At 40.4% G+C, this 60,948-nt stretch overlaps 2 protein-coding genes across 5 annotated transcripts; one reads left to right on the forward strand and one right to left on the reverse strand.

The window, feature by feature from the left end:
• Positions 1-12,682: 12,682 nt before the first annotated feature.
• On the reverse strand, positions 12,683-25,716 carry LOC124142726 (COP9 signalosome complex subunit 4-like). Its single transcript, XM_046511334.2, has 11 exons — positions 25,580-25,716; positions 24,842-24,921; positions 24,146-24,297; positions 23,821-23,924; positions 23,529-23,682; positions 22,274-22,424; positions 17,687-17,771; positions 16,165-16,250; positions 15,168-15,283; positions 14,363-14,447; positions 12,683-13,259 (listed from the first exon to the last, which is right to left on the reverse strand). The coding sequence occupies exons 1-11, from the start codon at positions 25,660-25,662 to the stop codon at positions 13,126-13,128; spliced, it is 1,230 nt and encodes a 409-aa protein (XP_046367290.1). The 5' UTR covers positions 25,663-25,716; the 3' UTR covers positions 12,683-13,125.
• A 126-nt stretch (positions 25,717-25,842) lies between these two features.
• LOC124142724 (protein lin-54 homolog) lies at positions 25,843-59,481 on the forward strand. 4 transcript variants are annotated; one of them, XM_046511330.2, is made up of 12 exons: positions 25,843-25,954; positions 27,593-28,617; positions 39,726-39,909; positions 41,696-41,829; positions 42,870-43,115; positions 47,685-47,884; positions 48,173-48,247; positions 48,906-49,060; positions 50,554-50,639; positions 51,910-52,109; positions 53,233-53,408; positions 55,151-59,481. In XM_046511330.2, exons 1-12 carry the CDS (start codon positions 25,936-25,938, stop codon positions 55,171-55,173), a joined length of 2,523 nt encoding a protein of 840 aa, XP_046367286.2. In that variant the 5' UTR covers positions 25,843-25,935; the 3' UTR covers positions 55,174-59,481. The 4 variants fall into 4 exon arrangements, with proteins under 4 accessions (XP_046367286.2, XP_046367287.2, XP_046367289.2 ...); XM_046511331.2 differs by having other exon boundaries at positions 39,729-39,909; XM_046511333.2 differs by lacking the exon at positions 25,843-25,954 and adding an exon at positions 25,977-26,096.
• Positions 59,482-60,948: the final 1,467 nt, after the last annotated feature.

Below are 60,948 nucleotides of genomic sequence, written 5' to 3' on the forward strand. Positions count from 1 at the left end.
TTGCCTATACCGTAAATCCCCAAAAAAAGATGTCTGCCTTGATCAGCACACCGGGTCTGACAGACTCGCGAAATGAATATAATAGATGTCTACATTGAACAGACGCCTGGACAAAACCAATACCATAATGTCTCCATTTGCTCATTTCCTGCAACCGAGAAGCAGACGACATCCCGCGAATGGTTAGTTAAGTTAGTGGATACTAACACTCTTTTAACAGTACTGTGAGATGGTTAGTGAACTTAGTGGATACTAACACCCTTTTAACAGTACTGTGAGATGGTTAGTGGATAATAACACCCTTTTAACAGTACTGTAAGATGGTTAGTGAACTTAGTGGACACTAACACTCTTTTAACAGTACTGTGAGATGGTTAGTGAAGTTAGTGGATACTAACACTCTTTTAACAGTACTGTAAGATAGTTAGTGGATACTAACACTCTTTTAACAGTACTGTAAGATGGTTAGTGAAGTTAGTGGATACTAACACTCTTTTAACAGTACTGTAAGATGGTTAGTGAACTTAGTGGATACTAACACTCTTTTAACAGTACTGTAAGATGGTTAGTGAAGTTAGTGGATACTAACACTCTTTTAACAGTACTGTGAGATGGTTAGTGAAGTTAGTGGATACTAACACTCTTTTAACAGTACTGTAAGATGGTTAGTGAAGTTAGTGGATACTAACACTCTTTTAACAGTACTGTGAGATGGTTAGTGAAGTTAGTGGATACTAACACTCTTTTAACAGTACTGTAAGATAGTAAGTGGATACTAACACTCTTTGAACAGTACTGTGAGATGGTTAGTGAAGTTAGTGGATACTAACACTCTTTTAACAGTACTGTAAGATGGTTAGTGAAGTTAGTGGATACTAACACTCTTTTAACAGTACTGTAAGATGGTTAGTGAACTTAGTGGATACTAACACTCTTTTAACAGTACTGTAAGATGGTTAGTGAAGTTAGTGGATACTAACACTCTTTTAACAGTACTGTAAGATGGTTAGTGAAGTTAGTAGATACTAACACTCTTTTAACAGTACTGTGAGATGGTTTCACGTACATTGTAAGTTTTGTTATAATGGTCTTGTCAAAGGATGATGTTAGCAATTAAGTTACGAATTGCTATGTTTCTGTCAAAACATGTTTCGTCAAATTACAGCAATATAAATATGTTGAAATAACTTGTGTTCTCTAAATGCTGCTGAAATCATGCTTCTTGAAAGATAAGCAAATGAACTGTGAAAAGTATATCTCTAAACATAGATATGATCCTTTAGGTACTCAATAACGTGATATCGAAGCGAAAGCCGTTATCACACAAAAAACAAACCACACACGTTTTGTTCAAATTACACCTCCCATCTTCACTGAAATTAAAAATGTTTACCGTAATTAATAGATTAGACGCCTGCCCTTGACTCCGGGTATAAGACATACACAGATGCCCGGGCGTCTTTTCAAGAATTTACGGTATGTCTATCTGCTAAAGCTATAGTTTCCGAGGTGTTAATATCATAAGAATAATCACTGTCATCTGAAAATTGAGTTGATATTCTGTTGCTATGCAGTGTCTTAATTCAAACTATTTAGCAGTTTTGAAATTTTACCTAGGCCTTTGAGGACACGAAGGTCCAAGAATATTTACAGTAATCTCTGTTTAAACTGGAAGGTGATCGCGACCCAATACGATCTTCATGCTACTTATGATACGTCAAGAGAGGAGTGAGTGAGTTTGGTTTTACGCCGCTTTTAGCAATATTCCAGCAATATCACGGCGGGGGACACCAGAAGGTCAAGAGAGGTGAGAGTGAGTTTGGTTTTACGCCGCTTTTAGCAATATTCTAGCAATATCACGGCGGGGGACATCAGAAGGTCAAGAGAGGAGTGAGTGAGTGTGGTTTTACGCCGCTTTTAGCAATATTCCAGCAATATCACGGCCTAATGTAAAACATCCTCGGAGTTGATTGCTCTGTTCCAAGCTCATGAAGTAATGGTGCTCTTCAAGGAAAAATATAATATGTACTTCTCAAAGAAGTTAAAGAAATCCGTTTTCTTTTATATGACCACAGTTAGACTGATATGGCTGGTGGGTATTGCAACACAACTTTCCAATCTTTAACTTGTTTTGAGTAGTACATATGAGCAGCTTTGGAGTAAGATAGTTTATTCTCAGATCATATCTGAATCTCTACTACCTCTGTGTATTTAATGCATCCATAACGGGCTGCATGGATACGGGTGTCAGCTTCATGTGGGAGGAAAGACGGAAGTGATGCATGTCTCAGACCTCTAACATGGTGAAACCCACGAGCAGGGGTATGGTGCTGACATGATGGAAACATAATTGGGACGAACCGGGATTCGAACCAATCATAGGTTTCTGGCGTGCTCAAGGGACACAACTCTGCACAGCGAGTTGCGGCGCCTAAGTTGCCACCATGTCCAAGTCACACTCCGGACTGATATATAATCACCCGCAGAAGGAAGAAGAGGTGTTGAAAATGTCAACAGGATTACTCTGTTGGCGTTTTGCAAACATGATGGTGTAATTCTCGCCAAAATTTGAGTTTTCACAATCTCTTTCACCCGACTCGCTGTTGATGAGGCAACAGTTAGGACGTATATAGAACCAGGTCACGTGGGACACTGAAATGGTGCCTACTTTTAAATATCACCAAGAATGCCAATATCTGTCACAAACTGCAGTTAGATCCCACCTTGTTTGATAATGTATCCACAATATCGCCAACCGAACAATTAAAAAGCCCTATAAAAACTCAAAGGCAAGAGAGAGAAACATTCCCTATTTAAATGACAACACAAAGGTATCACCACAATTTAAAGCTTCGGGTAGGAAGGCTGGCATACGTACTACGAGTAGAGTAGAGAAAGGCAGAAATAACAAAACTCGCTCATTCCTTTGTTTCACGTGTGTTAGCACACGTGTACCTTTACCCTTCCTTAATCAGGACTAGATCTCATGTGTGTTGGAGCCTTCATGTCTGCAGTCATCTCAACATCTGGGGTACTGATCTGTTGGTCAGAATCATAGAACTGATCCCGTTGTCCATCCAACTTCCTCAGATGTTTCTGACTGACCATCATTATTGTGGAACTTTATGGGGATTTGGCATGTGTTGAGAGTCACCTGACATTGGAGCTCACCTGATGGTTTTGTGTTGAAATAATTGCCAGATTGGATCATAAAGGCCATAACATAAGGATAAGAATATAAACACCAACACGACAGCCACAACATGTGAACCTGAATATAGTCCAAAGATTACCACTCACTAAACAGTGTTGCTACTCAGTCAACACTGTGGCCATTCACAAAATAATTTGCTACTCAATTAACACCCTTGCCCCTCAATGAACAATGTCGTCATCCACTTGAGACTGTTGCTAATCAATGAACACTATAGCCACTTACTAAACACTGTCGCCACTCACTCAACACTGCTGATACACTGTAGCTACTCTCAAAGACTGTTGCTACCCAAATAATATGGCAAGCCGTTTTCACATTTATTAAGGAATTACTGATACCTTCAGTAAAGATATCGATATTCTAATTAAAGATATCAATGCTTTAAAAATATCAAAAAATAATTAAAAATATCTTGAATTTATTTCTTATATCCAAAATGGAAATTACTGATGTGTTAAAATGTTACTGTGATATCAACACAATATTTCGTGATATCTCTGAATGTATTTAAGATATCATTAAACAATTACCATCCTACTGTACATAATCATATTAGAAATAAATTCAAGATATTTCAAATTCAGTCCAAGATAGCTTGAAATAAGTTATACATATCCACAAATGCATTACATATATCATTAATTCGTTTTAGATATCTTTAATTCAATTAGAGATATATTCAATTCAAGATATCATTCATTCTGACCGTTACTGATATCAGAAATCAAATAAAAGATATCGATACTAATTTTGAAGATATCTTTCCATCAATTGTTGATATCTGCATATAATTTAAGTAAACATGAAGGATCGGCAAAATAATTATTCTGGTCCCCAAAGTGTGGGGAATTATTTTCAGATATCTTCAAATACTTCCGGTCTGGCTACATATCCTAAACATCTTCCGGTTCCAAAATGGCGGCAAACCATGCCCAACTTCTGCTGAGTCTCAACAGCACGTCAAGCAATTCGCGGAGGAGTTGAGGGGACTGACTATGACGGCAGCGATCAATTTGAAAACATGGTCTCCGTAGTGAGACGACATTTTCCGCCATGGTTAGAAACATTACACACAGTACTTAATGGCACCTATTGAAGATATCAATAATTAATTATTGATATCTGTATTTAGATTCAAGATATCAGGAATTGAATTACTGATATCATAACAAAACATGACTTTATGATATCTTTAAATCATATTTTGATATCATTAATCGAAATTAAGGTATCAGCACTTCTTTTCAAGATATCAGTAAAAAGCTTCACCATATCCCTAATTCATTTTGTGATATCTTAAATGTTATTGCAGATATCTACACTTATCTGTATTTAAGATAACTTCAATTCCATTCACGATATATTTAATTCAATTCAAGATATCTTTAAAACAATTGAAGATATCAGAAAACTCCTTAATAAATGTGAAAACGGCTTGCCATAAAATAACACTGTTACCACCCACCGTTACTATTCAACGAACTCTGTAGACACTGCTACCTCTGCTACCTCTCAGTGGACATTGTTGTCACACACTAGACACTTCTGCCTCTCAGTAGACACTGTTGGTACCCACTAGATACTGTTGACGCCCACTAGACACTGCTGCCACCCAACAAACACTGTTACCTCTCAATAGACACTGTTGTCACCCACTTGACACTGTTGTCACCAGCTAGACACTTCTGCCTCTCAATAGACACTGTTGTCACCCACTAGACACTGTTGTCACCAGCTAGACACTGTTGACACCCACAAGACATTGATGACACCAACAATACACTGTTGTCACCCACTAGACCTTGCCGCCACTCACTAGACACTGCTGGCATCTACAAGACACTGCTACCTCTCAGTAGACACTGTTACCTCTCAGTAGACACTGTTACCTAACAGTAGACACTGTTACCTCTCAGTAGACACTGTTACCTCTCAGTAGACACTGTTACCTCTCAGTAGACACTGTTTCCTCGCACTAGACACTGTTTCCTCACACTGGACACTGTTACCTCTCAGTAGACACTGTTACCTCTCAGTAGACAATGTTACCTCTCAGTAGACACTGTTACCTCTCAGTAGACACTGTTACCTCGCACTAGACACTGTTACCTCTCAGTAGACACTGTTACCTCTCAGTAGACGCTGTTACCTCTCAGTAGACACTGTTACCTCTCAGTAGACACTGTTACCTCTCAGTAGACACTGTTTCCTCGCACTAGACACTGTTACCTCTCAGTAGACACTGTTACCTCTCAGTAGACGCTGTTACCTCTCAGTAGACACTGTTACCTCTCAGTTGACACTGTTACCACTCAGTAGACACCGGTGACACCAACTAGACACTGTTGACACTCACTAGACACTGTTGTCACCCACTAGAAACTGTAACCTCTCACTAGACACTTGACACCCACTAGACAATGTTGCCTTTCATTAGACCTCTGTTGCCTTTCACTAGACACTGTTACCAGCCACTAGACACTGTTGCCACCCAGAAGACTCTGCTACCACACATTGGTCACTGTTGCCACATACAAGACACTGTTACCTCTCACTAAACACTGTTGCCGCCTACTAGACACTATTACCTCTCACGAACACTGTTGTCACCCACTAGACACTGTTTACTCTCAGTAGACACTGTTGCCATCCACCAGACACTGTTGCCAACCACTAGACACTGTTGCCTGTCACTAGACACTGCTGCCACCCACAAGACCCTGCTACCTCTCAGTGGACATTTTTGCCACCCTCTAGACACTGTTGCCTCTCACTAGACACTGTTGTCTCTCACAAAACACTGCTGCCAGCCACGAGACAGTTGTCACCCACCAGACACTGTTGCCACCCACTAGACACTGTTGCCTCTCGCTAGACACTGTTGTCACCCACCAGCCACAGTTGCCAGCCACGAGACAGTTGCCACCCACCAGGTACTGTTACCTCTCACTAGACACTGTTGTCACCCACTAGACACTGTTGTCAAACACTAGTCACTGTTGTCACCCACTAGTAGACACTGTTGCCACCCACCAGACACTGTTGCCACCCACTAGACACTGTTACCTCTCAGTAGACACCGTTGTCACCCACTAGACACTGCTACCTCTCACTAGAGACTGTTGTCACCCACCAGGCACTGTTGTTCAACAATAGACACGTGTACCTCTCAGTAGACACTGTTGTCAACCACAAGACACTGCTACCTCTCAGTAGACGCTGTTGGTATCCACTAGACACTGTTGTCACCCACCAGACACATTTGCCACCCTCCAGACATTGTTGAAACCCACAAGACACTGTTGCCACCCGCTAGACACTGTTACCTTTCGGTAGACACTGTTACCTTTCGGTAGACACTGTTGACACCCACTAGACACTGTTACCTCTCAATGGACACTGTTGCCACCCACTGGGACAGTTGTCACCCACTAGACACTGTTGTCACCCACTAGACATTGATGACACCAACAATACACTGTTGTAACCCACTAGACCTTGCCGCCACTCACTAGACACTGCTGGCATCTACAAGACACTGTTACCTCTCAGCTCGGTAGACACTGTTACCTCTCAGTAGACACTGTTACCTCTCAGTAGATACTGTGACCTCTCAGTAGACACTGTTACCTCTCAGTTGACACTGTTACCTCTCAGTAGACACTGTTACCTCTCAGTAGACACTGTTACCTCTCAGTAGACACTGTTAACTCTCAGTAGACACTGTTGACACCAACTGGAGACTGTTGTCACCCACTAGACCTTGCCGCCACTCACTAGACACTGCTGGAATCTACAAGACACTGTTACCTCTCAGTAGACACTGTTACCTCTCAGTTGACACTGTTGTCTCTCAGTAGACACTGTTACCTCTCAGTAGACACTGTTACCTCTCAGTAGACACAGCTGACACCAACAAGACACTGCTGTCACAAACTAGACACTGCTGTCACAAACTAGACGCTGTTGTCACACACTAGACACTGTTGACACACACTAGACACTGCTGTCACGCACTAGATACTGCTGTCACACACTAGACACTGCTGTCACACACTAGACACTGTTGACACCCACTATACACTGCTGCCACCCACTAGACACTGTTGTCACACACTAGACACTGTTGACACACACTAGACAGTGCTGCCACACACTAGACACTGCTGTCACAAACTAGACACTGTTGTCACACACTAGACACTGTTGACACCCACTAGACACTGCTGTCACACACTAGACACTGCTGTCACACACTAGACACTGCTGTCACACACTAGACACTGCTGCCACCCACTAGACATAGTTGTCACTCACTAGACGCTGTTGTCACACACTAGACACTGTTGTCACACACTAGACACTGTTGGCACAGGCTAGACACTGTTGTCACACACTAGACATTGTTGTCACCCACTAGAAACTGTAACATTTCACTAGACACTTTTGCCACCCACTAGACAATGTTGCCCTTCACTAATCCTCTGTTGCCAGCCACTAGACACTGCTACCTCTCAGTAGACACTGTTACCTCTCAGTAGTTACTGTGACCTCTCAGTAGACACTGTTACCTCTCAGTTGACACTGTTACCTCTCAGTAGACACTGTTACCTCTCAGTAGACACTGTTACCTCTCAGTAGACACTGTTGACACCAACTGGAGACTGTTGTCACCCACTAGACCTTGCCGCCACTCACTAGACACTGCTGGAATCTACAAGACACTGTTACCTCTCAGTAGACACTGTTACCTCTCAGTTGACACTGTTGTCTCTCAGTAGACACTGTTACCTCTCAGTAGACACTGTTACCTCTCAGTAGACACAGCTGACACCAACAAGACACTGCTGTCACAAACTAGACACTGCTGTCACAAACTAGACGCTGTTGTCACACACTAGACACTGTTGACACACACTAGACACTGCTGTCACACACTAGATACTGCTGTCACACACTAGACACTGCTGTCACACACTAGACACTGTTGACACCCACTATACACTGCTGCCACCCACTAGACACTGTTGTCACACACTAGAAACTGTTGACACACACTAGACACTGCTGCCACACACTAGACACTGCTGTCACAAACTAGACACTGTTGTCACACACTAGACACTGTTGACACACACTAGACACTGCTGTCACACACTAGACACTGCTGTCACACACTAGACACTGCTGCCACCCACTAGACACAGTTGTCACTCACTAGACGCTGTTCTCACACACTAGACACTGTTGTCACACACTAGACACTGTTGGCACAGGCTAGACACTGTTGTCACACACTAGACATTGTTGTCACCCACTAGAAACTGTAACATTTCACTAGACACTTTTGCCACCCACTAGACAATGTTGCCCTTCACTAATCCTCTGTTGCCAGCCACTAGACACTGCTACCTCTCAGTAGACACTGTTGTCAAGCACTAGTCACTGTTATCACCCACTAGTAGACACTGTTGTCACCCACTAGACACTACTACCTCTCAGTAGACACTGTTGTCAAGCACTAGTCACTGTTATCACCCACTAGTAGACACTGTTGTCACCCACTAGACACTGCTACCTCTCAGTAGACACTGTTGTCAAGCACTAGTCACTGTTGTCACCCACTAGTAGACACTGTTGTCACCCACTAGACACTGTTACCTCTCAATAGACACTGTTGTCACCCACTAGACATTTCAGCCTCTCAGTAGACACTGTTGTCACCCACTAGACACTGTTGTCAAACAATAGTCACTTTTGTCACCCACTAGTAGACACTGTTGCCACCCACCAGACACTGCTACCTCTCACTAGAGACTGTTGTCACCCACCAGACACAGTTGCCAGCCATGAGACAGTTGTCACCCACCAAACACCGTTGTTCAACACTAGACACTTCTGCCTCTCAGTAGACACTGTTGTCACCCACTAGACACTGTTGCCAGCAATGAGACAGTTGTCACCCACCAAATACCTTTGTTCAACACTAGACACTTCTGCCTCTCAGTAGACACTGTTGTCACCCACTAGACACTGTTGTCAAACACTAGTCACTGTTGTCACCCACTAGACACTGTTGTCAACCACTAGCTACTGTTGTCAAACACTAGTCACTGTTGTCACCCACTAGTAGACACTGTTGTCACCCACTAGACACTGTTGTCCAACACTAGTCACTGTTGTCACCCACTGGTAGACACTGTTGTCACCCACTAGACACTGCTACCTCTCAGTAGACACTGTTGTCACCCACTAGACACTGCAACCTCTCGGTAGACACTGTTGTCACCCACTAGACACTGTTACCTCTCAGTAGACACTGTTGCCATCCACTAGAAACTGTAACCTCTCACTAGACACTGTTGCCATCCACTAGAAACTGTTGCCTATCACTAGACACTGCTGCCACCTACCAGACACAGTTGCCACCCACTAGAAACTGTAACCTCTCACTAGACACTGCTGCCACCCACAAGACACTGCTACCTCTCAGTGGACATTTTTGCCACCCACTAGACAGTTGCCAGCCACGAGACACACAGTTGCCAGCCACCAGACACTGTTGTCACCCACTGTTACCTCTCACTAGACACTGCTGCCACCCACTACTGCACTAGACACTGCTGCCACCCACTACTGCACAAGACACTGTTGTCACCCACTGTAACCTCTCACTAGACACTGCTGCCACCCACAAGACACTGCTACCTCTCAGTGGACATTGTTGCCACCCACTAGACACAGTTGCCTCTCCCTAGACACTGCTGCCACCCACCAGACACAACTGTCACCCACCAAACACCGTTGTTCAACACTAGACACTTCTGCCTCTCGGTAGACGCTGTTGTCACCCACTAGACACTGTTGCCAGCCATGAGACAGTTGTCACCCACCAAATACCTTTATTCAACACTAGACACTTCTGCCTCTCAGTAGACACTGTTGTCACCCACTAGACACTGTTGTCAACCACTAGACACTGTTGTCAAACACTAGTCACTGTTGTCACCCACTAGTAGACACTGTTGTCACCCACAAGACACTGCTACCTCTCAGTAGACGCTGTTGTCACCCACTAGACACTGTTGCCAGCCATGAGACAGTTGTCACCCACCAAATACCTTTATTCAACACTAGACACTTCTGCCTCTCAGTAGACACTGTTGTCACCCACTAGACACTGTTGTCAACCACTAGACACTGTTGTCAAACACTAGTCACTGTTGTCACCCACTAGTAGACACTGTTGTCACCTACTAGACACTGTTGTCCAACACTAGTCACTGTTGTCACCCACTAGTAGACACTGTTGTCACCCACTAGACACTGTTGTCCAACACTAGTCACTGTTGTCACCCACTAGTAGACACTGTTGTCACCCACTAGACACTGCTACCTCTCAGTAGACACTGTTGTCACCCACTAGACACTGCTACCTCTCACTAGACACTGTTGTCACCCACTAGACACTGTTAACTCTCAGTAGACACTGTTGCCATCCACTAGAAACTGTAGCCTATCACTAGACACTGCTGCCACCTACCAGACACAGTTGCCACCCACCAGACACAGTTGTCACCCACTAGAAACTGTAACCTCTTACTAGACACTGCTGCCACCCACAAGACACTGCTACCTCTCAGTTGACATTTTTGCCACCCACTAGACACGGCTGCCACCCACCAGACACAGTTGCCAGCCACCAGACACAGTTGCCAGCCACGAGACACAGTTGCCAGCCACCAGACACTGTTGTCACCCACTGTAACCTCTCACTAGACACTGCTGCCACCCACTACTGCACTAGACACTGCTGCCACCCACTACTGCACAAGACACTGTTGTCACCCACTGTAACCTCTCACTAGACACTGCTGCCACCCACTACTGCACAAGACACTGTTGTCACCCACTGTTACCTCTCACTAGACACTGCTGCCACCCACTACTGCACAAGACACTGTTGTCACCCACTGTTACCTCTCACTAGACACTGCTGCCACCCACTACTGCACTAGACACTGCTGCCACCCACTACTGCACAAGACACTGTTGTCACCCACTGTAACCTCTCTGTAGACACTGCTGCCACCCACAAGACACTGCTACCTCTCAGTGGACATTGTTGCCACCCACTAGACACAGTTGCCTCTCCCTAGACACTGCTGCCACCCACCAGACACTGTTGTCACCCACCAGACACTGTTGTCACCCACTGTTACCTCTCACTAGACACTGCTTCCACCCACTACTGCACTAGACACTGTTGTCACACGCTAGACACAGCTGCCTCTCAATAGAGACTGTTGTCACCCACTAGACACTGCTGCCTCTCAGTAGACACTGTTGCTACTCACTCTCTCACGGGACACTGTTTCACTAAAAATGCTAAATACTGATAGAATACGCAATGAGTAACAAGTTATTTCCAGTGTTAATGAATGGTGTTTTTTGTTTGTTTGTTTGAAGTTTGTAGTCAGCAATATTCCTACTATATGACAGCGGTCTGTAAATAATCAAGTCTGGACCAGACAATCCAGTGATTGACATCATGAGCATCAATCTACGCAATTGGGATACAATGACAAACAACCAAGTCAATAAGTCTGACCACCTGATTCCGTTCATCGCCGCCTACGACAAGCATGGGTTGCTGAAGATCAATTCTAACCCGGACCTTCATTGGTCAATGAATGGTGTAAGTCCTGAGAGACAGGAAATCAGTAATTCTGAGTTTCAAGTAGGTTATCCTTGATATAATTTTGTCCTCTTAAGAAAGGATGTTTCAAATGTCAACTCCACAGAAAAACGACAATCAAGTCAACCTGCTGTTTAGCCATTATTTACAACAACGGATCAATGTGATGCCATATTGCTTCAATCTCATTAAATCACATCTTTGTGCTCACTACTGCGAAAAAAAGACGAGGACATCTGGGAGCAGCATCAACATCAACCTTTCCTGCCCGTCATCCAGAGCGTCAGTTATCAGATCGGGATAGTGACAGTGACAGTCAGAATGTGTTTTGTAATCATGCAAATTCGTAAGGTTAATGACAGTACAATTGTTTCTCGCTTCAAAGGAATAAAAATTTCAAACAGAAGAATTTATCCACAGAGTGTGGGAAGTCCAGACATATAAACTCAGCCATCTTATGGACATTACAGAATGTTGTTTTGTTCAGTTTTCAAATTTTGAATCGAGAACTTAGCCAAAATATTTTCAAAGCATAGTCAGGAACGGAAGTCATCTGTTTGAAACTAGTGCCGTGAAGCTCCAGATAACTGCTTTCTGATTGTCTAATGTCGACTTCTTGTTAGTAATTTCATTGGTCAGTCAAAGTTTGCGAAAGTTGCAGGATTAAGTTACTGGATAAATCCCAGGAGGCGCCAGCAGGGGGTGGCTACTGGTGTACCTCATCTCCATGATGGCACATAACCCAACACATAGGCATCAAACATTCATGAATATAAATACTTTATTCTCATAAGCACTTCTCACTTGCGTAAGGGAGACTTTGGCATCACCATTCCTGTGGAAACAATTCTGATCTGTGAGGAGCAGTCTCCAGCTAGGATTGACACCAGTACAGGCCAACATGGCCTCTCTTATACAGCAGAGATGTTACTGAGTGATTCACCAGTCTTCAGTGTCATTGATCATGTCACATAAGTAACCAACATATTAGAATATAGTGACTGATGTATGATGGATGCCATAACAAATTATATATCCCGACTGGAGGTGAGGCATCTCCTTCATCTCCTTCACATACTGAGCATGTTTGTCCATAAGCACGTTGTGAGACGTCTATTCGCCTTTCCAAATTAATGTTGAGTGTTAAAGCTGACAGTTGTATGACAGTCCAAGTTATTGTCTCGTGTCGACAGGCGTGCGAGTTGGTCGATCACTGCTGGATCTGTGCTTCCATTGTTTTCAGCATCCACTCCGGTGCAGTCTGGGAGATCTTCTCAATGATGTTGTTCACCTGGAAACACAGGCTCTGAATCTGCCGGTCCCAGGTAGGAAGCGTCTCTCGTGCTGTAGGAAGACACACACAGAGGCCTCAGCAAATGTTAGCAAGGTCACAGAGCAGGTGGTGATTTTCTTAAAGTTTGTACAAATGAGTTTGTTTGAAACATGTTGAAGGTATGTTTACTATGGCCCATGTTTCTTAGGAGCATATCAAAGTTATTTGAATTGATTTGTAAAGTATGTTTATTTTAACAGTAAACAAACGCAGACTAGAACACTGATAAAACATATGAAAACATCTCTAATCTCACATCACCAATATCAGGCAGAAATACATCTCAAACTGATGGCCACGAGAAATTTATCACAAATGTTTTTTGTTCTTAGTAATGGATCAAGGATGAGTGACAGTTGACTAAAAAGGAATATTTGTGAAAACAAACGTATTGTTCTTGCAATTGCTTATGTTTCATGTATTGCGATATGTGCAATATATTGCATGCGTCTGTAACTTCAACTGTAATTTACACAGGATTGCATTTTCAGTGGATGATGTTGCTGTATGTACATTATAAAATTTGTGGCCCCCCAACCCCAGCATACTTCACAAAATAGTCAGACCATGTTTGCAAACTTCAAATGTTATTTTTGATTTTGTGATCATGTTTGAAATGGACCCATACATGACTCCACCCTCCACATTTTTGACAACTTCGTAGTCATCTGCCATTTTGTTGGATGTTGCTATGGTCACATTACATGCATAATAGTCATATTAGATAGAAGAAGCTGGTTGCAATTAGTTTGCTTTTCTTATTACGGGAATCAGTTGCTAAAAACAGAATTTTATAATTCTTACTTTTGAAAATGAAAATATGCATGAATTTGAAAAACGCAATATACCGGTATTTTCAAAACATAATGTGATACATATTCATTAGTATTTCAAATTGTGGTATACCGGTAATGCTGCGCATCTCTAGTTATAATTGTACTACACACGACCTTAATGACCAACACCCATTGGATGGGAGTCTTTAGCTGTGCCATCCGTCCATCATGCTGTACAGTACACACAATTAGGAGGGGACAAGCTGTTGATGTCAGTAAACAGTAACACATCAACAGGTTAAATACATAAAGAAGATGTATTGGGGCTGTTGTTCTACCTTCAAAATGGACAATGGAGTCAATCTGGTCTATGTTCCCATTCATGCGTCCCTCGGTGATCATCTGGGAGGCAATCTTTTCGGCCTGGAAAAGGGACAAAAGTCAGGTAAATTTGGCCTCTGTAAACTTATGAACATTCATTACGCAAGAGGCACATAATCAAGTTTTGAAAGCCGAGGTATGGTGTGTTTAACTACCATGCATGTAAAAGTAACAGCAATAAGAATGATCAATTCATTGCACCTTGTATCCACCCAATGACATAATGGTGGCATGGAGAGGTTCCATCTGGCTAAGCCTTTCTGAAGTGTCTGCACAAACATTTTACAGCAGTATAAAACAGATGGCAGTAGCAGTTGTCCTCCGAAGTCTTCCCTTAGTTAATATTCAAACCGTACAATATTCGTCAGTGCTGTGCAGACAGACTGAAGGGACTATTCACTGACATCTCAAGAAGTGAAACCCAGGTGTCTGGAAGTCCCTATTCCAACCGATTACTGTTAGGGATGTCTACATATATACAAAGACCTTTACAGTTATAATTACTTGTAAATCCAGACACTTATTAATGGGGACGATATTACTAGAAATGGTATCATCATGATTAATATGATTTCACCACACATAACAATGCCAGAATTTACTTGACTTCCTGTACCTTGGAACAGGTTTTGAAGGAAATAAAGAAATGTTTTAACAAAACAATCGTGTTGATGGTGCTGCTCCTGCTGATGTGATGATGTTACCATTCTCCAACAACAAATGAATGTGTTGTGAACACCCACCACCTCGTCAGACACCTACCTTCTGTGGAGGAATCTCCAGGAGGGAGCCAAGCTCTTCAAATGAAACGTTGTTGTAAAGCTTACTGGCAGAGAGCAAGTTGTGTTCTATTACCGCTCGATCCAAAATGGTTGACCCTAAAAACAAAGAAACAACCAAATGTTTTGCAAAGCAACTAATTCATACAAGGAAGTTGCATACAGCAAACAAACCCACTCATGTATCATGTAATCACTGACCACCTGCTATCCTCCGATCATGTAATCACTGACCACCTGCTATCCTCCGCTCATGTAATCACTGACCACCTGCTATCCTCCGATCATGTAATCACTGACCACCTGCTATCCACCAATCATGTAATCACTGACCACCTGCTATCCTCCGATCATGTAATCACTGACCGCCTGCTATCCTCCGATCATGTAATCACTGACCACCTGCTATCCTCCGATCATGTAATCACTGACCACCTGCTATCCTCCGATCATGTAATCACTGACCACCTGCTATCCTCCGATCATGTAATCACTGACCACCTGCTATCCTCCGATCATGTAATCACTGACCACCTGCTATCCTCCGATCATGTAATCACTGACCGCCTGCTATCCTCCAATCATGTAATCACTGACCGCCTGCTATCCTCCGATCATGTAATCACTGACCGCCTGCTATCCTCCGATCATGTAATCACTGACCACCTGCTATCCTCCGATCATGTAATCACTGACCGCCTGCTATCCTCCGATCATGTAATCACTGACCGCCTGCTATCCTCCGATCATGTAATCACTGACCGCCTGCTATCCTCCGATCATGTAATCACTGACCACCTGCTATCCTCCGATCATGTAATCACTGACCATCTGCTATCCTCCGATCATGTAATCACTGACCATCTGCTACCCTCCTATCATGTAATCACTGCTACCCTCATGAAATCACTGACCATCTGCTACCCTCTTATTATGTAATCACTGTCCGTCTGCTACCCTCCTATCATGTAATCACTGACCGTCTGCTGTGATGGCTTTCTGGTGGGGCTGCAACAAGGCTTGAAAGTCTTGGAGGTCACTGCTGCGGATGATGCGATCTAAGTACCTGTAGGACAAAAACACATTCATTGTCAAGGTCGGCCAACCCACCATGAGTCAACTCCTGCTATCACCTGACATTCACTTCAACTATGAACAGAAACCTCATTTCCATGTTGCTGTGATCAGAGATGAGTTTATTTTATTGGCTATAATGTGATACCCTTTCTTGTTCACACAATATCCATTATTCCACTCATATATTGTTCCAAGAGATGCTCTGATCACAGGGTATCATAACAGCTATACTTTAGGACTTGTGCTCAACTGATTTTGCTGGATCACTTTTATTGTTTGTTTGTTGTTTAATGCCGCACTCAGCAATATTTGAGCTGTATGCAAATAATCAAGCGGACTTGAGAATTCAGTGAATGACATCATGAGCATCGATCTACTCAATTGGGATCCGATGACATGCATCATCCAAGTCAGCAAGCCTGACCACCCAATCCCGTTTGTCGCCTCTTAAGACAAGCATAGTCGCCTTTTATAGCATGCATGGGTTGCTAAAGACCTATTCTAACACAGATCTTAACATGGGAATATGTGAGTAAGAATTATCCAGGTTTTAGAATAGAAACATTCAAGCAATATCACGGCAGGCTTCACACATTTCCTGTTATCAGTGAAATACAAGCCACAAAAACGCTGACCATCTGCTAACCTCCTATCATCTGAACACTAACCGTCTACCCTCCTATCATCTAAACACTGACCGTCTGCTACCCTCTGGTCATGTAATCATTGACCGTCTGCTAACCTCCTATCATCTGAACACTAACTGTCTACCCTCCTATCATCTAAACACTAATTGGGGGAATTAAACCCATATTTTTTAAAACGAAATAACGAAACGCTTCAAGCACAAGGCTGCATACATTTTGTTATACGATCCTGTACCAGGTATGGGACAACAGTTCCTGACGTTCAATTAAGCGATTGATTATGGAGCTTACATTGTCACAAATTTGAGCCAAATTGCAGCCTGCTCATGATGCAAGGAATTAGGTGCCAAAACAACTTGTGAAATAATGTTGGCAGCAATACAGGGATGCTTTGTAATAGTAACTAAAACGTATTGTACACACATTCTTTGTGTCTGAACCAGACTCGATTGTTTACAGGCCACCGTGGTATGGCAGGAGTATTGCTGGATGTGGCGTGAGGCAACAAACAAACACTTACTTTATAATGCAAATTGTGAGAATGGTGGGGCCACCAGTAGAGCAGGGCATGTTTACCCTTTTCGCGAACACTGATTTTCAGTGATTCATTCGTATAGTTTTCATCAATATCTTACGCCAAATGGAATATGTTTCAGCAGATAATTGAGGCTGATTATTCTCTGCCGTTGACATTTTGAATTTATTCCCTACTGACTGTCATCAACTGATAATATTACAACAAATCCATGTGACAACAGATGTAAGTAAGGTGACCCACATCTTCTCCAGGATGTTGAAGGCTGGCAGCTGCTGACATCTCTCATCCTTGAACAAAGTGGCCAACATACGGGATCGCTGCTGACCTGCACAGAAACATGTCTATTAGGCAGCTGTTCCACAAATGAACAAACTTGCAGAAAGTACAAATTAAGAAATTGAAAATTGTACAATAAATTGTATATTTTTATATTAATTCTTTCTTACACTATGCAATTCATCTTCTATGATCCTGGTGTGGAAACAATCTTAAACAAGTTTCCAGCTTCAAAAGAAAACATCCCACCCGAACACATCCCAGTCATCACCATGGTCACAACCATAAACAATAGGTCGATTACTACCTGAATCTTGTGCATCTCGATAACATGACATTCCCAGCATACTCATTCTCTTCCTAGAGCGAACGGGCTGGTGTAACTGTGATGCAGGGATGGTTGGGTGGGTGTTTAGAGTGTGAGATAGGATAAGTATATACATACACAATTTATTGTAAAATTTTCAAATTTTTAAACTTATCCTTTGTCACACTAAGCATTTATCCCAACAGTTGGACAGTGGGGTGCAGATAACCTATCCTGTAAACAGACTACCACCATGAAACGTTACACGAGGAAGATGGATCTAAGCCATGATCCAATCCACTGATTGTTACAAGGCTTAGTGTCATAAGAAACGGACTCGTGTATGGTTTGCTTCATAAAACCCCTCGGCGCAACTTGGACAGATACAACATGACAGCGGGTAACTCATGTGTTCTGTTTCGCAATGTTCTGAATGACCACGTAGCTTTGAACTAGGGGAACCCTATTCAGCCACGACCTTAATCTACCTACTTCTCTTCTACATGACAGGCCACACACATTACAATCCAGAGGATGTAAGGTGGGCCAGCTTGAAATCACCTTTGTCAAAGCTTTCGATCACAACCACAATTCAGTACACTTACAACGAGAAGAGGAAATAATCGACCATACGCCTACGGGTCTTCGACACGACTACTGAGACATAACATGTACATGGCAGAGGTTAGCAGGTAGAAGATCAGAATACCATTGAGGGAGTGAGAGGCAAACACTGTCTATGACTTCCAAAAGCAACCTTCCATTATAGCCGGGAACTGCAGTTGCTATGGTTGAAGCCACTGCCCCTGTCTCATGTGGCTTGGAGGCCCTTGGAGGTGGTAAACCTGCAGACATGTAAGCTGACCGATCGCAGACCGCAACCATAAGGACACTGTAGTCCGAGACACTTCAGTGTTTGCCGCAGTCGACAGTGGGATGAATAATCTCAAGGAGATCCTTAGGGCTCTGACTGGACATAAGGACAGATCTTCATATTGTCAGGATCCCTTAACGAAGACAGTTGAATGGTAAATAATCAGTCCACTACCTTCTGCAGAACCTGAGGTAGAAGACCCTATGCCTATGGGTCCAGAATGGAGGATATGCACTTTGGCAACTTTGCATTGAAGGGGATTGTGAAGAGGTTGAGGTCTGGGGTTCAATAGAGATGGCAAATCCATTGAAAGATCTCTGGATATAGTTCATCATCATTTTTATTTCCAATACATATAGGCCACAGGCCTTTGTGTACAAAAGGTGGGTACAGACAGGTTTTAAGCTTTCAGTTTCGCATTTCTTACTTCATTTGCATAATATAGATATTTTGCTAGATTTGTAATAATATATGTATCTGGTGATGACAGAAGCATATTAAATTTATGAATGTTAGGATGACAATAGAACTTTGCTTTGAGATATAGTTGCCGTAACTTGACATACGATGGACAAATAAGCAGGAAGTGGTACTCGGTTTCAACACAGTCTAATTTACAAAGTTTGCATTTCCTTAAATTTCTTGGAATTTAATAATGACGTCCATTCTCAATTTCCAAAGTATGACATCTCAGTCTGAATCTGGAGAAATAAGCAGGAAGTGGTACTCGGTTTCAACACAGTCTAATTTACAAAGTTTGCATTTTCTTAAATTTCTTGGAATTTTATAATGACGTCCATTCTCAATTTCCAAAGTATGACAACTCAGTCTGAATCTCGTGAGGGTTGTTCTCATATTTTGCGGATTTAAGAATGACAAATAAGGTTCACATTTAACATAAGTTTTAAAACAAGCATAAAATGACATATTTGAACTTGCAATAAGTTTGCTATGCCAGATCTGCTGAAAATTGTCTTTCAAACGTTGTTTAAACATATTAAGAAACACCTTTTGGTTTCCATACATTTGGAACCTCCATACATCTCCGAACCCAAGTTTACAAAGACAATTCCTTAATTTTGTTACCCAATTGACACGACCATGTTCAGCATACAGGTACAACATATTGTAGCACTTTCTTGGTAAACGGAAGTCTGGCATCTTTAGTATGTTCGGCCAATATTTCAGACATCTGGTCAAAGCATATGTACATGAATAGGGTATCTGCCACACTCGCCCAATACAGCGTTGTTTGATGCGGATAATTTTAAACCCAAAAAGCTTTACAAGCATACAACTTGCACAGTTTCCAATTTTTCAGCAATTACTGGAGGTGATGGTGTAATGATAACAGTGAAGAAATGGAGAAATGGCCTGAGGAAACACTGTATCAGTCAAAGGTGTAGTAACCTCGCTGAGGGAGAGCTTGTGCCAGTGTGAGAAGGCTGAGGAATTCCTGCCATTGTTGGAGAGGGAGTGATTGTTTTTAGAGACAATGGCACATGCTTCTGGATTTTCAACCAGCTGCCGGAAGGAACATTTTCCCCACTTTGGAAGGGGAAGAGGCGTCGTGATGGACACATTGATCAGCCCACCAAATTATGTAGCAGCATCTTTGTGAAGTCAAGATGTTTCACAAGAGCTGGTTGGTTCAGCATGAGTCTGTATGTAATCGTCGATGTTGGCCTCGAGGATGATCCCTCAACGATGCAGGAACTGGGTGACAGGTTTCTTGAAACAGGTGAATAACCACGGGGCCTTTGAAATTCAAAGGAGAGCACCATCCATTGATGAGTGAGTGAGTGAGTGAGTGAGTGAGTTAGGTTTAACGCAGCTTTTAACAGCATTCCAGTTATATCGCGGCGTGTCAGCTTAATGTGGGAGGAAATCCCGAAGTGATGCAGGTCTCAGAAATTTACCACTTCGGTGAAACCCACAAGGTATGGTGCTGACAAACCTAGAAACATAATCGGGGTGAACCGGGATTCGAACCCACAATCATAGGTTTCTGGCGTGCCCAAGGGTCGCAACTCTGCACAGCGAATCGCAGAGCAATCTTTGGAATATGGAGCAGAGGTATCGATGATGGTCTCAATGTATTAGAATTTGAAGGTAAGTGTCCTGAAGATCTGGAGTGACCATGACGTCTCCTGGTCGATTGATTGTGCGAAGCAAGGCGATGGACACCATGTAAAAGTACTGCAAATTGAAGATCTTCATATTGAAAAATCTTCCTGCTGTCTTTCTTTGGAAGGTTAGAGAGTAGAAGCAGGGGGTAACAGGGTTTGGATCTAAAATCGGTCATGGTGATGACGGGAATGTGTTGGGGTGGGATGGTTTTTTTAAACTGGAAACTTGTTTTAGGATTGTTTCCACCCCAGGATCAAAGAAGAAGGATGTGCATCGTGTGAGATAGGATCAGTTTCAAAATAGTTAATATTTGTTTGTTGTTTAACGCTGCAGTCCGGATCTGAGAAAAAAGTGATTGATATAATAAACCATCCTTCCATGCCGTTGGGACATGCAATCAACCAAGTCACGGAGCCTGACTATCTGACCCATCAGTTGCCTCTTACAACAGAAAAAGGTTACTGGGACCTGTTATTGAATCCCCACAACGCTAAAAGCTTAATAGGAGACCCTGAGATTTCATGGGTTGATATTCAGCAAAACTACAATCATAACAAATGACAGCCTGTAAACTGTTATCAACTCTGAAACAAGTAAAGCAGTGGTTGATAGGATGAACATTAATCTGTTGCTCTTAGGGGTGTGATGACACACAGAGGTAAGCCTGCCAATCAGCCAGGTCACCATGTTGGTCTTCTAAAATGGTCACCATCCTGATAGTTCTTACTCACTATGGATGTCTATGGATCAGTATGCCTGTTCCTGTATCAAGGTTTCAGATTGGACATTATTTTGGGACACTGCTTATTGATTTTAAAAAAAAAAATATTTTTTTTTATAAATATTGAAAAGAAACAACTGAAAATAACATTTAATCAAAAGATAGCAGGAATTCCGGTGGTCTGGCTTGGCTGATTGTGAATTATCATACCCCAGGGGATGGATTCTAGTTCTTCTTTTCAGTTACTGATTTGGCTCATCCAGCCTTGATTATTTGCAGGCTGCCATGATATAGCCGGAATACTGCTAAACATGGCATTAATCATTCACTTATCCCCACTAAAACTTGTCTTCAGCAAATACTAGGTGTCCCCCTGGCAAAGTGCTGGAACACAATCTTGCATCACTTTTCACAAATGATCCTCAACACATCATTTATTGAACATTTTATGTTCATCAATAACATAGGAGAACCCTCATAATAGGCAATGGGTGAATGAGTGTGAGACTTTGAAAGCACCTGCTGAAGCCAGTATGGTACAGATGAGTGCATTCTTTAACGCTGTCAGCCTCTCTTGTTCTGCTACAATGGTCTTGTACGACAATTCATTGTAGCGCTGGGCAGCCTCTATAAACTTTCTTCTGAAATCCAGTACTCGTGCATAACAGGCCTGTAAACAATGAATACATAATTACAGTCATACGTTTTACACTTTAAACTGTTATACTTTTTGTTATTTCTGCTGTACTTTGGAAAATTTGTCAGTTTACCTATTCTCTGTAATGTCTGGTGTATATTAGGGATGTCATTCTATATCACGGTATCGATGAATTTTTAATGGCAATGCTATATCAATACAAATTCATGACTAGCGATACTAAATTAATAATTCACAGCTACAGAAATGTTTACATATATTAAGATTGCCATTGTGACTCTGAATCCCGACTGGGTTTGACTAACCAATTTTCATTGCTTTTCTCACAAAACCCTATATTTGAGTTGAAATGGGGTTTACTGTGCATGCACATGTGTGTGTGACTGCTTCCACTTGCATTTGTCCGGACGAATGCCGGTTTTATAGTGTTTTCCAATGCAGATACCATGCTGCAGTTTAACATGGATAGCCCACTCGGAGACAGTATATGAGCCCTGTGCCGACCAGTTCTTGTTTTATCCCCTTAATGCCGAGCGCCAGATAGGGTGACAACAAGTTACATCTTATAACGCCTTTAGATATGATGGGGCCAGGGATCGAACAACCGATCTTCTGCCTTCTGGGAAGACACTTTATCCGCAAGAACATAGGGATGAAAGAATACAGCAAAGTCACGACATGATACTTATCAAATACATAGGTCACCATCGTGATACACATATTTACATGAAATAGGGCAGAAACTTCTTGATACACATATTTACATGAAATAGGGCAGAAACTTCTTGACATTAATATTTCAGAGCAGGTTCCAAAGGAAAAGCTAGCTGTAGACACATGTTCCTAGCAGCTATTTTTAGTAGTAAACTTGAAAAGCTAAGTACAACACATTTTGCAATATGTGACTGACAAAAACACTGGGGTGGGGGTCATTAAAGGGGTAGTAAGTAATTTATTTTAACAATTTATTTTCATGTATTGATACAGAAATAAATGTATCACGTATTGTATGGTCACATGAAAACTCACAATGCAACGGTGCACCGATGCATTGTTTCACCCCTACTAGAACATGGAGGCAGTCCCAAAATTTAGAGTTGATAACCTTCTAATCACCTTGTATTGTATCTGGAGACGTTCGTTCTGTGTGTCAGCCTGGAGGAGGGAGGCTCGGTTGATGTACGCCTCTGCCTGCACGGGATCATCATCCTCCAGGTACAATCGTGCAATCTTCAGGTAGGTCTCTAGTTTGTAGTCAGTGCTGTATTGCCTTAAAGTCAAGCACAAATATAATTTACAGTCTGTTAGTGTGTCATGCTATCAGTAGACTTCAAGTGAGTGTGTATTTGTAATGTGGCAACAATAGTAAAGTGGAAGCAGTGTTGGTTGCTCTCTAATGTAAACCTACTTCTGTCCAGTCTCCAGTGGAATGCCAACCAAGACGTTTGCTGCATCCCTCCAGCACTGCTCGCGCTCATAGATGTCCGCTAAGTGTTGTCTAATGGCTGCAACCTGCAGCAAATAAATAACCAGGCTGTAAACAAGCAAATCCTTCCATGTGTCAATCATTTGTTTGCAGATACCAACATGAACAAGTAATTCTTTCATTGCATATGTAATGTATGCGATAAAATAAACATTCAAACGGATGTGACTTTATGACAAGAAACATAGAAATTACATATGGATGAAAGGTGATATTTTCAAATTTGATCTGACTTTACTATGTTTACCTGTTCTTCAAAGGATATGACTCTTGTGTGTATCTTGTCTAGTGTGTAGTGTGCTACCTGCTTGGCTATAGCATCTGGTAGCTTAGATAACTGAGCGGTGAAATCTGATAGGATCTGCCGAGATATCACCAGACTAACATTTTCATTCACCACTGCAATGATAAAGATTGAAAAGGTTCATGCAAGGGTCAGTCTTTTCTGTTGGAAGTTCTGTTGGAAATGTAGCATAAATAAACATAACATTACAGATGCTTGTTGATCAGGTATCTTTTTCTTCACTATACACAAACTTGTAATATACATGTAAGGGGGTAGCTGTGAAAGCAGAGGCAGTATAAAAAATATGGGGTACCCTGTGCATCTGCATTTTTTTAAATTGTTAACATTAGGATTAAATTGATGATCCTCGATTTTCATGCTTAATTTTGAAACCTGATATCATGCTCTGCTTTTAACATGTTACTATCCAACATTATCACATTGCAAATACATAGCTATGAATCGTTGCTATAGAAACAATCTTAGAGAGCCCAATCCTGAGCTTGCACCAGCCTCAACAAGCTCTGTCAAATATTACATTGGTGAATTGTTTTGAAAATGTTGGATAGGATAGTTAATGTGGAAAGCAACAAAGGTATTATTTCACAGCTAGTTAAGGAGGGGTCCATCAATGTATGAGTAAAGCTAAGAACTCACAAGCTTCTACAAATGCCTGCAGAGATGGGATCAAGTCGGCCCCACCAGTTTTCAACACAACTTCAAGGATTGCTTTATATCTGAAAATGGAACAATCATACAACATGATACACTTGAAATTGTTGAATGTCAACTGAAAAAAACCAGTCTGCACATCTTATTTTGGTTCATCAGACAAAAGATGGCTAGACTGCCATTTACTGAGCCTAGCTATATATATAGTGCTATTAACATGGTTAACTAAGCTCCAGCTGTGGTTATTTGATTCTCAGGTTTAGCTGTATTTGGGTTAGCCTAATAGGGTAGGTTACCCTCAAACCCTAACCTTGGCACCCCTTTTCAATCAAACACCCCTTTACGATTTACTTAGGGTTCGGTTTGTGGACAGATGCTCATGATATCAATCACTGGATTGAATGGACCACACTTGATTATTTACAAATTGCCATGACATAGCTGGAATATCACTGGTAGGGGCGTTAAACAACACACATCCAACTAAACAAATCGTACCGATTACAAAACTTAACTTGTCATATGTAAAATGAAACTGGAAAGTCTTAAGTTTGTTTGTTGTTTAACGCCGCACTCAGCAATATCCCAGCTATATGACGGCGGTCCGTAAATAATCGAGTCTGGACCAGACAACCCAGATCCGGTGCATTAAAGAAATGATGATGAAAACGTGTAAATGCGAATTTCAGTCTCTCTATAGGAACATTGAATTAAAATGAATACTTTTCAGTGACATCCTTGTGAGAACCTCCTGCATGAGACAAATTTGCCAGCTGAGAAAGTTGTTGTCTCACAGGGGCAGCCATGTTTCTTGACACGTTAGGAGCGCATCAAAATAAATAAAACATTTATTACCATTGGTGATACTAGTACTGATTCCAATCAACTGCACTGTGTCATGGCATTTCACAACTATTCTTTTATCTTTATTTTCACAATCATTTAATGTAAAAATGTATATTCGTCCAATTATCGCGGAAAGATTATTCCATCCGTGCGACTGTCTTCGCGGAAAATGATGCCGAGTGTCCACATTATGGGATGGTAATGGTGGGCGCGTGATTTTGAACAAATACAGAATGCCTGCTCAGAGATCAGGTACGTGGTTTCTGAGCCCCGGACCACAATTGAAAGGCCATGTTGAGCTTTCACGGAAAACTAAATCACTAATTAGGACGATTCGGCAATAATATACAAACGGCCATGTAATGCGTCCTCCAATGTCATCCAACCCTATTTGGTAAATATGGCACAGTGGTGCGATATAGAGATGTAAGGTACTGAAATATGCAAATAATCCCCTGTTCTCTATCAAATATAGATGGAACGATCCTGCTTTCAGACGTGCGATATGATATAATAGGTTGTTATTGAGGTTGTACAGGCATATTCCACTCCTAAAACATCCCGGCGATTTAAATTTCCCTGAATTTTCATCTCCAAATGGCGCGTGTTTCAAGCAATGTTTACGTGTCCCAGATATGGAATAAGTATCCGGTTGTGTTAACAAACCCGATCAAGTGTTTTAAAGACAATTTACTGTAAGAAAATGTCCATATTAACAAACTATGACCAGCAGCAGTCACAGGAATTAAATACAAATGAAATAGGCCATGCATTTTTCTCTGTATTAGCATACATAAGTGCACATTGAAATTATCTTTATTTACAGGTGTATTTTGTTATCTAACCTGATTAGTGAGATAAATACTTCTTTCTCTATTGTTATGTAGAGATTTGTGTGATAAGATTTGCTACAAGTTAATCGTAATGAGTAAACTTCAATGTTAATGCCGATTTTCTGTACAGGTTCATGATTCTGTTTCATTGCTTTCGCATATTTACTTTCATTTCAAGTTTTATCAATAATATTAATTTACAATAATCCCTTATGAGGATGTAAGTATATTGTTATCAAGGCTTTCCTCTGGAGGTATGATGTGCAGGACAACTAAAATATATGTGTTTACTCTGCATCACCGGTATTTTAATTTTTTAACAAAAATTCAATCATGTTCATTGGGTTTAGTCTTGTTGGCATGGCCTGTGGATGTTTTGGGACAATTGAACCAAAAAATACTTGTAAAATTTCACATTCCTTCACTGTTACTATGCATGTTAAATTTTGCAAGGTTTATGTATCTTAGATTTTCCAGGTTGTTTAATGCCACACTCAGCAATATTTCAGCTATGTGACAGTGGCCTGTTAGTGTTCAAGTTTGGACCGGACAGACCAGTGAACAACATTCCACACCGATGGAATACTGAGAGACACACACTCAATCAAGTCACTGGGCCTGAACCTCCAATCCATTTGGTCACCTGGAAAGACAAGCATTTTAACCTGATAACCGTGTCATGTAAACAAATTGTCTAGAAGTCAGCTGCAGAGAATCTATAAACTGATACTTGTTTTAAAATGTGATGCTGTTTACCATGTTTACAGTTCAGTGAATGAGTACTTCTTTAATAATGTTTGAAACTGACAGGATATTGAAGATTTTGTAGTCATGCAGTGTAAAAATAATAACTCTTCAGGGTATTTCAAAAGTCAGGTGAATTGTGAAATTGCATTGATATGAAATGGGAAACTGCCTGTCAGGAATCAGTATCTTTATCCAAATTTGTGTGGTATTCATTGATTGCTATTCCCTGTTGATTTGCTTTTAAGGAGTTGCATTTTTCTTTGAGCTTTGTGTTTCTTGGATATCTACAGCTTTGTTTTATCTTTTTCAGGCATTACCAAAAATGACGAAACAGATGGATTGCTCTTAACTTCTTTTGAGAATGTGAATGTAGACACAACACCAATTTCCATTGTGAAAACAATCTCTTCAGAGGGTGTGTCTCTCTTGACTCCATTGATGGGACGTGCTGACCAGGCAAATAGTTCGGGGTCGGACATCAAGACTGTGGAAGTCATTGGGGTTGATTCTGACAAGTTGCAGCCAAAAGATATTGTGTCGAGTGGTGATTCTGTTGTGATTCAACCTTCTACCAGTTTGATTGGATCATTATCTTCTGCACTGCAAGGGACACAGACCATTTATCTGAGAGGCCCTGGGGTGGGTGGTTCTCTGGATTCTTTTGCAGGTGGTACCAAGACTATTGTTGTACAGTCCCCTAGCAACAGTGGCGTTCTGGGGACAGATAGTGGACATCAGACCATACGGGTTGATACAGGCAGTGTTCGAGCCAACCAAATGCAAACAGCAGTGGTGGAGGTGCCATCTAGTAATGACAAAGTGGGGATCAAGAGGCAACTGTCTTCTGGATCTGGCACCAATCCAATTGTGACTAAAGTGATAATTACTAAAAACCCTACGACTAGTCAGCCCCAGGCTGTTCCTGTGCAAATGGCTCAAGTTCAGCCAGGTCAGACTGTTTCATTGCAATCACTAGCTGGGATAAATGTGATGCCACACGTTCAGTCTCCTACAAAAAATGTGACTATAACCTCACAGGGAATTGTGTCCCCTATGAAAACAGTGCTAGCAACATTACCAGGATCTCCTACGAAAGTCATCCCTGTAAATAAAGTCCCTCTCTCGCCTGCAAAAACTCCTACAAAAATTACTATGATCCCTGTGTCTATAGCTAAATCTCCACAACGTTTAATGACAGTATCAGCGAGTGGCACTGTAATGGCAAGGACATTCACAGACTTAGCAAGCACGCATACTACATGCACAACATCAGCGGCCAAACCTGCAACCATCACAATGTCTCCATCTAAACTCATAATTAAGCAAGGCAATGGGGTAAGCAAACGTGACCAATAATAATTTCTTTTCTCATTGATGTTTCAGATTAATCTTGTGCTGACCAGGAGGTACAACCAGCTGAAAATATATGCCAGTGAAATTTTGTGACTCAAATGTTATTGTGTCTATGAATTGAGATGATACCAGGTATTTATTTTGGATTCTAAACTAAGTCAGTAAGTGCTGATGGCAGGCGGTGGAGGTGCACAGTTTGACAGATATACCCCAATTTGGAATACCCATGAAAAGTATCACAATGTTTGTAACATACCGGTATATTGCAATTTCATGTTGTTGGCAAAGTTTACATAACTGACAAGTCCAGTTGAAATTAGCAACTATTTCCTGTGATAAAAAATTGAATCAAACTGTGACCTGCTTCCTTTATCTAATGTGTCTATTACCAGGGTTCGTATAGGCATCAAAAGCTTTGAACTTTGAGGTCCCTCTTGAAAAGCCTTGATTTTCAGTGTCAACCTTAAAAAGCCTTGACAATCACCAAAATAGCTTGAAAAGCCTTGAATTTATATTATGCTGGATTTAATAAGACTATAAAGCTAACCCAACTATATAACCTTGAAAATGACAGTTGACAGCCTGGAAACGCAAACCTTAAATTGCAATCTGATGTATGGCTCTATTTTTAATTTTATTCAGCTTCATAACACTTACAGTTACAGATGAAAGAAAGCATTCAATAGTGGTGATAGAAACTAACAGTTTTAGACCACTAGTCCTTTTAATGATAACGTAAAGCAAAACCTTTACAAAGGGCAAATTTCTACTAGTCCTTATGATACCTAACTATTGGGCAATTTGGCAAGGACTTTTGGACTAGCACCAATTTGTATTGCTGGTCACGAGTTGAGACATGGAATATTTAGAGATATTTTTTTCAAAATGGAAATAAAAATGAAACATGCCGTGGGTTTTTGATGATTTGGCAGTGCATGAGAAGCAAGAAAATATATTTTTTTTAGCCTTGATATCTTCTAAATTTCCTCAGGGAAATCTTTTGTCACATTTTATTAAAAGTTTTAAGTCATGAGGTCAAAATGCTCCGGTATGAGGGTTTGTTGTAAAACATTCTCAGAAAGAATTCAATATCTTTATTGCCAAATTTGTAGTATATTTGCTTCGGTTGAAATGATACAGCAAGTTCCCAATACAATACATCATTGTACATATCGCGATGTGCATATTTACATCAAATCTTGTGGAAACTTCTTTCAGAGCAGTTAAAAAGGTAAAGCTAGCTGTGGACACATGTTCATAGCAGCTATTTTTCGTAATGAACTTGAAACCCTAATTACAACACATTTCACAATATTTGACTGCTGAAAATGCTGGGTATCATTAAATGAGTAGAAAGTTATTTTAGCAAGTGTATCGTCTTGTATTGATACAGAAAAAAACGTATAGTGATTCATATCACTCATGATGCGCCTGTGCTCCAGTGCACTGATGCATTGTTTCATGTCTAATATTTGCACTACTTTTAAAAGCTTTTTGTCAGCATCAGTCTAAGATCAAGGTAACTGCTTATTGTAAAACTGATCATTGCCAGTTTCTCTTGCACTGCTCACAAGACCTGTTCACTGAAGGACTTAATAGACCCTTCGTTGACAAAAAAGGGGTCTTTTTCAATAAGAAGCCAAGGAAACTACATGAACAAAGATCATGAAGAGTCGATGCTTGGCCCATGGGGACATCAGGGCTGTAGTTGGCTGCCACAAAAACAGCTTGCCGTTCTTCAGTTGCTTCACTTTGTTTTACTGTAATTACCTCGGAAGACCTCAAGACCTGTACCAATATTATGTCTACAACAAACTGCAATAGTTGATAATATAATTACGAAACTTATAAATGTGCCTCCTTGATAACCTGGAGAATTATAGGCCATCTGTTTTGAAAAGTGATTTCTTTGAATCAGTTTATAAAATGGATGCTCCCGCTGAATCCTGTATCACTGGCATAGAACATAAAACTTTGTTTGTTTGATAAAACAAAATACTTTATTTACTTTAATTAATGAAGTGTCATTTGATTGTCTGGTCCCATTAGAAACATGTCAATCAGCCAAATTCAGAGAGGCCAACCCTAATTGAAACTTTTGAGTAATCAGTGGCGTAAAAAAAGAGTAATTTCATGTGAAACAGTATGGTCGTCACCTTTGAGAGTCTCTGTTGCAGGTTTTCTCTTTGACATTTTCTTTAGGCACAGACGTAAGCGAAACACTTGGTCAAAGCTCAACACTTTTGACATCCATCCTGTGACACTAAGTGTTTTTAGAAAAACAATGTGGTGTTTTTGAGTCTTCAAGGAATATTGTTGTACATGCAATTAGGTCCCTTTCTGCACTCACAAAAACCTGCGAAGATCCGGGTTAGAATAGGTCTTTAGCAACCCATGCTTGTCGTAAGAGGTGTCTAATGGGATTGGGTGGTCAGGCTCACTGACTTGGTTGATACATGTCATCATATCCCAATTGCATACACCGATGCTCATGATGTCAATCACTGGATTGTCTGGTCCAGACTTAGTTATTTACAGACTCCCGTCATATAGCTGGAATATTGCTGAGTGCGGTGTTAAACAACAAACAAACAAACTGTCCTTGTACTGTAGTTGTAGTTGTCTCTTGTGCAGTATCTGAAATAACTTTATTCTCAACAAGCAAGACAGGCTTGTGACTGAAAATTATAACTAGCCCACCTTGAATATTTGAGGCCTCATTTGTTCATACCATTATGCATGCTAGAGTAGATTACAAACAAATTATCATTTTTACAACCCCTCAACAAGAGATGACAGTTTGTAATTCTCGTATGATGAGGGGCCATGTACTTGGAATGAATAAGCACAACGTGGCCTACATGTTGTGCAGTACATGAATCAGTGGTAATAAGCCATGACAATTCAGATGTCCACTTGGATTTGAACTTCTCTCTCGTTGATGTCTGTCATTATCATAAGGTCACTTTTCTTATCTCTTTCCTTTTCTTCATTTGTCTGGACCACCTCCATGGTCTGGTGGTAGTGTCCGCCCGGAGATTCTGAGTGGGGTATTCATGTTAAACTGCGGCATGGTATCTCAGTGAGCTAGCACCATCAATCGGCATCAGTCCGGACTAGTACAAGCAGCCACATACACACACACGTGCATGAACTTCACTATATTAGTGCAATGATCTTGGATGCGACGTTAAACCCAATTTCACCTCACCCCTTCTGTTGTCTTTACTTTTCTCACAAAACTAAGTATGATATTGTGACTGATTAATTTAGCACTTAACTTACAGCATTTGTCATATCGCCATTTTGGTAGATTGTAACAATTTTTCTGCTTTCTGAGATGAACCAGTCAGACGCAGTCTTTGAAATTGAGTTTTGGAAATTTCTTTCAAAATTGGGATTTTGATTAAAGTTCTAATTTTCTCAGATTAGGAGATGTTTTAACAATGCATTCGATGTAATAGTCTTTAACACCTCACCAAAGCCATAACGTTTGTTATCTTTGGTAATAACTATTACTACATGAATTGGGAACTTGTAATTTCAATTTGGTAATTTGCACTCACATTGGCTTCAGACTTGGAGCTGAATAATACAGCCTCTGATCAGGTCTAGATAAGTCCCTGTAACCAGGCAATGTTAACACAACTTGAAATGAACTTCCGTTGTGATTTGTAGTAATGGAAATGTTTTGTTTCTTAATACAGAAAGTCTTCACTGTGTACACTGACTGTCAGTATAAATAGAATAATAAGTACTGAAAGCTTCTGTTGACATCTGGCAGGTAGGAATAAATTATACCTTTGTTAAACTATTAGCATTAGGGTTATGACAAGGGCTCTTTACTTTATGGTTAATGCTGTGTTTGTGTCATCCGTGAATACAACAAAATGCAAATTGTGATAGTTTTTTGAGCTCTCATACACCATGTACACATGCCTCTGGAATGCTAGTGTGACTGAGTCAAGTATGTGGGCTGGCTGAAGCTGTAAACCGTCAACTGGCCTAAGAATTTATATAAAACATGCTGCAGTCTGTTTGAAAATAAAAGTTGCAATCTTTTCATATGTCACAGTATTTGTCCATAACTTGGGCATTTGGCCAGGACTGTGTGCCGGAGAATAGATACTGGAAGGCAGGTGTAGTGTATTTGTGTAGTCCAGTCAAGCATGTTCTGAAGGTCTTTAGAATGGATCAGCGTGGCAAGTCGTAAAGAGGCAATGCACGACTGACACAGGATTGTACTTGATAAACTTCATTAACAAACCTTTCACTCTTTGGTACAACTGTTTCATTGGTTGTTCAAGTGATTCTTGCAGCTATTTTTACGCTGACTTGTTACAATCAGAAAAGCTTGTGCAATGAAAAAACTCGAATGCCCATAGATTCCAATTGAAAAAGCATGTTGTGCCTAGTCGATGTATCTTCAACAGTGGCTGATTGGTTTGTTAAAAGATAACACCCTTCTTACATGTAACAGTGGTAGGTTTTGCAAACAAAAATGGCTTCCCAGAGAGGTGTAGACGGGTACAACTGTTCATTTAATTTTAAATGATTTCCAGGGATTTTGACGAAACAGGTTTTCAAGTTAAAATACCCAATTGTGAAACAGGTTGGTAATAAAAATTTGAATACCCTCTAAAAATTGTGGATTCCCAATCACAATCATACCCCTGGGTAAACTACCCAAATAACCCAAAGCTTATTTTGGGACCTGGCTGTGTATAAGAAACTTAAATAGCCATGTTTGTCGCTCGTTTGTTCTCTATACATGGGTACACAATATGTGAAGTGGATGTAAAAGCTCTCAAGCACCTGTAGGCAGCTTTGGTTGTATTCTCCCCAGGGAGTTGAGAATGATAACTGGAATGCAAATGGATTACTCTTTGGGGAACAAATATTCCACATTTGAGCAGACATTAGTACCTGGATAAGTGTGGTATTAAATTGTATAAGATAATAATACTAGAATACATTATTCCTGTTAAAGTAATAGTTTTGGATACTATTAATTCTGACCATTGCATCCCAAAAAAATTCAGGTCTATTCTTGGGTATTTTTTTACTGAATCAACTGGTAGATTGGGAGAAAAAGTGTGTTCAGCTGCAATTTTGTGCTTACTTTACGAGACAAATACACACGGTAATCTTAATCTCTGCATATGAAACTATGCAAGAAATACATTTGAAATGGTTTTTGTTTGTTTGTTGTTTAATGCCACACTCAGCAACATTCCAGCTACATGACGGCGGTCTTTAAATAATTAAGTGTTGACCAGACAATCCAGTGATTGACATTATGAGCCAGTGAGCCTGACCACTTGATCCAATTAGTCGCCTCATACAGCAAGCATGGGTTGCTGAAGACCTAGTTGTACAAAAGTTGAAGTTGTACAAAACAACCTTATCGCTAGGACTGGCGTAAGTCTATGTTAAGGTATGGGAGTTAGGATCACCTTAGCGCTAAGATCGCATTGTACAAAGGCACCTGCACCCAGATCTTATAGGTTTTTAAAATTGTCACTCATCGTGTACGGTTCAGTTTTAGTGCAAATTTCACATTTTCATCAAGTTTGTTATATTGCCTCTCAGTTGACCTGAATTGATATAAGCTTGAATGTGGTTCCCAAGTAAATTCATAGCCATTACTCAGTAATTTTGGTTCAAAATTTAATACAATTTAGTAGATGTGTAGATAGTAGTTGGGATCATCTATATGTTCCTTGTTTTATATTTCTAATTTTGCCTTCCTAGACTCCATCCATACTGAAAGCTGAAACTTCGGATAGCCATTAATTAGCCATTTCTAACCAAGCTGTATCAAAATTTGGTATATGTGTAGTTAGTAGTTGGGCTAAAAATATTTTGACCTTTTACCTCTGATTTGAGCTCATTACAATAGGTTTGAATCCAATTTAACTATTGCCACCACAGCAGCCATATTGACACATCTGTTTATGGCCATTACATGGACATGTTTGTGCCTAATGAAATGAAATTTGGTATTTTTTTGTTAATTGTGGGACTCAACACATACATTCTGTTATTTAGTTTTTACTACGATATATTCAAATTTGACCTTGTTCTTAACATGCTCTTGTACATGTTGTATTTTCTCAAAATCACTGTAAAATTCTTATCTGAAAGGAATGTTCAAATTCATTGATTTTAGTGTCACATTTTAGTGGATCATGATTTTTTACTTTGTGATACAAGTATCGATCACAGTCGCACACTAAGTAAAAAGTTTCGATTCTTACCAAACACTAATTACTAGTTTAAATGAAGGAAATTTGTGAAAACTTAAATATTTTTATCCATTGTGCCATACCTGACACTGCCAACTGTTAATCAGTAGTGTGCCAGGTATTTGGCAATCTTGTCTATGAAAATGATGGTTTCGCACCACAGATAAGTGAGCTAGGTATCGTGATACGTATCGGATCGCACAGTTGGTGTATCGTCCAACCCTTAGTCAATGCTGACAATGCGTTTACTGAGTGGCTTTCTTTGTCAATATTTTAAACTTTTGACTACATTTCCAGGAGAGCTACAATGCCAGTAGTATTGTTTCAACCCATTTACCATGGAAGACTATTCTTGTGTTCATTTACAAGCAGATACAATTGCACGCATACAAGGAGCCTACTAGCCCAAACTTGGCTCTTAGCGTCATTTTTGGTACATTTGAGCGATATATGATGTTTTATTAGCTGATATTCAGAGACAGCACAGAATTGTGTTACTCTAGCTATGAACTAGTGGCTGAAGTTGCATATTGACCTTGTGTAAGTGATATGTTGTGATAATAGTTAAGGTAAATGGGCTGGAATTTCAGAGCTACAGATAAGCTGCATATCTGCGTAAAATACTTCCCCCAAAATATCCAAAACCCAATTACTTTCAATTATCTTGCGTGCAGAAACGTATGCGTTAAATGAAAAATTCAAATGTATAAAAACAGCACGCGTAAATACCCAATGAAGCTTTTTCAGCATGCGTACAATTATGAGCTAATTTACTTTCTGATTGCTGGGACCTACGAGGGGTGTTCATTAAAGATTTCCCCTGACCCACTTCTGATGGACCTCGGGAATGAAACTCGGCACAGGTATAAGGCTTTCTCAACATAGGAACCACCAAGAGTAACACACTTCTCCCATCGTTTTATGCAACTATGGAGACCTTGCTTGTAAAAGCCCTCATTTTGCGTCTCAAACCAGGACTTGACTTCAGAAATCAGTATTTCATCATCTGTGAAACGTTTTCCCTTCAAAAATGACTTCATGGTTGGAAAGCGGTGGAAGTCAGTTGGTGCAAGGTCAGGAGAGTAAGGAGGATGTGGAAGGATTTCATAGCCACAGGACCGTGCTTCTGTCTGGGCAACATGAGAGTTGTGTACTGGAGCATTGTCTTGCAGGAGACGGACACCCTTGGTCAGCATGCCGCGCCTCTTAAGCTTGATAGCGTCCCCCAATTTCCGCAGCAGTGAAGCATAATAAGCCTTTGTAATTGTGGTACCCTTTGCCAAGAAATCCATCATCACTACTCCGTGCTGGTCCCAAAACATCGTGAGCATGACCTTGCCTGCAGAGGGTTGGACATGTGCCTTCTTTGGGGGTGGTGACTCCACATGCTTCCATTGCATCGACTGAACTTTAGTCTCAGGATCATAGTGATGGACCCATGTTTCATCCTGTGTGATAAGTCTGTCAAAAAAGTTTGCCTGGTTTTTTTGGCACATGTCCAAAAGATTCTTTGAGCAATTGACTCGTTCCTGCTTTTGGAAAGGTGTGAGCAACCTGGGAATCCATCGTGCAGACACCTTATGCATGTTCAAATTGTCATGGATGATTTTTTCCACAGACCCTACACTGATCTTGACATCTTGTGCTAACTGGTGAACAGTTATACGTCAGTCTGCCAAAATGGCAGTCTCCACTTGATGGATAGTGTCCTCATCAATGGCTGAATGGGGGCGGCCAGGAATGGCAGCTGTTTCCGACCACACTTGAACTGGCGATGCCAGTGTTTAACAACGTCATATGATGGGGCATCTTCCCCATAAGTTGCTTTCATTTCATCGAAAGTTTCTTTTGGTGTGCGACCTTTCAAATATAAAAACCTAATCACTGCTCAGTATTCTACTGGCTCCATTGTCACACCCTACTCGATCATAACACCTGTAAAAGTGGTAAGATTAATAGTTCGGTGCTGCAAATTCAGACATAACCCATAGATACATGTATCATTACACATGTGTAATTTCAACCAAATATGATAACCCTAAGTGGTTTAGGGGAAATCTTTAATGAACACCCCTCGTATATTGAAATATTCTTACTCGGAATCTCCACTAGTGAAAATGAATTTTGAAAGCAGTGCATTAGATAAGCAAACTCATTCAACCAGTGTTTGTTCTTGATTCAAACCACTCCATTTACTGTGTACGTACACTGAGATCAACATCCTGAATGTAACCTACTGGCTGAATGCATGACTTAACAGTAAAGTGGGTCAAGAGGGGAAGAGGCTATTGACATAACAATTCTGACATGTTGACAATTCTGGTCTAGTGATAACTCCTTACCAACAGATCACATCTATTCTTAGGACCAGGCTAACTGATCAGTTTTATATTGTTCAAGGACCAGGCAGATATAGAAAGGAGGCCGTTTTCAACATATTCAGTACCCGAACAAATAGTGATTCTACCAAGTCGTGTTAGAATTCTACATTTTGATTGGCCCCCAGTGGTATCGGATATATATGTTAGACCATGTTGTTGGCGATAACACCATCACCACATAGCAAATATTTTATAGATGCAAATAGATCTGGTTGGAAATTCAGAATATTGATTTTTCTTCATAAAGGTTGCTGAGTATTTAGTGTCCTGGAGTATTTAGAGCAAGTATTGCAATATAATCTGTTCTGAAACTGAAACAATGACTTGGAATGACATCAATGATACCTATATTTGAATTTCGTCACTGTGCTAAAACATACCGCAATATCACACCTTTCATGTCGTGACAATGCTTGGACTTCCTGTCACTAGAATATGATATCATAATGTGTGTACTGTGTACTTTAGAACTCAAGTTTGCAAGGGACCTTTCATATTCTCCAGGGAGGACTATCTCCTGCTGGATTTTTGTGTTTGTCTCTCATTGAAGTGGTTGAAGTATAATGGTGTAAATTATTGTTTTGGTATATGAAACAAACATGCAGATTAAAGTAAACATTGTTCAACCAGGTTTGTCCATTCAACCTACCAAAATATATTTAACTCAACTGAAGCCACATCACTCATCACCCTTGCTGTTGGCAAAGACTTCTCTCTTCTTTCTTTTTTGTCCTGGTAGAATGGAGATGATCTAAACACTGGAATACTGTTAAAAGAGGCGTTAAACCCAACTCATTCACTCACTCACTGTGTTTAGTGGAAATAAAGAGACATGAGAAGCAGATATTTAGAGCAAATTCTCTTCTGCTAAAGTTTATCTTTATAAATTATGTGAAATATCCGAAATGTAGTATTTATCATTTTCTTTCATGTCTTTCTAGTGTAATTTCAGTTGCTAATAGATGTATAAGTCAGATGTAATATTTGTTTTATATTTATTACCTCTCGTATGACCCATGAAGATTCTGGGGTAGAATAGGTCTTCAGCAACCCATTCTTGCCGTAAAAGGCGACTATGCTTGTCGTAAAAGGCGACTAACGGGATCGGGTGGTCAGCCTCGCTGACTTGGTTGATACATGTCTCCGATCCCAATTGCATGGATAGATGCTCATGATGTCAATCACTGGATTGTCTGGTCCAGACTCGATTATTTTACAGACCGCCGTCATATAGCTGGAATACTGCTGAGTGCGGCGTTAAACAACAAACAAACCTCTCGTACATTTGGCATTAGACTCACACTTTTTCAACAAAACTCAAGCTCTCAGGCAATGCCACAGTAATCTCACACCTATTCGCTCAAAACAACTCATATTAAAACAGTCAGACAACCCCACTGGCAACTTTGCAAAGTTAACAGACCAGATAATATGTTACCACTCCAGAACTTTCTAGACTATCGAACAAAAGTAACAAAATGGTAAACGTAAGAACAGTATTTGGACAGAAACTTGATAATCATCCTACGCAGAGGTGACTGAATAATGTGTTTAATGTTTACAGTTAATTTACCTGTTACACTATATTAAAACTAGAATGTTAGGAAATTAAGGGATACAATGATAGCTTGACCATCGGGCGTGCAACTTTTGAAAACTGACCGTCTGTCAGCAAAGTAGACCGTCTCAGACTGTCGGGCAGGGGTGTAATTTAAACATCATACTTTAATTTTATGCTGAATTGCCTTGCCTCACATAAGTCTTAAAATTATCTGGAAATAATACATCATCATTGGAACTTCACCTTTTGTCATCATTCCTACATCTGTGTTGAGACAATTTGACCCAAAAAGTTTCAACCAGAGGGCACCACAATATGGTTAAGATAGTTTTGGGGGGCACACACACACTGTTGAATGTTTTGTGTGACTTGAATCCAGGAGACCGTGTTGGAAATGATAACAAGTCAATGTTTTCCGAGAGATATCCCGTCTGCACTGGGCAGGTAGATAAGACGAAAGTCAGATCGTAGAAGGTGTCCGATTGCCCTCATCTCGCTCTTATATAGGTACAACCAGCCTGCCAGAAACTGGTAGTCTTACCTCGTGAAGTATCTCAAATGAGGTAGTGAATCGACAACTGTAAACAAACTCCTCACATCTGAGCTCTTCATACAGGGAGTGTAACTGAGGTGTCAAGCAATGGGGCAGAGCTTGGACTGTGAACAACTAAGGGAGGTCACTCTATTTTACAAGCACCTAAAGCTGCTACTAACAACCATCAGAAATAAACTTTAGTATGTACTGCCACATAACATATTTGATTTCAGTTGGGATGTGTTTCTTGATTCAATTAGTTTTGTGTGATGGAAATGATTTTCATGTGCCACTCAGTGGAAAGACTTGTGTGAATTACATTTGTCAGGTGCATAATGTGATTGTGCTTTCTGCTTCATTGCTAGAAGACTAATGTACTGGCTCAATCGGTGTCCACGAAGAGTCATCCACAGCTTGCCCCTGCTCAGCCCGTGTTTCGCCCCATGCAGATCCGAGGGGCAAGCAATGTACAGCAAATACAAGTCCCCGGCAGCAAGTTTCATTACGTGAGGCTAGTCAGCCCTGCCTCTCAAACCTCTACTGCTACAGGTAGGTGCTTTTTTCATAAAACGGTTTGAATGGTGTCATTATTTCATTTTCAAAGTGGGGCGGTCGGGTAGCCTAGTGGTTAAAGCGTTCGCTCGTCACGCCGAAGACCCGGGTTCGATTCCCGACATGGGTACAATGTGTGAAGCCCATTTCTGGTGTCCCCCGCTGTGATATTGCTGGAATATTGCTAAAAGCGGCCTAAAACCATACTCACTCACTCATTTTCAAAGTACTTCATAAAATATTCCCATTGGGGTCCGAGGTTGTAGGGTTGACATTTAATACTTTTTTCTTCAGTTTCTATCGTATATGATATCTAGAATAATTAAGTTCAAAATACAGAATTGTGTATGTGTGAATATTGGTCACTCTTGCACCAATTAATTTACTTATGACTGGTAGTTAGTAATTACTCGCAGCTAGTTGTTACTTCCTTATTGATCAACTGAAATGTTGTTTCTTGCTGACAGACTGGTTGCTTTCCCCCATGGCTTCAGTCAGCTGGCACAATCAAGGATTTCTGCTTTCTGGCAGATGCTCTTCCCTGTTCCCAGTTAAATCAGGAATTTGTTGTCATGATTCATTTGTTTAGAATTTAGGATTGGGATGCTCTTCCGTGTTCCAAATAAATCAGGAATTTGCTGTCATGATTCTTTTTGTTTAGAATTAAGGATTGGGATGCACTTTAATGTTTCGAATAAATCAGGCATTTGTTGTCCTGATCCTCTTGTCCAGAATTAAGGATAGGATCTCTACATTCTAATACTGTAACAGCAAACCAGAAGAAGCCCAGGACCCCTTAAGTTTGAAAACTGCCTTAAGATTATCAATTAGATGATATAATTTTGTGATGAGTTTGGCACAAGATTGGGGAACGGATGTAGAGATTTACTTGATATTCCAAACTAAGTGCCCTTGGCAGGCAAATTGGGAAAAAAATTTTTTTTTGGTTCAAAGTTAGGATTTTTTTATCAGTGCTATTTAAACCCATCAATCCGACAGTCTCGTACTCTGACTCCGACATACCTAATATGCAGCAATTTACCGAAATCACTCATTAAGCAACCTTGTTAATCCAACAGTGATGAGCGTACTCCATGGTCATCTGCCTACATGTACACAGCCTGTGTTTTCACGTGAGACGAGTCGGCTAGTAGCTGTATATTACAATGACTGCAGAGAAAAACTTGACAATACACAATTAATGCTTTGATTAAACAAAACAGGATTACCTCAGTCTCATTAAAATCAGTAATAAGTTTTCGCTACCACCGAGGACATCCCATTACTGGTCACGTCAGGACAGCCATTCGTAAACTTTTTTTATTGTAACATGTTGGTATCGTAGTTGTCTGATTTTCGACTACTTAATTTTGTTTATCCAACATAGTTGTTAATCCGACATAATCCTATGCAACCATCCAAATCGGATTAACATGATTTGACTTGTTTTTAATATTGAATTTTAACATTGTATTCAATGCAATGTAAATTTAAGCATTAAAGCCTCTGCAAAGGTCCTGCTATCGATTAAATACAAGTCACCTGTACCATAATATTAGTTACAACTATAACAGCATGAATTGGGAAATATTTTAAGATTCCATTTTGGGATTTTTTAGACATTTGCTGCAAACTTATGCCTGAATATCGGCCTCTAAGCAGGTCGAGACAGATCCCTAATATGTGTCATTCACATCGGTAAACACACTGCATTAAGCACCTCTGGTTCTTTATGTTTTGTATTCAGCTGTTTATTCATTAAATGTATATTTGCTTGTTGCAGTGTCGAAACCCTCCACAACAGTTACCCAGGTGATACAGACAGGGCGGCCCATTGCCCCGGCCTCCTTGACAACTGCTTCTCAACCCAGCACTTCCCAAGTGAAGATAACCCTCCCTGTACAGTCAACACAACTGGTACAAATGCCTCTCTTCATACAGAAGTCTATGTTCATAATTCCTTGGGGGCACTGATGGTTAAGTTTGCCGCAAATCGCTGTGAACATGTATGTCCTTCAGGCGGGCCAGAAACCAAAGATGGGTTCAGATCCCAGTTCTCCCTGATTATGTTTCTTGGTTTGTCGTCACAATATCTGAGCTCGTGGTTTTCACCAGAGTGTGTCTAAAGGGCAAGTAATATGAAAAAATTGATTGTGATATTATTACAAATATCAATTTTCCAAGAAACATTAAATCAGTTTATGAAAGAGATATGCGTAGGAAGTATTTCAATATCCAATTGAAATTGCTGAAGTCACAGTTTCTGTATCAGCTTCCAAAACAACCTGTTTGGGTGTCTGGCTTTAAGCTACTGGTGCAGCTGTGCATGACAAATGTATTCATTGACTCATGTGTAGACTTGGTTGCAGCGTCTATCTACTACATATAATCTTGTTGTCAGGAACCTAGTTTGAAATGTACACACTGCTGAATATAACTGCTCGCAGTGACCTGACTGTCGATCCTTGCCTGCATTGTAACCATGTGATCAAAAGTCAGTGGTCATGTTATTGCTGGCAAATATATTTCTTGAAGAATGCACTTTTTGTCATTCTGTAAATAATATTCCTAATCGCAGGAGTGGCTTGTTTTCACTTTGAGTATTAGTACACATGCAGCTATCTTTGTTAATTAATAATCGTGATATTTCGTAAATCTATTTCAAGTTGCAAAGCCTATAGTATATGTGTAGTCAGTAGGGGGCTCAACTTATACATTCTTGTCTTTCTTTTTACCCTTTTTTTCGTAACTTTGCGATTTGACCCTGCTCCTAAGTTTTCAGCAAATGAATTTCTTACCACTGTAAACCATTTGACCAATGAAACTTAAATTGATTCAAGAGGTTTGAATCTGTGTAACTATATTTAACGAAACCATTTATGGCCTTTACCCAACTCTTTTTGTTGGAACATTTGAACAGTTGGAATTCCATTCATGACTTCACCTTATTTCCATAGGTAGCCAAGTCAGGGGTTTCAGCTGGTTCTCAAAATGTACAGCGTATTCTGCTCCCGGCCCCAAACACAGTGAACACAGTAAGGACAGCAACAAACCAGAGCCTGTCCCAGCTGCGACACAGTGTCCAGGTGTCTTCACAGGGGGGCGTGACAGCCCTGCCATCTGGGGCCACCATCCTCTCTGCTGGAGCCAACATACAGGGACTACAAGGCTTTGCCCTTGTGCCAGCCACATATGTCACTCAGGTGAGACATCATGTTCAATCAACTTCCAGTAAATATACTACACAAGAAAAGGTAACAACTTCCTGTAAATATACTACACGAGACAAGGTAACAACTTCCAGTAAATATACTACACGAGACAAGGTAACAACTTCCTGTAAATATTCTACACAAGACAAGGTAACAACTTCCTGTAAATATACTACACAAGACAAGGTAACAACTTCCAGTAAATATACTACACGAGACAAGGTAACAACTTCCAGTAAATATTCTACACAAGACAAGGTAACAACTTCCTGTAAATATACTACACAAGACAAGGTAACAACTTCCAGTAAATGTACTACACAAGACAAGGTAACAACTTCCAGTAAATATACTACACGAGACAAGGTAACAACTTCCAGTAAATATACTACACGAGACAAGGTAACAACTTCCAGTAAATATACTACACAAGACAAGGTAACAACTTCCAGTAAATATGCTACACAAGACAAGGTAACAACTTCCATTAAATATGCTACACAAGACAAGGTAACAACTTCCATTAAATATGCTACTCAAGACAAGGTAACAACTTCCAGTAAATATACTACACAAGACAAGGTAACAACTTCCAGTAAATATACTACACAAAACAAGGTAACAACTTCCAGTAAATATACTACACAAGACAAGGTAACAACTTCCAGTAAATATACTACACAAAACAAGGTAACAACTTCCAGTAAATATACTACACAAGACAAGGTAACAACTTCCAGTAAATATACAACACAAGACAAGGTAACAACTTCCAGTAAATATACTACACAAGACAAGGTAACAACTTCCTGTAAATATACTACACGAGACAAGGTAACAACTTCCAGTAAATATACTACACGAGACAAGGTAACAACTTCCAGTAAATATACTACACGAGACAAGGTAACAACTTCCTGTAAATATACTACACAAGACAAGGTAACAACTTCCTGTAAATATACTACACGAGACAAGGTAACAACTTCCAGTAAATATACTACACGAGACAAGGTAACAACTTCCAGTAAATATACTACACAAGACAAGGTAACAACTTCCTGTAAATATACTACACAAGACATGGTAACAACTTCCAGTAAATATACAACACAAGACAAGGTAACAACTTCCAGTAAATATACTACACGAGACAAGGTAACAACTTCCAGTAAATATACTACACGAGACAAGGTAACAACTTCCAGTAAATATACTACACAAGACAAGGTAACAACTTCCAGTAAATATGCTACACAAGACAAGGTAACAACTTCCTGTAAATATACTACACAAGACAAGGTAACAACTTCCAGTAAATATACTACACGAGACAAGGTAACAACTTCCAGTAAATATTCTACACAAGACAAGGTAACAACTTCCTGTAAATATACTACACAAGACAAGGTAACAACTTCCAGTAAATATACTACACAAGACAAGGTAACAACTTCCAGTAAATATACTACACAAAACAAGGTAATAACTTCCAGTAAATATACTACACAAGACAAGGTAACAACTTCCAGTAAATATACTACACAAGACAAGGTAACAACTTCCTGTAAATATACTACACAAGACAAGGTAACAATTTCCAGTAAATATACTACACAAGACAAGGTAACAACTTCCAGTAAATATACTACACGAGACAAGGTAACAACTTCCTGTAAATATGCTACACAAGACAAGGTAACAACTTCCAGTAAATATACTACACAGAACAAGGTAACAACTTCCAGTAAATATACTACACAAGACAAGGTAACAACTTCCAGTAAATATGCTACACAAGACAAGGTAACAACTTCCTGTAAATATGCTACACAAGACAAGGTAACAACTTCCAGTAAATATACTACACAAGACAAGGTAACAACTTCCAGTAAATATACTACACAAGACAAGGTAACAACTTCCAGTAAATATTCGTATTTTCTTGAGTATAGTGCGCACCCATGTATAATGGGCACCCCCCTCCAGCGGGTTAAAGATTTTGGAAAAAAAGAAATTTGAATATTATGGGCAGAAAAACATTACACCGTACCCCTTCAGCGAAGTCCGGCAAACGAACGTGTGATGAGAAACTTCGTCAGTACAAATTCAAAATTTGAGATAAGAAATCACCAGACATGTTGATTTACCGTTTAAATTGTATTTTTTGTTCAGCTAGGCATAGTTTTATATCCAGGGATTAAAATTACCTTGTGTATTTTCTCGTAAACTAAGCCGGACACAGCAATCAGCTGTACACACGTTTTCTTGGAATCTACCGGTGATTCGGTCAAGACACACCCAATGATATAACTTTACAGGATATTAATGCAAGGATCGGCAAAAGTTGTATCTGAAACTATTTTTTTATCAGGAATAATATATTCCAATTAGGGATGTGCGCTTTTATCGGTATACCGGTATATTGCAGTACAAATTCATCATGATTCGTATTGCGATACGTTTTTGGAGTATCGGTTTTTCCTTCATTTTTCAAACTGTGACTGACATGTATATGCCATGCTGTATAGTCTTACCTTATTAAATCAAAACAAAGACAAAACAAATGCTTCATACTCTTTATTTGATTGTAGATAAAAATAATAGTACAATTTATTAAAATTGGTTCATAATTTTGACCAAATTGTTAACATTGCAGCTTTCATATTAATATTTGTCAAAGGGATATGAAAAAAAGCTTTTCTCTTAGTAGAAATTATTTCCCAATATATTGCAATAATATTGCAATATGTTTTTGAAATATTGCAATATATCGCAATACACTTTTTTGTCCAATTCCCAACCCTAATTCCAATATCTTGTTAATTTAGATGCAGCTTTTACTAAACATATTTAGAATAATAATAACCCTAAGCGAAGCAGCTGATCGCTATTGCCGGGTATTATTTTTTACATGGAACCAGTCTGACCAGTCACCGTCAAGGCTCCCGTGCACGTGATCGCGAGAATTAAGTGTTGACATAGAATCGTCCAACATAAACAAATATGACTTTTAACGAATCAAAGTATGGCATTTATGATATATGTATCCATTCTCTGTCAACTTAAGTTCGTTTTAAGGCGTCAATAGCGGTAATCTGACCGTGGTTGCTGTTAATAACGGTGAGTTGTGCGATCTTCCGATCGCTTCACACACGATTTCGCCGAAATTAATTAAAATAATATTAAAAGGAATTTTGAATAAAATTAATGAAATAAGTTACAAACATAAGTCCAGATATACAAAGAACACTTTTATAGCCAGACAGTGTAATTACATGAATAATTTCCGAACTTCAGGATGGATTTGTTGACATGGAATTTCCGGTGTTACGTGCTCACGGTAATGTCTTTCCATGGGGGAAAAAACATCAAAACTCATTATTTCGTGTATAATGCACACCCCCTTCTACATAGCTGTGTTTTTGGGGGAAAAAGTGCGCACTATACTCAAGAAAATACGGTACTACACAAGACAATGTAAGTAACGCCACATCACGAAAGCTGTGTGTTGAAATGCCTGCCAGCCATGACAGATTAGGTGTTCTTGAGTAGTATATTTTAAGACAGGGAGACATTACGGTCCTTGTACTCATGATACCATTTGTTTCTAACATTAAAAGAAAATGGGGTCAAAACTAACCCACCTTTCATTCATCCATGTTAAAACACAGATATGCAATTGCAATGGAATATGTGAATTGCTTTGGTACTTAAGCACATTAGGAAAGAGACTTGCATAGTATGGGCACGGGTGGCACAGTTGTCTAAGGCGACCTATGATTGTGTGTTCGAATCCCGGTTCGCCCTGATTATGTTTCTAGGTTTGTCAGCACTCTACCCGTGCTTGTGGGTTTCAGCGAAGTGGTAAACATCGGAGATCTGCATCACTTCGGGCTTCCCTCCCCCATTAAACTCACATGCCGTGATATAACTGGAATACTGTTAAAAGCGGCGTTAAACACAACTCGCTCACTCACTTGCATAGTACAGTCTACACATCTTAGGATGTCATCAGAGACCTTGTGACTCGTCCTGTTCCCTGGCAGATGGGCTTTGCTTTAGTCCATCAACCATCATTTTGGCAACTGTTTTTTCACAATTATTTCCATTAAACACACACTCACGTAACAAACTTGGTTATCTTAAAAATAATCATTGACCTAACTAGCCAGTTTTGATTATTTCATGTCCAAATAAACATGATAAAAATATTTTCTTCATTGTTATCATGTAATTTTGTGACCGTTGATATGGCCCAGTGGTGGGGGTCGTGCATGCAGCAAGCATGTTTGACACGCATTATGTCATTGTGAGATGTTACTCCCTGCTACGGGGCCATGTCAACGGTCACAAATTTACAGGATAGCAATGAAGAAAATATTTTTATTCGGACATGAAATATTACAAAACTGCTGAAATTTGTGAGTGAGGTGTTAACAACAATTAAGATTCTTTTGGTACTAAGGTCTGACAGCAAGAAACACCTGTTTTAGGTTGCTGGACTTTATTGACATAAGTGAATTCAATCTGAACATTACATTGACATATTGTTTATAGATTCAAAAGCAGATGCAGCAGTCTAACCAGTCAAGTCAGCAGCAGCAGCAGCAGCAACAACAACAACAGCAACAGCCACAGCAGACGATACAGGTGGCGTCTCAGCAGTCCCAGCAAACGCAGCAGAGAGATTACATTCCTATAGCCAGTAGTGATCCCTCTGTGTCTGCATCTGTGCTGGCCAGGAACTCACTGAATGGGTCAGTAACAGGGCATTTTACTATGTTTACGAGTATGTAGTATTACCCTCACCACAAAGTGGGAGAGGGATATAGGAATGGGTGCTGTCCATCATGTTTCTTTTCCAGAGAAGCACACAATACCATGAGATATCTTAACCAAACTTGGCACATAGATAGGTCTAGTGGTGCACTGGTGCCATTTGATATTTTGAGATTTTTGAAAATTTTATTTTTTGTGTTTCCATGGCAACGACTTTTGACTTAAACTGAAATTGATATTTTATCATTTTTGTCTTTGCTTTTCAGAACAACAACGCTAGAAGCTACTGGTGCCCGGCCAAGAAAACCATGTAATTGTACAAAATCTCAGTGCTTGAAGCTGTAAGTATTTCACTTATCTTTGTATCTGACTGTTAAATCCAGCACTCTGTTTGGATTCTGGGTTAGATAAGGTCCCCAGCAACTTGTGCTTGTTGTTAACCCGTGAACAGCTGGGGTAGAATAGGTCTTCAGCAACCCATGCTTGCTGTAAAAAGTGACTATGCTTGTCTAAGAGGTGACTAACAGGATCGGGTGGTCAGACTCCCTGACTTGGTTGTTGCATGTCATTGTATCCCAATTGCGTGGATTGATGCTCATGATGTCAATCACTGGATTGTCTGGTCCAGTTTGATTATTTACAGACCACAGTCATATAGCTCAAATATTGCTGAGTGCGGCATTAAACAACAAACAAACTATGCTTGTTGTAAGATCATCAATGGGTCCCGTGTTCAGTCTCTGTGCCGTGGTTGATTGCATGTCATCATGACAGCGTTGTATGTAGCTCATAACATCCACACACCACCGTCACATGGCTGGAATATTGCTGAGTCCGGCATTAAAGAATGAAATTCTAATAAAGAGTTAAATAAGAGTATGTCACCCTGAGTGTCTATTTGTCTGTTGTTAATGAGAATGATTAAAGTAGGACTACTGTTGGAAGTGTAGGTTCCTGTTGTTCCATCTCGATGTCTGACTGGTCCTCTCTTGTCCACAGATACTGTGATTGTTTTGCAAATGGTGAATTCTGTCACAACTGCAACTGTACAAATTGTGCCAACAACCTAGAGCATGAAGAGGAACGTTCTCGAGCAATCAAGTCTTGTCTTGATAGAAACCCCATGGCTTTTCATCCAAAAATAGGAAAAACATGTAAGTGGATGTAGTTTTTTGTGTGGTGGCATACAACACAAGGGCCCCAGATGATTACAGGGCAGGGCCGTGCTTCCATTCTTGTCTCTTGAGCAGCAGCTGATAACAGGGCAGGGCCGTGCTTCCATGCTTGTCTCTTGGGCCGCAGCTGATTACAGGGCATGGCCGTGCTTCCATGCTTGTCTCTTGGGCCGCAGCTGATAACAGGGCAGGGCCGTGCTTCCATGCTTGTCTCTTGGGCAGCAGCTGATAACAGGGCATGGCCGTGCTTCCATGCTTGTCTCTTGGGCAGCAGCTGATTACAGGGCATGGCCGTGCTTCCATGCTTGTCTCTTGGGCAGCAGCTGATAACAGGGCATGGCCGTGCTTCCATGCTTGTCACAAGGGCCGCAGCTGATTACAGGGCAGGGCCGTGCTTCCATGCTTGTCTCTTGGGCAGCAGCTGATAACAGGGCATGGCTGTGCTTCCATGCTTGTCACAAGGGCCGCAGCTGATTACAGGGCAGGGCCGTGCTTCCATGCTTGTCTCTTGGGCCGCAGCTGATAACAGGGCAGGGCTATGCTTCCATGCTTGTCACAAGGGCTGCAGCTGATTACAGGGCATGGCCGTGCTTCCATGCTTGTCACTAGGGCCGCAGCTGATAACAGGGCATGGCCGTGCTTCCATGCTTGTCACAAGGGCCGCAGCTGATAACAGGGCATGGCCGTGCTTCCATGCTTGTTGCAAGGGCCACAGCTGATTACAGGGCAGATTGACGGCTTCCATGCTTGTCTCAAGGGCCACAGATGATTACACGACAGCACCCTGTTTCCGTGCTTGTTGCAAGGGCCGCAGCTGATAACAGGGCAGTGCCCTGCTTCTGCGCTTGTTGCAAGGGCTGCAGCTGATTACAGGGCAGTGGTTCTATGCTTGTCGCAAGGGCTGCAGCTGATTACAGGGCAGTGGTTCTATGCTTGTCACAAGGGCCACAGCTCATTACAGCGCAGGTCCACGGCTTCCATGCTTGCAACAAGGGCCACAGATGATTACACGACAGCACCCTGCTTCTGCGCTTGTTGCAAGGGCTGCATCTGATTACGGGGCAGGGCAGTGCTTTCATGCTTGTCGCAAGGGCCGCAGCTAATTACAATGTTTGGAAACGAAAGTCGGTGTTTAAGAACATGTCCTTAAGCTTGCACTAACCAGGAAATAATCTTCCTAGGTGGAAAATTTCTGCAAATGTATGAATTTGTTTCGTATGACACTTCGTATGCAAGTTGTTGTAGGACAAGTTTCACCATGATCATTGTGTTTTTGTCCAGTCTTAGTATTCTTTCATTGCTTTTAACTTCCAACAAAATAACTCCTTCTCTCAGAAGTTTGTTATAAGAGTAGGTTTGGTGAAGTCAACTACCCAGTAGCTGGAATGGAATCATGTAGCACTGAGGTAATGTTGCCTATTATAATGAAAGTTCATTGCCAGTTGTCAAGCATTTAATTGTCTTTTTTATAGCCAAAGTAGATGGTGATAGGCGGCACAATAAAGGCTGTAACTGTAAGAGATCTGGATGTCTGAAGAATTATTGTGAATGTTACGAGGTAAGGTTGGAGATGGCATATTGTCTTCGATTGTTTTTGTGCTAGTTTCTTTCATTTACTGCCTAACCCAATGTTCCCATTTACCAGTAATTACCAGTATTTACCGGTAAAGTTAGGCTTGGACTGGTATTTCATGTGACTGCAAGTCTCTTTGGACCGGCAAATATAGTACCTTATAAACATTTGTTGTTGAACAAAACATCGGCGATATTCACAAAAGTATATTTTTCAAATTAAGTCAGCTTGTCTCTTACCATCAGGGTTTCCCATCGTCTACTTTAAGGGCAAGGAAATAACATTTCGCTTTGCTTCGAGGTGATATATATATATTTGTAACGACTTAGTCTTGAAATATTCAGAAGAAGGTGAAAATTGTGACTGAACTTTGTGTGAATGACGTGTAGATCTAATTATGTTACTGCAGAGATGACGTCATTGCATTAAACATGATGTTGAAGGAATTAAAACCAGATAATTGTCATACGTTTTTTTTTTATTTGTTGATTTTGGACTGAAAAATAAGGGGGGACTGATAATTTTTAGAGTTGCCAGTCCACCAGGACTGACAGTTTCAAAAGCATGTTATCCACCATTCAATATGATATATAAAAGACTAGCTCCACACAGATTGTGGAATATGTGTGACCTTTACAATATGAATACCAGGCCAATATATGCTCTAGTTAAACTAGGTGTTTTACCTACAACGACTGGTATATGTATGATGTGTGAAGAAGAATGTAACGATGTTGTACTTCACCAGTTAGTAAACTGTGACAGTCTGGTGCAGGAAAGAAATAACCTCTATGAGAAACTTTTTGATTTACTGTGCCTTAACCAATATCTTAAAATAGAAGATTGTATAGACAACGAAGTGAGAGATGTGACTTTACTTGGTGGCATTACGCATCTTGTAGAGGAGATGACACCAGACACATGGGCTCAATTCATAAGCAACGTCAACAAAGAAATAACCTCATGGCAGCTGACGTCTATTCTCTATCTGTGACCTGATTATATACATATCTGTTGTCATGCATATGCAGACTGATTAATTAATTTCCATACTAAGGGAGGAAATAATGATTATTCATTAATTCTTTGGATCGTTATTGGAGACAAATGTATTTGATGGTTTGTGAATTTTTTTGTCTGCATGCAAATGTGATTAAATTCCATGTGAAAAGTGATAATGGTTGTCTTAGGAAGGGGAAGAATCCTTCATCTCATGTTTTTATTGTTTCTGTAACAATGATTACTTTGATTCCAGGCTAAGATTATGTGCTCCAGTATATGCAAGTGTGTTGGTTGTAAAAACTTTGAGGAGAGCCCGGAGAGGAAGACACTGATGCACCTTGCTGATGCAGCGGAGGTTCGAGTGCAGCAGCAGACAGCAGCTAAAACTAAACTGTCTTCCCAGATGTCCGGCCTTCCATCTAAACCGCCGCTGTCATCAGCCAGTGGGGAGAGGTAGGAAACCACACATCTTGACTCACGTAGCACCTGTTCTGGATGCAGCCCTGTGGAGGTTCTGGGTTTTGAATATGCCCCATGCAACCTATGATTGTCATAAGGGCCGGTGACTGTGGCTATGGATAAGGACCCGATGGCACTTGGCTCATTATTTCAATCACTGGTTTGTCTGGAGCAGATTATCTGTAGGCCACCGTCATCTTACTGAGCATGAATAAACATTTACAAGAGTGTGTGCTTGTCAGTGACTACTGTAAATCTTGAAATTAACGCGAGCGTGAATTAAATGCAAAAAAATGCGACTGGTCTTTGCTCGCATTATAAAACATCGCATTTATATCAACAATAAGACATTTTGGATAGCAGAAATACCAACTAAGACATACACAGAAAACAAACAACTATGTGTTCCACATCACTGTTTATTGAGCAGCACTTGTAACAAGTATATAAACAATGTCATTCAAACACTAATTACATCCTGTGAATTGTCACTGCTGCGGTCAAGACAAGAGTTCTACTTACTTTGGTCATCACTGATCACACCTGCAAGTCCAGACACACGCCACCAACACAACACGGTGTCTTTGTTCTTTGCTACTGCGTCAAAGGCTGACACGAGCCAGCATGCATGTATTGTTTGAGTGGAAGTACTCTAATCAGCGCTAATAAGCGGTGCTATTTGGTGTATGATTGGATTGATGTAAGGTTTGGATGAGGGTGAGGATTCTCCTGTAAACCTGACAGAGGACATTTTCTTTAGATATAAATCCACTGATGCTTGAGAGGAGGGGGTGTCGCATTCATGTTGAGTCACATTTTTGGCTAGGGGCCAGCGGTCACATTCTTTTGGAGACGCATTAATTTCACGATTTACAGTATCTGTTCCACATCTAGGTTTAGCTTCTGAACAAGGAAGTCGTCTGATGCTGACTTTCATAAAGTACTCTTGAAATTTTGTTTTAAAACATCGACATGTGGCATCTTTTTAGAGCTTAATTTTGTTTAATGTTTAGAATGTGCTGCAAAGATATATATTTACAGAGTAATTTGTCTTCATTTCTTCACATAGCAACACAGATTTATCAGTGTTATATCCAGAATTGTTTTGTGTGTCCAGGTTGCCGTACACATTGATCACGACAGAGGTTGCAGAGGCCACGTGTGCATGTCTCCTGGCCCAGGCGGAGGAAGCGGAACGGATGAAGATGCCCCCAGTTGTTCAGGAGAGGATGGTCATTGAGGAGTTTGGACGCTGCCTCATGCAAATTATAGAATCTGCAAATAAAACTAGAGGTCAGTGCTCATCTGCATCATTACTGAAGCACTATTTAAATCACTCCTCTTGATTGATCAGACTTTTATGTTCGTAGATAGTTAAGGATCAAGGCATATTTCATACTTTTCCTCCACTAAAAACTTAGGTTGATATGATTTTTTAACATTGATCTATTTCATATTCAAAGTTAAAACACATCTTTTAGTTGTTTGTCAAATAACTAACTAACAATACCATATTAGTTAGTTATCCCCAGCAAGGGGGGAGGCTATTAAAATGGACACTGTGTGCAAGATGTCGTTTCCAGAGCAGATCTTGAAAAACGTATTAACTTGGCACATTGATGGACTAGTGGTGAACTGGTGCCTTTTGGTAATTTGGGATTAGAAAAAATAAATTTTCCACAGCAACGACTTTGACTTAGTTATGTGATCAGTATAACTAGTTGACAAATTCACAGCAAGTATTTCCTACTGTGGGGGATATCAATGACTTTCCCCTTTTTTTTTATCCCCCGCCCAACAAAGTTGGCGGGGGATGTAGAAACGGGCTCCGTCCGTCCGTCCGTCACGTTTCGTTTCCGGAGCATAACTCATACACCGTTCAATATCTTTTCATGAAACTTTGCAGGTCTGTCAGGTACATGCTGAACTTGTGCCTTTTGCTATTGAGAAATTTTAGAAATTTTTATTTTTTACATTTCCATGGCAACAAGATGGACTTAGGTTCTGTGAGGGTAGGGTTCGTTTCCGGAGCATAAAACTCATAAACTGTTGAATATGTTTTCATGAAACTTTGCAGGTCTGTCAGGTACATGCTGAACTGGTGCCTTTTGCTATTTAGAAATTTTTATTTTTTTTATTTTTTACGTTTCCATGGCAACAAGATGGACTTAGGTTCTGTGAGGGTGGGGTTCGTTTCCGGAGCATAAAACTCATAAACCGTTCAATATTTTTTCATCAAACTTTGCAGGTCTGTCAGGTACATGCTGAACTGGTGCCTTTTGCTTTTTAGAAATTTGAGAAATTTTTATGTTGTTACGTTTCCATGGCAACAAGATGGACTTAGGTTCTGTTAGGGTAGGGTTCGTTTCCGGAGCATAACTCATAAACCGTTCAATATTTTTTTATCAAACTTTGCAGGTCTGTCAGGTACATGCTGAACTGGTGCCTTTTGCTTTTTAGAAATTTTAGAAAATTTTATTTTTTTCCATGGCACTTAGTTTCCAAACTCTTCTTTTTTTTTACAATTTCCATGACAAGTTCCACCTCGGTTAAAAAAGGTTAGGGTTTGTTTAGATTTAATTATGTCGTAAATTCTGCAACAGGGGCGGGGGATATAGCCATGTTAGTGGCAAACTCTTGTTGATGTTTAAGACACTTGTCTGATTTCATGTGGCCTGAGGGGGCACGGGTGGCCCAGTCGTCTAAGGTGCCGCGATTCGCTGTGCAGAGTTGCGTCCCTTGGGCACGCCAGAAACCTATGATTGTGGGTTCGAATCTCGGTTCCCCCCAATTATGTTTCTAGGTTTGTCAGCACCATACCCGTGCTCGTGGGTTTCACCGAAGTGGTAAACGTCTTAGACCTGCATCACTTCGGGCTTTCCTCCCACATTAAGCTGACACGCCGTAATATAACTGGAATACTGTTAAAAGCGGCGTTAAATCCAACTCACTCACTCACTCACTCACTCACTCACTCACTCATGTGGCCTGACAAAACGTTGTGGAGGTTTAATTCAGTGTCTTTTCTGTTTCAGCTGCTCAAGAATCATTGCCTTGATGGACAGAGACCAATATCCAGAACTAACCCTGAGGAGAAGCTGACTGAAGCTCCACTCTGTCTGCCTCACTATGAGATGCCTTGTCCCCTTCCAGTCACATACACACAGTACTTCATGCAAGGAGTACACTCATACGTTGCCAGGCAATAGAAGTCCCATACTGCTGCTGTGCTGCATCCCATGGAAGCGCCTCCTCAACCATGCTGGCCACGCCCAGCAGACCATGTGGCAATGTGATACTACTGTGTATAAATCAATGGCAATACATAGCTGAAGTCAGGATGTGGTGTGCTGTTAGGAGTGAAACGACTTCTTACACCTATGTATTGGTGTGGCTGAGAACAAGACCGACAGTGATATTGAAAGCTGGACCACACTATGATTGACGTTGAGGACATGACCATTCATTTCTAAGAGTCTTGATGAAATGATGTTATGATAATGACGTTAAGGGCATGGCCTTGCAATGATAAATGACATTGAGGGCATGCAAAGATGTCCGAACACCTGTGCCTATAGAAGCTTGGTCAGTGCAGCTTCACGACGGCCCACGATCTTTCTTGTCTTTGAGATACTTGTCATGAAGCTCGCTCCCTCACTTGCTGCCAACTTGGCATTGCCCAGTACGCCTCCACTTGGATCTGGTAGGAATGGACTACCATCTCAGATATAATAATATATGCAGATATTGTATAATGTTCAACTTGTACAGTGTTAAGATGGTGCATATGTGCACATGTATTATTCAGCAGATCATGCTGACAACAGATTTTATTGTTGTTTATTATCTATTGAACTGTATGATATATGTGAAATATGATAAACTATTGTTTAAAGTATTGTTGACTCCAGAGCACGAGCATTTGTACTATATTTATAGCCAGCACTCGGCAGTGCCAAACTGTTGAATTTTACACTGTGTTTGTATCTTCACGTGATGCTCTGGAGGGCAGGAATATTGTAGTATTTGTTTCAACAGTTGCATCCTTGTGACATAATCTGATGGTGTGTATAGAGCTGTCCTCCTGCTGCCCATGTTGGATGTGGGTCGGTAGCCCTGTGGAAAATCATTTGTATAGACTGTAATGATAGTGCAATATCATGATTTACTCAGAATTAACTGTTGTATCCTGATCATTTCTCATTAATTGACAGTGCTCAGCAGTTTTGCCTCTTTTGGGATATGTGTGAGAATGGATTTGTGAGAGGGAAAACCAAACCCAGCTGTGTATGTTAACTGTGCTGATTGCTGTGAAATCCTTGGTCATGCAGTGTAACATGCAATTCTTGTTGGAGAGATTTGCCACAATGGCAGCTGAAATATGACGGCACCATGATTGACTAATGGAACTATTGAATATATGTGGACAAATTGCACACCAGACAAGTGATTTGTGATAAACTGTTGCTTATTAGTGTTGGTGTTGAAAGTGGCTATGTTGGGATGGGACCTATTTGACCATGCTAGGCCCAGTGGGCATGGTGCTAAATAGGACAAAATGGTCAACTCAGGATTCTTTTTCAGAATTTGTTTTGGGGGCTGTCAGTACGGATGTCATTAATCATGTTATCTTGGAATAGAATCCAAACAGTTAATGATTCGGTGATATTTTTGTATGAATCTATAGTGTACAATCTGTCCAGACAATGGATAAGTGATTATTTGTTTCCTTTGTTGGAAGTGTCACCTCCCTCAGTACAACTGCTGAGCACCATTCTCATGAACATCGCCATTCATCCCACTATCATCATCCTCCATCAAGCCAATTTGAAATCTATATTTTTACCACAAAGTAAGTCGTTGATGTACAAGTCATTGTAAAGCTAATTCTGATACATCATTTATGCTGTCCTGTTTGCCTTCAGCTTAAGCATAGTTACAAAAAAGGAATACATTTTCTGTCTTGAAAATCATGATGCTACTATTGACCTGAACCTATGTCTCTGCATAAAGAGACAGTGGTCTCTTTCTCCATGTAAGTGGCCATTTAGTTACCTATTGATGGTCACATGCAGTGTTGGCTGCACATACTTTCTATAAGCAAGTGTAATTAAAAAGCAATGTTTTCTGAAAATATTCTTGACCTTTTTAGATTTTATAAGTTAGAATACACATTTCAATAGCATTTATGGTTTCACATTCAGTTGTTTCATGGTGGTGTTTTAGTCTTTTATTTGGATGAAATAACTTATGTTCCTTGTTTTCATACTTGACTTACATGATCATTAAGATAACATATTTTTATAAAGAATTTTTATGCTTAACGAGTATTGGCATTTTTTTAGTGAGTAGATGCTAAAAATGACCTGGTTTTGTTTTTGATCCCCTCATCACAAACCTTCATTTTATAGTCACCCTGTATTGTTTTTGGTTCACCCCAGGTCACGTCACGTCTTGTTGATCTGTTAAGTTCTGAAACAAATGTTTGACCAAAGTCAGCCTTCAGCTCACCTAAACTGATCGTTCATATGCTCTTGTGTCATGGTGTTGTGTGCGGTCTACCCATCCTAAACCATTGCCCCTAAAACCACAAGGCCCATGCAGCTGAATCTTGTCATTTAGGATCCCCACGGTCCGTGTCTTGTTTTATTGTTCACAGAAATGTTTAATTAATTACACATGCAGTGAAGATGTCATGTTCAGACATTTTTTTAAACCCAATTTGTGACCCAAAATTCCAAAATCATCCAGGTGAGCTGGAGAGCATTGTGGCTGTATTTTCAAAAACTTTTGCAATATTCAGGGCATATTCACACTCATTTTCAAATATCACATTTAAGCCAGTTAAGTTTTTGTTAGGGAAGATTTTTGTAATGTGCAAAAGATATTTTGTCATACCAAAGAAGGAGATTGATACCGGCCTTGATTACACATGTCCACCTTTCCTACAAGTAACATTATTCTCTCCGAACATTTCCATGTTATATCTTCATAAATATATATTTAGTCGGTTAAAAGATATGTCGGAAAAACAGTTGAAAATGAAAAGGCCATCCTATATGTATCAACATGTTCAACACACCTCATGTTTCATTGCAGTGCCATCATTTTACTTACATCAATACTCTCGAAATATGTCTATTGTTTACCCTCAGTTCTGTATACACCAAATTATTTACCCTTTAGCAACATATTTTCATTTAAGTTTCTTTTCCATGTCATTTTAAGTGCACTACCATGCCAAAATAGTGACCCATGTTTACCGAGACAATGTTTAAGTACGGCTATCTGCGCAATCAGTACGTTGTTAGAAGTCTAGTGAGACGACCTGCTCACATTACTAACTTGGATATGAATGAAGTACCGGAATGATGAGGTTGAGTGTCGTATGGAGAGATTGGGCTAACGAATCTTCTAGAAACTGATCATGTACAGGTCAAGTAAGGTGGAGTTATATTCAATGCTTCCCTTTGTGACATTGCAATGAAAATGTCCCCGAATTCATCCAGTGACATTTGGTTGTGATATTGCTGTTGTCTTTCTAAACAGTATAAGGACTTGGTCACTGTGAGAATCTAATGTTACATTTACCGGTAAATCATAATATTTCTTGATAAAGATTTTCTTGACAATTTAAAGCTATGGTTACTTATCAGATCTTATCTTGTGACTTAGCATGGATTATGTTTTTATCAGACTATTTCTTTCCTCGGCAACTCAAGAATCTATGGAAAGATTCAGATATTGTGTGTTTCTCTAAAAGTGTGCGAATTATAGAAGCATTTTCTTCAAGTATGATATTTTAGTGAATGGCCATAATGAGTATAAAAGCTTTGTTATGTAATATAATTGAACAAATACCTGTGATTTGCTTCGTTATGGTAGAAGTAAGTTTTGTATTGAGTGCTAGGTCAGTTTTTAGCTCAAGGGAGATTCAGGGTACATGTGTATTGTAGGAATATGTTTGGATGCCTGTAGATGGCAAGACTGAAGGCACCATTGAGCCTGATCCATTGATGTCAGGGTTGCATGGAGTGGGTAAGATGAAACTTCTTCAAAGACATAACAGGGGTAGAAGAGATATGTAGCAGAGCAGTAATCTGATGAATGTCTTTAGAATGCGAGGAAGATGCTAATGTTAGCATTTTGTTAAGAGTGCAAGACAGTGAAGTGTAAGCGTTGTGTTGAGAGGGTACATCTGTGGGAGCCTGCTAGAGGAGGGTGAAAGCATTGTGTGTAGAATGTCTGTCCTTTGTCCACCCAGTCTCGGTGTGCTGCTTCATCTTGCTTCTCCTAGTATGCAACTTGTAAGCTGCATGATAAACTCATTCTTAAATTGTGAATAAATTTAATGCAAAATATTAAATGTCCTCATGTCTTGTTTGTGTTTAGCTGCTCATTCATAATGCATTCTGAAAATATGTGTCCCAGCTTATGGAAGAGGCCGTAAAATAACCTGCACCTATTGATGAAGATCAAGAGAAGTTGGCTGAAGTATCGTCAAATACCTTCTGTCAGGCTTCCAATCCCAGTATCCTGATCTGTTGTCAGGTGAAACGTCGCCAATGCCCTATCAACTGTCTAACCCATAATAGTTACATATAATAGCTGGTGACGGCGACTATCCCGCTTTTTCTGTTTTCACGAACCTCCGTTCAGCAGACCGTATGTTCCAGGTTGCCTTTCTGGTTGACGCTCGAGATAGTCGCACTGGGCACGATAATGGCATATAGACATATATTGTGATATTTTCTCGTCAAAACGGACCGGACGCATTCAGAATATACCAAATATTTTCGTCATTGAAACAATAAAATATTAATGCAAGTTTAGAGGGCTCGCGGTATTAATCTGTTCAAGATGGTTATTTTCCAAATAGGATAACACGGTCGCCACTTTTTTCAAAGCGTCTTCTCAATAAAGAATATACTACCTGAAACTGTAACGTTTCATTCGTATGAAAACGTTTTAAGGATACTCTTGTCTCTCTTTAAATAATACCATCGATGAGATGAACATATTAAGACTCATGAAAACGTCTCAACCTGGTTTCTACCCGTCGTGTTCGCAAGTGATATGTCGGGGCACGGATGACCCAGTCGTCTCAGGCGCCACCATTCGCTGTGCAGAGTGGCGTCCCTTGAGCACGTCAGAAAACCATGATTTCGGGTTCGAATCCCGGTTCGCCCCCATTAAGTTTCTACATTTTCAGTGCCATACCCGTGCTCGTGGATTTCACCGAAGTGGTAAACGTCTAAGACCTGCATCACTTGGGCTTTCATCCCATATTAGGCTGACACACCGCGATATATCTGGAATACTGTTAAAAGCGTTGTTAAACTCAACTCACTCACTCACACACAAGGTATATGTAATATGTAATCTCTCACAAATCAGTCAAAACCGTGGCTCTGTGTCCATGCTTAAGGCTCCCTATTGGGATTGACAGAATAGGTTCCCAGTATCCCGCGCTTGTTAGAGCCGATAATGGGGATCGGAAGGTTACATGTTGCCACATGTCAGCGTACCCTATCTTACGTTTGCCCAGACTCGATTATTTATAGGTCGGCGTGATATAGCTGGAATATTGATTACTTCGAGGTAAGACAAATCGCATGCAAGGGGAGAGCGGTGATGTGTCGTGAATGTACCAGTTGGTGTTAGTACAGGGAGCCCAGAACGGCACAACTAAAAAATCCCCAAAACATAAAACTCGAGATAAATGTTGTTAATTAATTTTTAACATACACCAGTTGCAGTTGACCCCAGCAGCACTTGTTTTATTCCTTCGATTATGCTGGACACGTCTTCACTGACAAGTTTACTTGCTGTG

The sequence above is a fragment of the Haliotis rufescens genome, unplaced genomic scaffold, assembly GCF_023055435.1.
Source record: "Haliotis rufescens isolate VD_foot unplaced genomic scaffold, xgHalRufe1.0.p SCAF_20, whole genome shotgun sequence".
NCBI lineage: Eukaryota > Metazoa > Mollusca > Gastropoda > Lepetellida > Haliotidae > Haliotis > Haliotis rufescens.

Coding starts and splice junctions, on each gene's coding strand:
- LOC124142726 (XM_046511334.2), bottom strand. CDS start 25,662: ATGGCTGCCCCTGTGAGACAACAACTTTCTCAGCTGGCAAATTTGTCT. Junction 23,925..24,145: donor TCATATCCTTTGAAGAACAG/GTAAACATAGTA, acceptor TATTTGCTGCAG/GTTGCAGCCATTAGACAACA. Junction 23,683..23,820: donor CCACTGGAGACTGGACAGAA/GTAGGTTTACAT, acceptor CTTGACTTTAAG/GCAATACAGCACTGACTACA.
- LOC124142724 (XM_046511330.2), top strand. Junction 39,910..41,695: donor TCAAACCTCTACTGCTACAG/GTAGGTGCTTTT, acceptor TGCTTGTTGCAG/TGTCGAAACCCTCCACAACA. Junction 53,409..55,150: donor ATCTGCAAATAAAACTAGAG/GTCAGTGCTCAT, acceptor TTTCTGTTTCAG/CTGCTCAAGAATCATTGCCT.